The sequence below is a fragment of the Miscanthus floridulus genome, chromosome 7 (genome assembly GCF_019320115.1).
Source record: "Miscanthus floridulus cultivar M001 chromosome 7, ASM1932011v1, whole genome shotgun sequence".
In the NCBI taxonomy this organism is placed as follows: domain Eukaryota; kingdom Viridiplantae; phylum Streptophyta; class Magnoliopsida; order Poales; family Poaceae; genus Miscanthus; species Miscanthus floridulus.
Window position 1 is genome coordinate 33,323,439 of NC_089586.1, and position 72,089 is coordinate 33,395,527.

Below are 72,089 nucleotides of genomic sequence, written 5' to 3' on the forward strand. Positions count from 1 at the left end.
CGCGGTAGAAGTCAGGTGATTTCCTATCACTTGCGAGCTATAGGGATATACATCTGGCACGGTTGGCTATATTTGCTATCGTGGAAAAGAACCTGTCTTAATTTGAATTAAATACCGGGCGGAGGCTTGCCGGTTGGTAGTGACTCCGTCTGTGTCGCTTAAGGACCGAATCTTGGAGCCTTTCCTGTTCATGTTGAACGCATGCCTCTCTCTTAGTTGGCCGGGTCCGGAGACCGACCATGAAGTCGAGTAGCTCACCTCAGGCCAGGAGTCAATAAGTATAAAGTACGCCTCGGAAGGGAGCCGTAGGTGTGAGTCCAAGGGCAGGTGATTTAAAAGTCCTGATCATCCTGGCAGAAGGGTAATCCCTGAGAGTGCTGGCGCTGATCGAACCCGCGAATTTAGTTCCTGAGTTGTCCCAAAGGTGACCCATGGCTACCCTTGCAAAGTATGCCAGGGTGAGAGTTAGGAATACCCCCTCAGCTGAGTTGTAATTCGATTCGAGTCGCCGTCTCTCACCGGTTAGTGAGAACTTGACGGGCTTATCTCCAAAGTAGATACACTAAATAACATAATGGTTCAGGAATGATGGTATGATGATGACAGCCTTATTATACCTGCTATGGTTAATATTGTTTGCTCCTAATAAGTGAGTGCTCTAGTACAGGTGCTAATCTAATGGACAGGTAAATGATGATAAACTTGATGCTAAGTTTAAATTGGTCACTATATTCATAAGCTCTTTTATGCAACTGTGTCAAGCTAGCCCACCTCATAAGCCTTGCATGACCCTTGGTGTCCTTTATTTCTGGTTTTGACGGGTAAGTCTAGCTGAGTACCTTCTCGTACTTATGGTTTATCCCACCATGTTGCAGGTGAAGTTCTCGGCCTATGAAGATGATGGCTAACCGCCGGTGGCTCAGTGATTCTATAGTTACTTCTCATCTATATGCTTTTGTCGGATGATGTCACTTATGCTAGCAATATATTTGGAACTTATATTAATATAATCATTTGAAAGCTATGTTGTTTTCACTAAGCGGTTTTGAAACTCAAACTTGTACTTTTATTTGTGAACCCATTTGTAATATTATTTCCGCTGCAACCCTGTGTATGTGATGTGTATTTGCTTAATCATGCGATCTTGGTTGTGATGTTGATTTACCGAGGTCTTTTGGGACACTCGGCGGACTACCGGGTTTATATGAGTGAAAGTATACGCGTGTCAACATGTTAGCGAGGACAGCCGTACTTGATCTTGTATAAATTGGGCAGTTCTGTTACAGTTGTTATAACCATATTACAAAGAAATGTCGTACCCCAAGTCATCTTGTTGATCTCTACTTAAAGTTTGTGGGTCACGGACGTGCTGCACCAGGACAGAAGTATGAAGCCCACTTCAACATTCGATCTAACACCACCAGGAATGAGGCTGGTTGTTCACAATAAGTTCCAATGGAACCAAGCAACAACAATATACAAGGAGGCGATGATCTTGCTGATACGGGGAATATGATCATGGAATATGCATCCAACGACATATTTGGAGACTTTGAATAGGCTCCCAATCCCTTAGATTCTCATGTCTTTATGTCCTAGTGATTATAATAATTAAAATAATTTATGTCCTATGTGTTATAAATATTTAATAATGTCATCACTATTTAGTTTGAATACCCAATAAATGTATTGTATACATTTGATATTCAATAAATAAAGTATGTATTTATATATCATCAAAGAGTTTTATATCAAATTCTTTATTTATATATAGTTTCTATGGGGGTCAATCTGACGGAGGAGGAATTATGCCTAGTGGACAGTGGTACCACTAATTCTATACTTAGAGAAACAAAATATTTTCAAACTCTTACAAAAAGACAAGGAAATGTTTTGACAATCGTCGGGCACGATGCTACAATAGTTGGCTCTGGCCGTGCCACTATTGTACTCCCCATGTGTACCCAAATTACAATTGAGGATGCATTATTGTATCCCGATTCAAAGCGTACCTTGTTAAGTTATAGAGATATCCGTTAAAATGGTTTCCATATAGAAACCCGTGATGACAACAATGAGGAAATTCTCTTTGTTACTAAAAATAGTGGATATGGCAAATAAATTGTTGAGAAAATTCTCTCTTTTCCGTTCGAATTGTACTACACATACATCAAACCCGTACCGCATGTTGCGTACAAGGTAATTTTTTAGAATGTTGACACATTCAAAATTTGGCATGAACGCCTTGTCCATCCTGATATAGGGATGATGCGAAAAATTATCAGCAATTCTAAAGGCCGTGAGTTAAATACTGCTAAATTCCCAAAATCTTCAGATTTTATGTGCACTTCATGCGCTACAGGGAAATTGATCGTACGACCATCGCCCATTTAGATCCAAAATGAGCCACTAAAATTTCTTTAACGCATTCAAGGAGATATTTGTGGCCCCATACAACCAACGTCTGGACCGTTCAGGTACTTCAAGGTTCTAATAGATGCATCTACTCGATGGTCTCATGTGTGTCTTTTGTCCACACGTAACCATGCATTTACAAAAATTATTGCTCTAGTTATTAGACTTAGAGAACATCATCCTGAACATCAAAATCAATCAATTCGAATGGACAATGCTGCTGAATTTTCCTCAAAGGCTTTCAACGATTATTATATGGCTTTAAGAATTCAAGTTTAGCACTCTGTCCTATATGTCCATACACAAAATGGTTTAGTAGAATCTCTTATTAAGAGAATTAAACTCATTGCAAGACCATTATTACAAAATTGCAACCTACCAATTTTATGTTGGGGTCATGCAGTCTTACACGCTGCTGATTTAATTCAATTGCGACCAACTGCATACCACGTTGTCTCCCCCATTGCAATTAGTATGTGGGAATATGCCAAATATTTCCCATCGATGAAAATTCGATTGCACTGTATATGTACCGATCTCACTGTCTAAGCATACTTCTATGGGCCCATATAGAAAACTTGGTATCTATGTGGGATATCAATCTCCATCAATTATCAACTACCTCAAGCCTCTTACAGGGGACTTATTCACGGCCCGATACGCTGACTGTATATTTAATGAGGACCATTTCCCGACATTAGGGAGAGATTTCAAGTACCAAGAATGAATGCTAGGAAATTCTTTGGAATGCCCAAGGCATTCCCCCCTCGGATCCACGTACTCTAGAGACTGAATAATAAGTTCAAAAAATCATGAACTTGCAACATATTGCAAATAACCTGCCAGAAGCATTTACTGATTATAAGGGTGTCACTAAATCCTCTTATCCTGCTCGCAATGCGCCCGAAAGAATGGAGGTACCAATAAAAAACATTCAACTCCCACTTCCAAAGAAGAGAGGGAGAAGTATGGCCGCTCCTAAGGATAATGCTACATGTAAGCGTCCGAAGATATCGAGGGCTAAATCCTCCAAATCAGTAAATGCAAGCCAACCTCAAGTTGGTAGACACCCAATAGTGGATAAAAATACAACATCAGGACCAAATCCACAACCCGGATCAACGGTGCATCCAAATTCTGATCTTGCGATATCGGAACATCCTAACTCCATAGTTTTGGGAAATGTTGAGTCAAATAATGGGGTGAAAGAAATTTCCATCAATTACATAGATTCTGGAGAATCATACGATCGTAAGACGACTGTTGTTGACATGTATTCTCTACAGCAATTGCAGAAATATTTCTCAATGATCCAGATCCCAAGACCATGGTAGAGTGCAAAAAGCGCTCGAACTTGGCTCAATGGAAAGAAGCAATTAAAGCTAAGATAACTTTGCTCACTAGAAGAGGGGTATTTACATCTGCAATACATACACCTTCTAAAGTCTTTCCTATAGGCTTTAAATGGGTTTTCGTTCGGAAATAAAATGAGAACAATGAGGTGGTGAGATATAAAGCAAGGCTAGTAGCACAAGGGTTCACGTAGAGACCCGGCATTGATTACAATGAAATCTATTCTTCAATAATGAATGGAATTACTTTTCGATACTTAGTATCATTGGTAGTTCAAAATTATCTATCTATGTAGTTGATGGATGTGGTGACAGCATATCTATATGGGTCACTTGATTCGGACATATACATGAAGGTTCCCGATGGAATCCAAATTCTGAATCCAAACACAAATCGCAACATGTATTGTGTAAAACTACAAAGTCATTATATGGCTTGAAGCAGTCGGGACGAATGTGGTACAAACCGACTGAGGAAATTCCTTCTAAAGAAAGGATACACTAACAATGATGATTGTCCATGTGTTTTCATTAAGAAATCTCAAACAGGATTTTATATTATATCCGTGTTTGTTGATGATTTAAATATCATTGGCAGCCCAAAGGATATTGATGAAGCACGCAAACATCTAAAGAGGGAATTTGAGATGAAGGATTTGGGTAAGACCAAGTATTGCCTAGGCTTACAACTTGAGCACCATCCTTCAGGGATTTTAGTGCATTAATCAGTCTATATCTAGAAAATATTGCAGAAATTCAATATGGATAAATCATACCCTAATAAAACTCCGATGGTTGTTCATTCCTTAGAAATAGGGAAAGATCCATTTAGACCACGGGATATTGGAGAAAAGATATTGGGACCAGAGATCCCATATCTCAGTGTCATTGGCGTACTTATGTATCTTGCAAATTGCACCAGGCTTAATATCGCATTTGTAGTGAACTTACTAGCTAGGCATAGTGCGTATCCAACTCGTCGTCATTGGACGGGAGCAAAGTGTATCCTCAGATACCTTAATGGCACAATGGATCTTGGTTTATTCTTCAAGAAAAACCATGATCCCGGTATGATTGGTTATACTGATGCAGGTTACTTATCTGATCCTCATAATGGAAAATCCCTAATAGGATTTGTATTTCTATATGAAGGTACAACTATTTCATGGAAGTCTTCTAAGCAGACTCTGACAGCGACTTCTACTAATCATTCTGAAATTATTGCTCTATACTAGGCATCACGAGAATATGTATAGCTTCGCAGAATGATTAACCACATACAACAGTCATGTGGTATTGGTTCAATTGAATCACCTATAATTATCTATGAAGATAATTTCACTTGTGTTACACAGATGCAATCAGATTACATAAAGGGCAATATCATTAAGCATATTGTTCCTAAATTATTTTATCCCCATGAATTACAAGAAAACAGGGAAATAAACATCTTGCAAATCAAATCATGTGATAATCTCGCTGATCTATTTACTAAGTCCTTATCAACTTCTGTGTTTCAAAAATTAATACATTGAATTGGTACGCGGCGACTTCGAGATTTACCAAAATCAGGGGGAGACATCTCCTAAATGTTGACCTGTACCAGCATCATATTATACTCTTTTCTTTCACAAGTTTTACTTATAAGGTTTCTTGTTAAAGTTTTTAATGAGGTAGTATTAACATAAGCATGTGTCATATTTCTAATTTTCCCCACCGGGGTTTTTGTGGAAAATATCAAAGACACATATTGCCCTCACAACTCATTCATGGTTTTTTCCCAAAAAAGATTTTTCATGTGAGTTATCCAAGAGGCAATACCAATAATATGTCGTCATATTTTCTCCTAATTTTTCCACTGGGTTTTTACAGAAGTTTTAACGACATATCACTTTATATTGCTCGTCATATTTTTTCTGAAATGGTTTTTGGGGAGTAATCTATATATCGTATCTCCTATATTTTTCCCCACTGGTGTTTTTAATGGGATACCAATGACATAATGATTTATTTAAATCACACTCATATATGCTACTTTCTCCTTATTTTTCGTTAAGGTTTAAAGGAGTTTTTATAGCATATTTATACATACATATTTCTCAAATTTTTCCACAGGTTTTTTTGAGGAATCTAAGCATACAGCTGTATTGATCTCAAAGAAGATTAGATTAAGGGGGAGTGTTACGAAACAGCGTCTGTTCCTAACAGACACCCGTGATCTCATCAACAGATGAAGAGAATTAGCAGTTAGTTAGTATAAGAAGTTAACCCTACGAAGGGGCATATCCCTTCGGTAGTATACTGTTCCAGTGAACAGTTGCTTTTTGCCAAACAGTCACGTCCGTACGGCGTCCGTACAACGCGACCCTTCACTTGTATATAATCTAAGAGATCAATAAAAGCAATAGTTGTTTTCCAAAATCTTGTTCATTCTATTCACTTTTAACAAATTTGTCCCCGGCTAGACTCAGCGGTCGAGAGGCTGTCAAGGACGGAGGTTATCTGACTGTAGTCGAGGGCACATGCGAACGACATGAGACAGATGTTGAAGAACAACCAAGGTAAAAGGCGAAGAACATTTCGAGGTAGAAGATGAACAGGAACACCATCCCCGATCTAAATCTAACAACCTGATTTTTTAAGAGACACCTACTACCTCTGTCCATAAAAAAAATGCAATTCTCAGATTTTAAGGAGTCAAATAGTCTGAACTTTGACTAAATTTATATAAAAAAATATAAACATTCTTGATACAAAATTAATATCATTATATTATTTATAAAATACATTTTCATAATAAATTTATTTTGAAACATAACTGTTAATACTATTTACTATAAACTTTGTCAAACTTGAGGTCAATTGATGGGCACGGATATCATAATTGCATTCTTTTATGAACGGAGATAGTACGCTATATAGCAATTCCCTTTTTTTCTCTGATATGGCAACTCCCCTTTTTTCCCTAACGATGCAATGATGGCGCTGCTCAAATTTGATGTTATAGAAAATCAAAAGGCTAGCTTGCCATTAATGTCTCAGACTCTCAATAAGGACGTGTTTGGGACGTGTTTTCTGCTATGATGATGAAAAGAATCAAAGAATTACGCCAAACGCCCTGGCGATATCGATGATTCTTTCAACTGCACATGGGCACATGGCACCAGGGACTCAAAAATAAACTAACTCACATGTTTCCTATATCGTGGATTGGCGGCCGCTTTACCCATACGGCACTGCACGGTCCACATCCGTGGTCCCAAACAGGCCTAAATAGAGGCATGTTTATTATATACCAAAATAGATGAAAATGAGTATTGTGACCGTAAGTGATCACATCACGGTTTACTAACACAACGAATTGGCTTCAAAATTGAAATAGACAAATATAGTAATTATTACACGAAACAGGCAACATGAAAACATTAACTTCGACTCCAAACATAATACACTTTTTAAAAAAAAAATTTGAGACAAACATACGACCCCAAAACGCCACATCAAACTCCAAATATACTTGTCCATTAGTTTCCAGTTCCACACACTTCACGACATTGCCATCTTCTTGGTCGTGAACTTTTATCATTCAACCCTCTTCTTGTCCTCGTCTCCGGCGCCGGCTTCATCCTCGTCCTCCTCCTCATCGAGGATCTTCTTGCACGCCTCGTAGCACATGAAGGCGATGCCGGCGGCGGGCATGAGCTTGATGCAGCTAGGGCCGAGGCCTCGGTACAGGCCAGCGGCGCCCTCCTTCTTGAGGATGCAGTAGATCGCGTGGAGGACGTTCTGGTACACCTGCCTCCCGCCCACGGCGCCCACCTGCATCTGCTTGCGGGCCACCTCCAGCGGGAACGTAGCCGTGCTGGCGATAGCGCCCGCCGCCGACCCGATGAGCAGCGTCGCCACGGCGCCCACGTCCGCGCCGGGGCGCCGCCCGGTGGCGCGGCGGTAGAGCCGCTTCAGCGTCTCGTAGGCGTAGAAGTTGCAGGCCGCGTACGGCACCACGCCGATCAGGCTGGGTGCCAGCCCACGGTACAGCTCCGACGGCCCCTCGTCGCGCACGATCTTCACGAACGCGTGCGCCACGTTGTCGTATGCGTCCTTCTGCATGCCATGTCATCACACAATGCAATGTGGGCACGCATCCGTGCATGGGATTATGGTAGTAGTCAGCAGTGAGACCATGGCAAAAATTTTTGCGAGCTGCTGTGTTTGTGTTGTTGCTCACCTCGATGGTGATCCTGGTCTTGATCAGCTCCATGGGATAGGTGCACAAGGTTGAGGCGAACCCGGCCAGAGCTCCGGCAACCAGCGGCGTGGGGATCGGGATCTTGGGTGGCTCGTCGGCCTTGGGGGTTAGCAACTTCTTGGCCGTGTCGTAGGTGAAATGCTGTGCGTCACAACCACCATGGAAACAAAACATCAGAGCTCAGAGGAAGGTGTAGTAATGGTCACTGATGCACACGACCGCCATGGATTCTGGACGTTCCAGAAACCTGTGTGGGTTGTCGTACTCATACCTCGATGGCCTTGCTCGGAGCGACGCGGAGGACATTGACGGCGTTGCCACGGAACAGGCCGGTCCACCCCTCGTTCTGCATGATCCACCGGAACACCCCGGCCATGGAGTCGACGCCGATGCTGCCGACCATCAGGTGCGTCCGGATCGTCTCCAGCGGCGCCACGAACGTCCTCGACACGGCGCCGGCGATGGCGCCGCTAACCAGGCGCCGCAGGTGCGGGTTGGCGATCTTGACCCTCACCTTCCTCAGATCGCCCAGCTTCTTCTTGCCTCCGCCACCCTTCTTCTTCTTTGCTGCCTCCTCCTCCGTCTCCCCGGCGGCCTGCTGCTTCTGCTGCCCGGGCACAGCGGCGCCAAGCTGGCGCGCGACGTCGCAGTTGTCGGCGGGCCGAGGAGCCTTGGGATCGGGCTCCCGCGGGTCGCGCCCCGCCGGGACGCCCGGGCACACGTTGAGGCCGACGCTGGCGAACATCGCCCGGCGGGGGAACTCCAGGCCGTTCTTGCCACATCGTGGCTTCCAAGGGAGTGAAACCGTCGGGACCTGCAAGGACCAGGTCTCCTTGCTCCTGGTCACCATCGTCGTCACTGCCATTGTCGCCGCCATCGGTCAATTCAGAGCACGTCCTTGCCTGAAAAAATACCATGACGACTCAGATCGACGTAACCGTGCATGTAATTAATCATTCTTATACGAGACATCATAAAGGTTTGAAAGGGCAGCAAACTAAGAATTACCTCGAGTAAGGAAGCTCAATCTGATGCCCTCTTGATGAGGAGATGGCTTCCCTTGTTCTTTAGGCTTGAGCGGGGAGGGGCTCCTTTTTATATCCGTTGCTCACTGTTCATCGTCATCAGGTGCCGTGCTCACTGAGTACTGACAAAGCTCTCATTCCCACTCCAGTGGCAATTGTCCTCTATGCCCCCAAGCCAAATGTGGCAGTACTGCACACCGTGTGCTTCAAGGGTAGATTGGTCAGTGTGAAGAAATGACTAGATTTCCAAGGGCGCGGAACTGTCGATTTGGCAGCCCTCCTGTGGAGCTGGCTTTTCCAGCTGCACGATGCCGTGCACACTATCTATGTACTTGAGTGTACGTGCCAAATATAATCTTGCTCGAGATGGTGTCTTTCCGGGAGTCTGTTTGCACGCGTCCATGGACTCATTCCCAACAGAAATGGCGCCGGGTTGCTTTGCAGCTTCAGTTAGGACGTAGGAATGCCCCGGGAGGACGTGGCCAAGGGCGCCCACTGATCCCTAGCATCCCGGTGATGGTTATGTGTGGTGGTCATGTTCTAGATGCCACTCGGCGTAAGACGTGCCCCTGCTGTTCTACGATGTGAAACTTTTCATGTCGTTTTAGGGCTTGTTTGGATCCATTAACACTAAAAAATAGCTACATAATAGTAGTTAATAGCTGCTAATTTTTAGCGGGGCTGTTTAAATCCACCTGCTAATAGGTGGTTGTATAGTGAGTTGAAGGTGTATATGAACTATTAGCACCTATTAGCAATTCTAAACCTGCTAATAGAACTAATAATTAGTAGCCATCTAGCTAATATTTAGCATGTCTGTTTAGATCCATTAGTACTAATGGATCCACACATGCCCTTAATTTGATACATGTCTATAGGTATCCTATATACAGCTATAAAAGAAAATGCAACTGCAAAGAAAATGCGGTATTTGAACAATAGGCAAGTGGCAACGGACAACAAAGGGAGGAAGATGACGCCCGTAAATCGCTTGTCTTCTCTAAAGTTATTGTTAGGGAGTGCATGCGAGCATGCAAGGCATTGGCAATGGCGTGAGGCAAATGAAGTAAGGCTATAGTTGTCGAGATGCGAGATGTGTTATTCTAGATGGCCATTGGGCACCTGTGTATGCATACACAGCGCATGCATACATCCGGTGGCGGGTGCTAGCCAGTACATGCACGATGCAAAGCTCACGCGGTGCTTGTTGCCTTGTAGGTGCTCTCGTGTGTGTCACCATATTCCCTACGTGAGGACTGACTGACTGAGGACCTTGCATATTCTACGCATTGTCCAGGGACACACATGGTTCGACCTTTGAGAAACAAATGCCATGCAGACATGCAGTATGTGGGTGTTGTCGCCTTGTTCAACATCGCCGGTGTGGTTTTGCACGGTTGTCATGTCATTTTTACAATGCAAGTGAGTGCTAACATTGGTATTGATGTGTACTTGACTTCTTCCGATTGGTAACATACTTTTCGTATATGGAGCATTAATTTGTTTCAGCAAGCAACTCATCTTCTACGATTATGTTGTCAAGTCACTCCTCTATATAACTGGAGTTCCTCATATTTATAAGGAATTTGCTTAGCGACTGAGGTGGCATAGATCAACTAATAATCTTGTACCGTGGTACACGATGTTTTGTTGGGAATGTGATAGATATATTGATTGCATAAGGCCCTCCGCAACGTGGAGCTTGAGTGAGACTTATATAGGAGATAGAGAATTTGGGAACCACTCATCCCACTACAGCTAGCGATTCCAACTTCAATTCTATCCATGCCAACAAAACGTGGAGCGGGCAAGAACTTGCTTCGGTGCCGAAACAATATAATACAATTTCATTGGTACTTCCTTGCTCACACCAAACTGGCGCATCACCAGTGATGCCAAAAGCTCTGCACATTGCAACATTTGAAGAGCGCTCCTGGTTTTGGTCATGGGGCCCAATTTTCTTGCTAGCTCTACTCCCACGTTGTGCAAGGCCTAATAGCATTTAGGCCTTCCACAGTGTGAGTGGAGCTTGAAACTGTAGAAGCTAGCCACGTTGCTGTGATGTCTGATCCAATTTCTAGTTGCAGTGTGGTGGTATCGCCAGTGGTGCCCAAAAGGACTGATGCATGCTATTTTACAGCTAAAAGCTGCTGCACGCTCCCCTCCCTATCGCTGCTCTCTCTCTCCACAGCACAAATTGGCACCGGCGCAACTAGTTGCGCCGCTCTCCATTTTTCTGGCATCGCTCGGAGTTGGATCCGCTCGCTGCAATGGAGAGAGTGACTCCAGAATCTTCTCTCTCTTCTTTTAGGCATCACACAAGCACACATTGTGGAGGGCCTTAGGGGACCGCTCCTTGGTGCCTTTATGTCGGATGCCGCGAGAAGGGGTACCCTAAGCAAGAACAAAAAAACGACTGCTTAGACTTCGTAAAGATCGAAACCAGCTAACAATCGCTGGCCTCGGGCGACCTCTCACCAAAGGCCTCGGCCAATTCTCCATATCGCTCGAGGCCCCCTCACCGCTGGCCTCGGGCGATCCCCCACCGAAGGCCTCGGCCGACCCCCTCTCGTCGCAGGCCTCGGCCGGGTCGCCGACCCTCCGCCTCGCACGAGGCGGGCTCGGCAACACTCCGCTGCCTCTTCCTTCACCTGTCCCTCTGACCAAATGTCGCATCGCATTAACTCAGCCAACTGCTGCCACTGACATCGGCCGCATGCTCGGCACAGTACAGCGGAATGGCCAATGGGACGGGGGGCGGGACTGGACAGGGGTTACCCGCCACTGTGCCCACCACTATGCATATGGTTGACGCCCATGCCTCACTGTGCTGCCAACTCCTGCTCTGAGAACAACGCGGCGTGGGGAGCCATGACCGGGATACTGTGGCCTCGGAATCGGTACCCAGGACTAATAATTCCCTCCAAAGCCTCGGCAGTTTGCTTCAGGGGCTCGGCAGCCTAGGGATCCATGTCCACCGAGCCCCCACGATGGCTCGGCCTCGGCATCTGCAGAGCCTCGGCCCCCTACGACATCATCGCATGATGATCGGCACGTCGCCCGCCATGCCCTACCTCAAGCTGTACTGGAGCCCCACGACGTACAAGATCAAGTATGACCGGCGCGTCACTTCTGCACGACAAGGACGGGGCCACTCCATCGACCATACCACAACAGCGCCCGGCTACAGGGCTCGGACACGCCATCCCCACTTATCGGACGCTATGTAGCAACATATGTATGTCCTGGTTCTCCCTTAGAGTATAAAAGGGAGGGGCCGGGGCCATTTCTAGGGGAGAGGAGAACGATGAGCAGAAAGAGGAACTCACCAATAGAACCACACACTTCTACGCTGCTTGAGAACAACGCCTCAAGCAGCCCGCACCACCCCTGGCCAAGACCTGGGGCTAGCTCCCTCTCTCACCTAGCTTGTAACCCCCTACTATGAGCACTCCGGTGCAAGGAATACAAGATCAATCTCTCAGACTGGACGTAGGGCGTTGATTGCCTAAACCAGTATAAACCTTGTGTCTCTTTGCATCACCATCGAGGATTAGGGGCACGCAGCACAAATTCACTCATTGGTTAAGGACCCCCCCCCCCGGTTCGAAACACCGACAGTTGGCGCGCCAGGTAGGGGCTCGCTGCGTGTTAGCTTCATCGTCCCAGCAAGTTCCGGATGGCAGACCCCGTACGACCATTACATCTCGGCATGGTGGTATGGTTCGGGAGCCTAGAGTTCATGTCTCTAGGATGTGGATACGATATGGTACTCCTCGCGCCCCGAGCTCCACAGCCCGACGACGTTACCACAGACCCACGGCCCAGGCGCAGGCAGCGTCCGGGCCGCGGCTCCCGTAGCACTCGCCAGGTGCGACGCGAGCGGGAACGCTCCGACACCACGCAAGCTCGGGGCGACGCGCCGCGCTCCGCCGGTATCCCTTGCCTAGTTGTTGGTGCAGAGTCCCTGGTCGGGGATTTATCTAACCTGAGCTTGGGCAAGGAAAAGATTCCGGCGATGCACGGCGATGCCTCGTCATTAAGCCCTATCCTTACCATCAAGGTCTGGTGAAGCATGCCCTCGAGGAGTGCACCATGCTCCGGTGTTACTACGCCAGGCTTGGGCTCCCCGACGATGATGATGCCAGGAAAAGGGGCGCCGGTGAGAGGGACGGCGATAAAGATGATGGGTTCCTCGAGGTACGCAACGCCTTCATGATCTTCGGTGGACCCTCGGCATGCCTCACAGCGCGCCAGCGAAAGAGGGAACGCCGAGAGGTCTTCTCGGTCAAGGTGGCCACCCCCTGGTACCTCGATTGGTCTCAGGAGGCAATCACCTTTGATCGGGATGACCACCCTGATTATGTTCCAAACCCCGGGCAGTACCCGCTTGTCGTCGACCCGATCGTCGGCAACACTCGGCTTACCAAAGTGCTCATGGACGGAGGCAGCGGCCTCAACATCCTCTATGTCAACACTCTGGAGCTCCTGGAGCTCGACCAGTCACGACTCCGAGGCGGTTCTGCGCCCTTCCACGGCGTCGTGCCAGGAAAGCGCACATGACCCCTCGGGCGCATCGACTTACCCGTCTGCTTTGGCACTCCCTCCAACTACCGCAAGGAGGTCCTCACCTTCGAGGTGGTTGGATTCAAGGGGGCTTACCATGCCATCTTGGGGCGCTCGTGCTACGCCAAGTTCATGGCGGTCCCCAACTACACCTACCTCAAGCTCAAGATGCCAGGCCCCAACAGCATCATCACCGTCAGCTCCACATACGAACATGCATACAACTGCGACATCGAGTGCATCGAGTACGCCAAGGCCATCGTGGAGGCCGAGACCCTCATCGCCGATCTCGGCCAGTTTGGTAGCGAGGTTCCCGACGCCAAGCGGTGCGTCGGGACCTTCGAGCCCGCGGAGGCCGTCAAGCTCGTCCCTGTCGATCCCACCATCCCCAACGGCCGAGGACTGAAGATCAGCGCCACCCTCGATAGCAAATAGGAGGACGTGCTCATTGACTTTCTCCGTGCGAACGTCGATATGTTCGCGTGGAGTCCCTCGGACATGCCGAGCATACCAAGGGAGGTCGCCGAGCACGCCTTAGATATCCGGGCGGGCTCCAGGCCGGCGAAGCAGCGCCTGCGCCGGTTCGACAAGGAGAAGCGCAGGGCCATCGGCGAAAAAGTGCAGAAGCTCATGGCAGCTGGGTTCATCAAGGAAGTATTCCATCCAGAGTGGTTGGCTAACCCTGTATTAGTCAGGAAGAAAAGTGGCAAGTGGAGGATGTGCGTGGACTACACCGGTCTAAATAAAGCGTGCCCGAAGGTCCCATTCCCACTACCACGAATTGACCAAATCATCGACTCCACTGCAGGATGCGAAACCCTCTCCTTCCTTGATGCGTATTCCGGTTACCACCAAATCAAGATGAAAGAGTCCGACCAGCTCGCGACTTCTTTCATCACTCCATTCGGCATGTACTGCTACATAACCATGCTATTCGGCCTCAGAAACGTAGGGGCTACTTACCAGCGGTGCATGATCCAAGTCTTTGGCGAACACATCGGGCGAACCGTCGAGGCCTATGTGGATGACATCGTAGTCAAGTCCAAGAAGGCCGGTGATCTCGTCGGCGACTTGGAGGTTGCCTTCACATGCCTCAGAGAGAAGGGCATCAAGCTCAACCCCGAGAAGTGTGTCTTCAGGGTTCCCCGAGGCATGCTCTTGGGATTCATAGTCTCGGAACGTGGTATCGAGGCCAACTCGGAGAAGGTCTCGGCCGTGACCAACATGGGCCCAATCCAAGACCTTAAAGGGGTACAGAGGGTCATGGGATGCCTTGTGGCCCTAAGCCGTTTCATCTCACGCCTCGGCGAAAAAGGCCTGCCCCTGTACCGCCTCTTGAGAAAGTTCGAGCGCTTTTCTTGGACCACCGAGGCCGAGGAAGCCCTCGCTAGGCTAAAAGCACTGCTCACCAACCCCCCGTCCTGGTTCCGCCCACCAAGGGCGAGCACCTCTTACTCTACGTCACCGCGACGACCCAAGTGGTCAGCGCGGCCGTAGTAGTCGAGAGGCAGGAGAAGGGACATGCTTTACCCGTCCAACGACCTGTCTACTTCATCAGCGAAGTGCTCTCCGAGACTAAGACGCGTTACCCCCACATCCAGAAGCTGGTTTATGCCATAGTCTTGGCTCGACGCAAGCTACGTCACTACTTCGAGTCCCACCCGTGGTGTCGTCTTTTCCTCTAGGAGAGATAATCCAAAACTGGGAGGCCTCGGGTAGAATAGCCAAGTGGGCTGTCGAACTCATGGGGGAAGCTTTGTCTTTCGCGCCTTGGAAAGCGATCAAATCATAGGTCCTGGCTGACTTTGTAACCGAGTGGACCGACACACAGCTGCCACCCGCTCAGATCCAATCAGAATGCTGGACCATGTACTTCGACGGGTCTCTGATGAAGACTAGGGCTGGCACGGGCCTACTCCTGGTCTCGCCCCTTGGAGTACACATGCGCTACATGATCCGGCTTCACTTCGCGCGCCTCCAACAACGTGGCCGAATACGAGGCCCTCGTCAATGGCCTACAAATCGCCATCGAACTGGGGGTGCGACGTCTCGACGTATGGGGTGATTCGCAGCTCGTCGTCGATTAGGTGATGAAAGAGTCAAGCTACTATGACCCAAAAATGAAGGCGTACTGCATGATAGTACGTTGCCTAGAGAACAAGTTCGATGGTCTCGAACTCAACCACGTTGTGCGAAAGTACAACGAGGCCACGGACGAACTAGCAAAAATGGCGTCGACGAGGGCCCCGGTCCCCCCAAACATCTTCGCCAGAGACCTCCACAAACCTTCCATTAACTGCACCCCGGCAGCGGAAGATGGCTCACCGGTCAAGCCCGTCGAAGGGCCCGAGGCCCCCTCTGCCACCGAGGCCCCCGCAGTCGAGCCTGAAGTCATGGAAATCGAAGCAGAGCCTCCCGAGGCCGACCAGGGTATGGACTGGCGAACCCCGCTCCTTGATTACCTCACCCGGGGAGAGCTCCCTGCAGACAGGACCGAAGCCCGATGGCTTGCACGACGAGCCAAAACTTACGTCCTCTACGACCGCGAGTTGTACAGGCGAAGCCCGTCAGGCGTCCTCCAACGATGCATCACTACCGAGGCAGGCCAGGCCCTGCTTTGGGACTTACACGCGGGAGCCTACGGGCACCATGCGGCGCCTCGGACACTCGTCGGAAACGCCTTTCGCCAAGGTTTCTACTGGCCAACGGCGGTTGCCAACGCCACCAAGCTAGTACGCTCCTGCGAGGGATGTTAGTACTATGCGCGGTAGACGCACCTCCCGGCCCAAGCCCTCCAAACCATCCCCGTCACATGGCCATTCGCCGTGTGGGGTCTGGACATGGTTGGGCCTCTGCAGAAGGCCCCCGGGGGCTACACCCACCTGCTGGTAGCCATTGACAAGTTCTCCAAGTGGATCGAGGCTCGCCCGATCATGCAAATCAAATCCGAGCAAGCGGTTCTATTCTTCACTGACATCATCCACAGGTTTGGGGTTCCTAACACCATCATCACTGACAATGGGACACAATTCACCGGTCGCAAGTTCCTGACGTTCTGCGACGACCACCACATCCGGGTGGCCTAGTCGGCCGTAGGACACCCTAGGAAGAATGGCCAAGTAGAGCGTGCCAACGGCATGATCCTACAAGGCCTTAAGCCAAGAATATTCAACCGGTTGAAGAAGTTTGGCAAGAAATGGCTTGCTGAACTCCCATAAGTCGTCTGGAGCCTAAGAAACACCCTGAGCCGAGCCACGGGATTCACACCGTTCTTCCTGGTCTATGGAGCCAAGGCCATCCTCCCCACTGACTTAGAATACGGTTCCCCGAGGCTACAGGCGTACAACGAGCAAAGCAACCGCACTGCCCACGAAGACGCCCTCGACCAACTGGAGGAAGCCCGAGATGTCGCGCTGCTACACTCAGCCAGGTACCAGCAAGCCCTACGACGCTACCAAGCCCGACGCGTCCGAAGCCGAGACCTGAAGGTGGGCGACCTGGTGTTGAGACTGAGGCAGAGCAACAAGGGCCGCCACAAGTTGACCCCACCCTAGGAAGGGCCATACATCGTCGCTCAAGTACTGAAGCCCGGGACCTACAAGTTAGCCAACGAGAAGGGCGAAGTCCTCACCAACGCTTAGAACATAGAACAGCTACGTCACTTCTACCCTTAAATTTCCGAGCATTATATATTTTGTTTCTCGAAATACATTAAAGAAGCATCTTTAGTTGTTCTAATTTTTCGAGAAACCCCCATCAAGGGGAACCTGTCCCGTACCAGGACAAGTCGATTACAAAAAAAACCTAAGGACCAGAGGTTCGCCTCAAGAGCAAAAGGCTAGCCGAGCTGAGAGACAAGCCTACGCCTCCGGGCTACGGCAACTCCCTCACCACCTTTCACTCGAGAGGCAACCTAGGCTCCGAGGGGGTTTTTTCAAAAGGACTTGTCTAGAAATCAGAACAGAAGGTAAAACGCTTTACGATAACGCTTCAAGGGAGACTCGGCCATGCCTCCGCATGGCCGAACCTCCCTCGGGGGCTAGGGGGGAACCCCCCTAAGTCTCGGACACCATTTCTTAATCGATTTTCAGTTAAATCCCTACGCCAAACTCTCTCTAGCGCGCTCTAACAGATCATTTGTAAAGAACCTAAGGACCAAAAGTATGTCTCAAGGCTAAAAGGCCGGCCGAGCCGTGAGAATGACCTACGCCTCTGGGCTACGGCAACTCCCTCACCACCTTTTACTCGAGGGACGACTTAGGCTCCAAGGGAGTTTTTACAGATGATACGTTCGGAGGCGAGACAGAGGACAGAGGCTCGGAAATACAATAAAGCGATTAGAAAAAACGTATATATACAAGCACCTCACAAAGGCCTCGACGGCCACAAACGTCACGATACAGTAATAAATCTAACTTATTACATGGCCCCCTCGGCCCAGGTCAAGGCGCAGGGTCTCCCGCGTCGGTAGACGGCGAAAGAGGGACCACCACCTCTTCGAATAGCTTCGCCAACGTCGTGCCGGGGCCCTCGACTGCCGCTTCCAGCTTCGTCAGCTCCTCCTCGGCCTCGATGGCATCCTTGGACAGGACATAGCCGTCACTGACACCTTCGATGTCGACGCTGGTGTAGTGCGAGGAGACGACGGCCAGGGCGCGTTTGACGCCTATGTGTAGTGCCTCTTGCAGTCACTGACGTGCTTGGCCAATCAACGCAGTCAGGCGGCTCCTAAGGGAGCTGCCCGATTGAACCCCCTCCATCTCTAGGGCCTCGCAGACGGCGCGAGCTATGCTCTGCAGCACCTCGTGCTCCTCAATCTCGCGATCGAGCATTGTCTGCAGCGCGACGGAGGCCTCAGTCAACCACGAGACCTCATCATCCAACCCTGCGCCAAAACAAGTAGAATGGGATTAAGCGTCAAAGAAAACAGGCCAAATGGGGGCGCGAGGCCTGCGGGACTCACCCTTGGCCTTCTCCTTCCAGTGCTGGACCTCGACTCGAGAGGCCTCGGCTGCCCTGGAAGCCTCCTTCTCCAGTTCTGCGTCGCGACAAGAAGTCAGGTGTTGAACACGTGAAAAGACGAACGAGACAAAGGGAACAGGACTCACCCTCGGCCTTTTCCCTCCATTTTAGGGCCTTGCCTTGGGAAGCCTCGGCCGTCTTGGTGGCCTCTGCCAAGGCACCTTTCGTCAGCTCGTGCGCCTGCTGCTCCACACCCAGCTACCCGGCGGTGGCTATGGCGGTGGCCCTCACTTCTTCCGCCCGGGAGTTGGAGGCGTCTCGCTCGTCAGCCACCCGGGCTAGTTCCTCCTCCAACTCCTTGACCCGTGCCACCAAAGGGGTGACCTGCCCCTGAGCCATGGCCACCTTAGCCTCCCAGTTGTCACAGCGAAGACGGAGATCCTCCACCTCCGTGCTCCGCACCGACAGAAGCTCGTTAGCATGGGCGAGTAGCTCCCTCTGCCGACAGAGCTCGTCCCAGACACCCCTCTCCCACCGAAGGAACAACGACTTCCCGAAGGACCGGGCCTCGAGCTCCTAGATAGGCAGAACACAAGTTGAGCACTACGAATAAACCCGGAGAAAGACGACGTCACACGAGAAAAGGGGGATACATACCTGTGAAACCTCGGGCAGGTCATTGGCCACGACGGACAGCGCTGTCCGCAGCGACCGCTCCGCCAGGCTGCGGTACTGCTCAAGGGTGTCCCAGCGACCCCCCTCGGTTGCGTCCTCAAGTGCAAAGATGGGCTCCCCCTCGGGGTCGTCCCGGCTCCGCCACCAGACGCGCGGGTGATCCCACCCATACGGCTCAGGCCGCACTCACATGAGGGCCGCACTTCCCTCGCCCGAAGCTGAAGCCGGTTGTTCCACGACACTGGCCGCCCCGGCATCAGCCACCCCTTTCCCCCGGGAAGCATTGTTGGTAGGGATCGGGCGGACCTCCGCCTCCTGGGCGCTCCCTTGTACCGGAGGCACGCTCTGAATTAGTGGCAGGGTTGAGGCTTGCCTCGCCTCCGTCTCCACCTCGAGGTCCACCGCCCTCGCCGCGCTCACTCCGGCCTCCACCACTTTGGCCCCGAAGTTCCCGGGCGCCGCGATCTCCACCACCTCAGCCCCTGAGGTCCGAAGGGCCTCGGCGATCGTGGGGGCCTCGACCTCACCCTCGCCCTCGGTGGCCTCCACAGCCGAGGGGGTCTCGGCCGTACCCACAGTGGCCTCGACAGCTGCAGGTGCTGCGGCCTCACGGAGTGTAGGCTCCTCCTCCTCCTCTCGCCCCACGGCCACCTGGGTAGCCCCTACTTGGGCGACCAACTCCTGTACCTCCACCACCCCTGGGGCGATGGAACCCGTGCCCACCTTGAGCGCCTTGCGTGGTGCAAAGGCAGGCACTTCCGCCTGATGCTTCTTGCTGAGGGCAAAACACAGTCAGACCCGTGACCAAAACAAAAGCAGGAGATGTTAAAAGACTTCACTAGCGAAATACTCACCCCGAGCGGATGCCCAACCGCTTCTTCACCGTGTCCCTCCTCTGCAATGGCGGCGGTGGCGCGGCCCCCGTATCCACCAAGGCCGGCCGACCTTCGCCGGACTCCGGCGCTCGCTCAACCCTCGGTGGAGCTAGCCCCGCAGTCGCCTGCTCCACCTCTGCCGTCGAGCCCAGCGGGCTGACGGCGCGCTTTCCCAACGCCCTCGTCTCGGGCGTATCGGCCTCGGCCGCGGGGCGGGCGCTCATTTGCCCCGAGTCGCCGTCTCCTCCTCCTCCTTGGGACGCCGAACCGCCCGCCGACGCCCCAAGAACCATCTCCTTGACGTCAGGGAGGCGGTCGAGGGGACCCCACTCCACCTCACCACCATCGTCGCCGCTCAAATCCTCCACCGACGTCGACGGAGACGCCTCCACTGGGAGACCCTCGAGCTTCTACTTCCGGCGACGCTTTTCCAGAGCATCACGCTCAACGATCTTCTTCTTACGTTTTGCCGTCTTAGCATCCTTCTTCTTCTTCTAGGCCTCTGCGTACGCCCGGTTTGCTGCCCGCCACTGTGCGTCTTCAGGGACGGGCGGTGGGGAGGCTCGTATGTCCCTCATCCCCTGCAAAAAACAACGAATATGAATAAGGGCTCAGGCCAAGGAGAGGAACAAGGAGGCCTCGGAGGCTGCAGCCGCACACAACTCACTAAGGAAAGGTACCCCGGCGTCGGGCGCATCGGGAACGGGGACAGGCCGCCGATCTTCTGCCGCCCCTCGACTGCCTCGTTCACCCGGCGCGGAACCTCCTCATCGGAGAGGGGTGCGGCGGACATCCAGATGCCATCGATCGGCTCGTCCGGCGTCATCTCGAACAAACGTCGCCGCCACGCCATCAGCGGCAGCACTCTCCGGCGATGGAAGACCGCCATCGCCATTGCCGCCGTAAGGCCATGATCATGCAGCCTCTCTAGCGCCTTCAGTAGTGGCCGTAGCCTGTGTTGCTCCTCGCTTGGGACGCCATACCGTCAGTGCTCCGGCTGAACCTCCACTACCCTCCCAGTATAAGGAGGAAGCCTGCCGTCGTCGTTGTGGAGGTAAAACTAGCTGGAGTACCAGCGATGATTGGACGACGTAAGTTGGGCTAGGACGTAGAGGTTCAGCCAGTCCTAACGCACTTGGAGAGTGCAGCCACCGGTCCTCGTCGCCTTCCTCATGCCCGTCATACCCGTCGGCCTGGTGGTATGCGTCGCCCGAAACAGGTGAAGCCATAGCTCCCAATGGGAAGGGATTCCCAGGTACCCCTCGTAGACGGCGACGAAGGTGGCCGCCTGCGCAATAGAGTTGGGGTTGAAGTTGTGGAGCTCCACGCCATAGTAATGCGGGAGCGCCCGCATGAACCGATCCGCCGGAAGGCCGAAACCACGCTCGTGGAAGGACACGAAGCTCACGACGTAGCCGTCGCGAGGCCTCGGCTCTGGTTCGCCTCCCGGAGCCATCCACTCCGGCCTGCTAGGATCAGTGATCGGGCGGAGGAGACCGACATCGACGAGCGACTGCAGCACTCCCATGGTCACGTCAGACCGATCCCATGGGTCCGCCGGGAGGACCACGACGTTGGCCATGCGTGCGATGGAGGTCGCGACTACCGTGGTAAGGCTCGCTTTCTGCCTCTCACTCCCCCCTTTCTCCCTTCTTCCCGGTGCTCTCTGTTTTTCTTTAGCAATAGCTAGAAGGCAGCAAAGGCAGACACAGGCAAGGTAAGGGGAGAAGGGGCGAGGCTCGTTTCGTATTTATGCAGGGAAGGGAGCAAATCGTGGGCGACGAAATCGGGGAAGTTACCCCCAAAAAATTCACTGCGGTTATCCAGATCCGGTCTTACCGCCCACACGCCCACTCCCTCATTAATTGCGCGTACGGTTACGTCCCGTCGGCTGACACCACGTCGCGTCCAACCACAGCAGCAGCAGGCGCCATTTCGCCTCCCCGAAAAAGCCACCTTAAAAGACGCGCCTGCTGTTGTTAGCCGTAGGGAGAGAAATAACCCCCACCCGATTCCTTTCAGGCAAAGGAACTGGGCACCGAGCCCACTACGGTCCAGGGGTTCGAAGGCCGGACCCTTAGGGGTTTTGATGGCCGCCCCAGGGCAACAGAGTCAGGGGCGACCATGGGCGAGCCTATACGAGGCCGAGGCCCAAGCAAGCGAAACGCTTGGGACGCCCTGTGTCGCGTCCAAGACTGGCAGGGAGGTCTCCGAATGGGATCCCACCGTAGGGAGGCACCGAGCCACCGAGGCCCAGCGAACGGCCTCGGCACCCACTAGAGAAACCCTCCGGTACTCTTGGAGCGCGTCTTCGGACCGCTAGCCGACCCCCAGCGAACGGGGTACGGGCCTCCACTCGAACTTACCCGATAATAGCTCACCGGAAATGTCATCGCTCGCGCCCACCGAGGGTAGCATGGCACATTCCACCCCTCCTTCTGAGCGAAAAGGAAGCGCGAGGGTCGAACAAAAAGTCAGGAGAACCCCTGACGGCCCTCTTGCTCCGCGCAGAGGCTAAGGGACTCTTCCTGCAAAACTTTGCTGAGGCCCAGCAACTTAAGCTCATGCACGAGGGGGGCTCGGCAAAACAAACCCTCCTTCCGAGCGAAAAGGAAGCGCGAGGGTCGTTCGAAAAGCCAGAAGAACTCCTGACGGCCCTCTTGCTCCGTGCAGAGGCTAGGGAGCTCCTTCTGCAAAGACGCCGAGACCCCGCAACCTAGGCTCGCACCCAAGGGGGGCTCGGCAGACAAACCCTCATGCGCGAGGGGCGAACCAAAAGCCAGGGGGACCTTTGACCGCTCTCTCGCTCCGTGCGAGAGACTTGGGGGCTCCTCCTGCAACTTTGCCGAGACCCAGCGGCTCAGGCTCACACACAAGTGGGCTCGGCAAACAACCCCCCGTCCGAGCAAAAAGGACGTACGGGGGATGGACAAAAAAGTTGAAAGGACCCCTGACCGCCCTCTCGCTCTATGCAGAGGCTCAGGGGCTCTTCCTGCACCCAAGATAAAGGCAAGCGACCCAAGCCCGTTACGGTCCAGGGGTTCAAAGGCTGGGCCCTTAGGGGTTTCGATAGCCGCCCTAGGGCAACAAAGTCAGGAGCGACTACGGGCGAGCCTGTACGAGGCTGAGGCCCAAGCAAACGCTTGGGACGCCCTGTGTCGTGTCCGAGACCGGCAGGGAGGTCTCCAAATGGGATCCCACCGTAGGGAGGCACTGAGCCATCGAGCCACCGAGACCCAGCGAACGGCCTCGGCACCCACTAGAGAAACCCTCCGATACTCTTGGAGCGCGTCTCCGGACCGCTAGCCGACCCCCAGCAAACGGGGTACGAACCTCCACTCGGACTTACCCGATAACAGCTCACCGAAAATGCCATCACTCGCGCCCACCGAGGGTAGCATGGCATCTTCCACCCCTCCTTCCGAGCGAAAAGGAAGCGCAAGGGTCGTACAAAAAGCCGAGGGAACCCCTGACGGCCCTCTCGCTCCAGGCAGAGGCTAAGGGGCTCTTCCCGCAGCATCGTCGAGGCCCAGCGATCCGAACTCGCATCCACGGGCTCGGCAAACACAATGAAAACCCCTCACTCGAAAGAGACGAAAGCCCCAGAAGAAGTGAAATCACTCTTCCAGGGCCTCGGGGGCTACACCCGGCGGGTGCGCTCGCGCGCACCCACCGAAGCCCTGAGTTCGAAACATCATCCCGACAAGAACTATCAAGAGTCAGTTCTCGTCAAAACCTCAGGGGGAGTGCCTCCACTCCCCCCAAGACTCGAGGGCTACTGTCGGATACCGCGAGAAGGGGTACCCTAAGCAAGAACCAAAAAACGACTGCTTAGACTTCGTAAAGATCGAAACCAGCTAACAATCGCTGGCCTCGGGCGACCTCTCACCAAAGGCCTCGGCCAATTCTCCGTATCGCTCGAGGCCCCCTCACCGCTGGCCTCGGGCGATCCCCCACCGAAGGCCTCGGCCGACCCCCTCTCGTCGCAGGCCTCGGCTGGGTCGCCGACCCTCCGCCTCGCGCGAGGCGGGCTCGGCAACACTCCGCTGCCTCTTCCTTCACCTGTCCCTCTGACCAAACGTCGCGTCGCATTAACTCAGCCAACTGCTGCCACTGACATCGGCCGCATGCTCGGCACAGTACAGCGGAATGGCCGACGGGACGGGGGGCGGGACTGGATAGGGGTTACCCGCCACTGTACCCACCGCTATGCACATGGTTGACGCCCATGCCTCACTGTGCTGCCAACTCCTGCTCTGAGAACAACGCGGCGTGGGGAGCCACGACCGGGATACTGTGGCCTCGGAATCGGTACCCAGGACCAATAATTCCCTCTAAAGCCTCGGCAGTTTGCTTCAGGGGCTCGGCAGCCTGGGGATCCATGTCCGTCGAGCCCCCACGATGGCTCGGCCTCGGCATCTGCAGAGCCTCGGCCCCCTACGATGTCATCGCACGATGACCGGCACGTCGCCCGCCATGCCCTGCCTCAAGCTGTACTGGAGCCCCACGACGTACAAGATCAAGTATGACCGACGCGTCACTTCTGCACGACAAGGACGGGGCCACTCCATCGACCATACCACAACAGTGGCCGGCTACAGGGCTCGGACACGCCATCCCCACTTATCGGACGCTATGTAGCAACATATGTACGTCCTGGTTCTCCCTTAGAGTATAAAAGGGAGGGGCCGGGGCCATTTCTAGGGGAGAGGAGAACGACGAGCAGAAAGAGGAACTCACCAATAGAACCACACACTTCTACGCTGCTTGAGAACAACACCTCAAGCAGCCCGCACCACCCCCGGCCGAGACCTGGGGCTAGCTCCCTCTCTTACCTAGCTTGTAACCCCCTACTACGAGCACTCCGGTGCAAGGAATACAAGATTGATCTCTCAGACTAGACGTAGGGCGTTGATTGCCCGAACCAATATAAACCTTGTGTCTCTTTGCATCACCATCGGGGATTAGGGGCACGCAGCATAAATTCACTCGTTGGTTAAGGACCCCTAGTCCGAAACACCAACACTTTATTTACGATCGCCATTCATCGAGATCTCTCGATCAAGAGAGATCTAGATATTATTTATGATGAACTATATGTGTATTTATCGAGAGAGATCGAGGCAAATGGCAATGACGTATTTACTGGCTGAAGGAGAAATTTGCCAAAGTTTATTTTACGGAGTTATTTAAAAGTATTAGAGGTATTATATTATTATATTATTTTTCAAAAAAGGTAAATTAGGGAATCGTTTTATTAGCTAAAAAGGAAGGTATTAGCGCGTTTTGGACCGCGCGTGTCCAACAGGCCAACCTTCCAAACTTCTGAACGGCCCAGATGCGGAGATGCCACAGCCCGCCGGCGCGTCTTTGCGACGCGACCGCGCTCGTCTCTCGTCTGCCTCGATGAACAGCCTACTGCGGACTCCGCCGGGGTTTCCCTGAGCCCCCCCCAAAACCCAGAAGCCCGCCCGCCCCGTGCTCGCCCACTAGGGTTTTGAATCCCTTCCGTACCCTCCCATTCCGCCGACTCCTCCTAGGGTTCCGGCTGGAGACCGGGGTTGTTCTCCGGCGATGGCGCCGCTTCCGCCGCGCGAGCTCCTCTCTGTCATCGAGGCGGCGCTGCTGGGCTCCGCGGCGCCGTCGCCGGCGCAGCGCGTGGAGCTCCTCCACGCCGTCCGTGACGCCGCCCCCGCGTTCCGCACGCTACTCTCCTATCCGGTGCACCCCCTATTCTGGACATTCGCTTGATTGTACTATAGGATTTGTTAGGGCTGCCTTAGAATTCGGTTTGATTAGACTGGGTTTTTGGCGTGTGTGGACAGGGGCCCAAGGCGTCTGATCGGACTCAGGTGGAGAGCAAAGAGGTGCGGCTCCCAGGCATGCCGCCCATCACTCTTGATGACACCGACGTGCAGACTGTAAGCTCCCTTCATCCTTCCCAATTACTTAGTGTAGTGTACAGTCATTTAGCTAGTGTCGCTTGATTATGCTGTCTAAGATAAGGTCGCATTGAATGCTTGTTCTCTTGATTAGAGCTCTGGAATGAGTATGCTGCTTTATCCTTTAGCTAGTACATCACGGTGCAAACCTGTTTGTCGAACTAGTCTCTGATAGAGAACTAAAAAAAAGTAACTATCATTTGTAAACCCTATGACTTCTGACTTCTGTTGAGATGAGCTATATTTTACTTAGTAATTTGTTTTCTGTGTAGTCTGGCATTGAACATCATGGTATTGAACTGTATCATTTGTAAAGTTTGTTTTCCTTATGTTAGGGCCTGTATGGATACCACTAAAGTTTAGTCCTAGGCCATCCAAACAAGTTGGACTAACAGGTAGACTAAAGTTGAGTCCATACGTCCACTAGAGAGGACTAGTAGCTATTAGTCCATGTATCCAAAATTCCAAATAGCACTGGGCTAAACTTTATCAGCTAAACTACTTCAGTCACCTAGCAAGTAGTTCTACGAACTAGTTCCGAGGTGATCCAAACAGGCCCTTATTCTCCCTCCATTTTGAAGTGGAGGTTGTTTTAGTTTTCTCTTAAGTCAAACTTCTTTAACTTTGATCAAGGGTGCAGAAAATGCACTAACATTTACAACACTAAATTACTTTTGTCAAATTCAGCATGAACTATGTCTTGATAGCATTTATTTATTTGTTTTTGTAGACATTAGTATATTTTTCTGTAAACTTGGTACAATTCAGATATGATTGACTTGGACCAAGACTAAAATGACCTACATTTTGGAATGGATGAGTGCCAGGATTTTATGTTATGGTGGATTAGTGTCTTCTGGATAGTGGCTCATGTTACGAATAAGGGATACTGAATTGGTCAATTGGATGGTCGTATTGAGGCCCAATGGCAAGACACAAGAGAGAAACCCTAGACTAGGAGATTACACTAATACCCTTGACTATTATACCTTAACAGCTTAACCTGAGTTTCAATTCTATCATACATCCATACCACAATTTGCTTGGGACTTTGGTGTCTGCTATTTTTTTTGGCTTTTGGGGAGTGGAGATGATAGTGGAATGTGGCTTCTACTACAATGTTCTGTGGACAAGGTTGGCTTTTGGTATTTGGTAGCACTGGGCTTAATACGATGGATTAATACCATATTTGACAGTCTAACACTTGATGACTCTTTTTTCTCAAAGGATTGAGAAGATAGTGTGTTTATCACATCAATGCCTTGCTAATTAAATGCTAGGATGTTGCTAACTTGGACACCGGGTACGGGTAGTAAAAGTATGAACATGCTTATAGATTCCTGGCCTGTTGCAACATTATTACTGTTATTAAGTGGAGAGCAATGCTCAAGCTACCACCTTTTCCTGTAGGCTTTTATCTTTTCACATCATACGCTTAAAGTTGTACAACAAAAGTATATCGCATGATATATCGGTGATAAAAACGAGTGCAATATATTCTTTACTCTACTGTGCTAGCTGGATTCTTACCTGTGGTTGCACCCGCAAATCTTTACCACGTGCTCTTAATAATTATGAATCCCTGTGAGGCACAACTTGTCTTTTTATTTGTCTCTACGAATCCCCATGAGAGCATGACCTGTATTTTTGTCTATTGATCTACTTATGCCTTTGATTTATGATAGCAGTATTTAGCAGTTTCACTTTTGCTTTTCTCAAGACTTCAAATTTGTATCTATATGTTTTTCAGGCGCTTAAGTTAAGTGATGAACTCAATCTTAATGAGATTGAGTGTGTTCGTTTGCTAGTTGATGCTAACAGAGAGGTATGATTTGCAGAATTCTAGTTAATTGCTCTATTGTTATTAGCCAAGTTTGAACTGTTATTTGACCATCTTACATGCATCCATGTGGTGATTTTTCAGTGGGTTTTGTATGGTCGAGAGACATTGGAAATATATAGACTTGCAGCTGGCCTATGGTACATGGAGAGAAGGGATCTTATAACCGCTCTGTACATTCTGTTGCGAGTAATATACTAATCATTTTCATTCTAATTTTGGAATAACTTTTCTTGAAGGATGATTTTGATGTTTTTTTCATGACCTTTGTAGTCTGTTGCACTTGACCAAGGTCTTGATGCTGATCTGATGTCTGAAATCGAGGAGCAAATACAGCCTTTATTTAATGATGGTCTTCGGCAACGGATAATTGCCCTTGTAAAGGTTGGACCTGATGAAACTTGAATACACCATTTGCATGCCTTTTCATTTTTGTTCAACAAATTGAATTGGACACATTTTTGAAAAACAATCATGGTGATGTTAAGGCCACGTCCTGTAAACTCAGCACTCAAAGAATGGTTCCTTTGGGCTCAAGTTTAATGGCTTAACAACATGTAAAATAGTGTACAAGGGCAGGGGTTGATCTTCTGCACTAAGCTAGGTGGGCTTATGTTGGTTTGTGCTGGCTTCTCCCTGGTCAACTGTTTATTATTTTTTTTCGCAGGTATATCCAAAGCTAGTTAATTCCAGCTACTTCTTAGCAACTAGTACAGCTTAAAAATCATTTTAAAAATGCACCTTCAAAGGTTTAGTTCTTTTTCTTTGTGAGAAATGATGATTGAGGTATATTTGACTTTCCATAAAAGGAGCTGAACCGGGAAGAACCAGCTGGAATTGGCCAACCAAGCTCTGAGCGTTATGTGCTTGATTTCAGAGGGGCTCTTGTGGAAAGAAGGGCAATTGTCTCAAGAGAGAGATTAAGTTTGAGCCACTGCCTCGCTCTTTCTGCACTTATTAAACTAATGAGTAAGTTAAAACTTATTTTAAATTGCCTCTTATCAAATTAAACATTTTTTTTCCTAGCGCTTACCAGGTGGTGTTAATCATTCATTGGCATGAGCCTTCGTGCTGTGCTTGTATAACCTTTTGGACATGTCAATTTATGGGAAGCAAGGACTAATGCTTTATGCAATTTCATTTAGGCCCCAGAGAGGTTAAGGATGTATTTTCAATATTGAAAGACTGTGCAGCTGAAGCAAATCAAAATAGTAGTGTGGAGCTCCAGGTTTGAAGTTTGAACCAATTACTTTGGAATGGCATGATGGTTGTTGACATGTTGTTTGTGTGCATCTGTATAATGCTATGTTGTTACAAAAAGTTACTAACTCTATCATTGCAGATCACCTATGGAGTTCTGTTCTCTCTTGTGGCAACTTTTATTTCTGATGCCCTAAGTACTCTTGAGAAAGCATCATTGTCATCGTCTGATTCCTCATTTAGACGCGAATTTCATGAACTTGTAAGCTTTGATATGTGCATCTTCACTGATCACTGTTTATACTTTGATTGAACATACAAATGTTTTATCATTGCAATCTATGATTTCTTTTAGGTGACGAGGACATGTAACAATTCGACTATTGAAGGGTTTGTTGGTGTTGTGAGACTTGCGTGGTCTGTTCATTTGATGCTAACTCAAGATCGAAGTAATTCAAGAGAAATGTCAGATATTTGGTCATGTCTGGAAACTATCTGTCGTCAAAATTCTTTTGAGTTTTTGCGGGAGCAAGTTTTGAAAACAGCTGCATACCAGGTATAGCAAATCTGGGTTTCAATGCAGTCTTATACCAAATCTGGATTTCAATGCAGTCTTATTCCACTGTATGTCCACTTGTCCAGTTAACCATGGTCCTAAGGGTTGTGCAAATATTTTTTTTAAAAAATTGAAATGTTTCGTGTCCTCCACATATTATATTCTAATGTGTTTGCATAATCTTGCCCCAGTAAATTTCTCTTTATGTTTCCCCTTTGTTTGTCATGTTAATCTGTTGTCTCTACCAATTGTATTAGTTTGATTTGCATTGTGACATACTAGAAGCAAATTAAAAAAATCCCTTTATCTAGTTGACTTCTGTTGAAGGGCAGGCCTGGTGGTGCAGTGGTGAGAGCTGTCTCACTAAGGCACCAGGTCGTGGGTTCGAAGTAGCCTCTCCGCAGATTTTGCGGGGGGAAGGCTTGCCTCGGTTTTTTCCTTCCCCAGACCCCACTCATGTGGGAGCCTCCGGCACTGGCGCCCCCCCCCCCGTTAGTTGACTTCTGTTGGTTCCATTTCTAGCTTCATTCCTTTTCATAATCTTTCCTCAATTTGAAATCCTTGCTCTCTTGATATCCAAGCCCATGGGAACCGTGCAAGTCGGCCTTATATAGTTATATGGGGAGCAGGTTCAGCTAACACATGATTAGTGCATATTATGTGATATTAGTATATCTTAAAGCAGATAAGGTAGGCTAGGAGTATCCTTTTGTAAATGAACACCATGGTAATGCCTTGTTTCCATGTATTATGTGTCTCGTCTTGGTGCAGCCAACCTAACATCTCCATAGGGCAGGCCGGCAGGGTGACCCAACCAACCAACCAAAAAATTGTTTCAGGAAGGATACCTTTCGATATTTAGGATCAATGCTACAGAGAGACGGAGATATTGATGAAGATGTTAGCCATAGAATCAAAGCAGGGTGGATGAAGTGGCGCCAAGCATCTGGTGTCCTATGTGACAAAAGGGTACCACAGAAGCTAAAAGGCAAGTTTTATAGGACGGCGATTAGACCTGCTATGTTGTATGGTGCAGAATGTTGGCCTACGAAAGATGACATGTTCAACAGATAAGTGTCGCGGAAATGCGTATGTTGCGTTGGATTTGCGGTCATACAAGAAGGGATCGAGTTCGGAACGATGATATACGTGATAGATTAGGGGTAGCACCAATTGAAGAAAAGCTTGTCCAACACCGGTTGAGATGGTTTGGACATGTCCAACGGAGACCTCCAGAGGCACCGGTGCGTAGTGGAATCCTAAGCCAGGATAGTAACGTGAAGAGAGGCAGAGGAAGACCGAAGTTGACTTGGGTAGAGGCAATAAAAGGAGACTTGAAATGATGGAATATACCCAAAGACTTAGCCTTAGATAGGAGTGCTTGGAAAACAGCTATTCACGTGCCTGAACCTTGATTGCTTCTGCTGGGTTTCAACTCTAGCCTACCCTAACTTGTTTGGGACTTAAAGGCTTTGTTGTTATTGTTGTTGTTGTTGTATTGCATCCTGACTCTTTGTAATGGCAACAAAACATGCTCATTTGTAATTGCTGTTGAATTTGATCATGCTACTATTGTATTTACGTCCGCTATCAAAGCTTGTCCACTGATATATGTAGAATCATAGATTGGCTCCACTGAAAGAGGTGTTAGTATTTCTTGTGGCCAGTCTTGATAATTCTCATGTATTAATGCCTTAGTGGTCAAAGTTTGTTTCCAAGAAGATAATATAGTACAGTGTTTTTTCTTGCTTATCATTATTTCTTCTCATCTAATGCAGAATGATGATGAGGACATTGTCTACATGTACACTGGCTACACTCACAAGCTAATGATGTGCTTTATTTCCCACCCTACTTCTAGAGATAAGGTTAGAGGAGTACTTCATTGAAGCATATAGTAACCTAGTAGAATACTCTTGTTTGAGAAAAAAAACCCCCTAGTAGAATACTCCCTCCATTTGTAAACATATATTACACTATTGACTTCTTCACGCAAGCTTTGACCATTCGTCTTATTGAAATATTTATTGCAAATATGCAAGAATATAAGTCATGCTGGCAGTATCTTTAATGATATAACAAGTCACAACAAAATAAATAATACTTACATAGTTTTTTTTTTCCTAAAAGACAAATGGTCAAATGTCATGTGCGAAAGTCAGTGGTGTCATATATTTAAACATGGAGGGAGTATCCATTTTCCTGTCTTGTAACCTCTGGTGGTCACTATATGATTAGTGTCCTATGATGGGGATAACATGCAAGTATCTTTCTTCATTCTGTGTGCAAAATCGATAATATTATCTTCTTGACAGATAAAGGAAATTAAGGAGAAAGCAATGACTGCCCTCAGTCCATATGGGCCACCGCGGGGTCATCGGGAAGATCTTGGTAGAAATGGGGAACAAGTTGATCAGCCTACTAAGGAGCCTTTTGTATCCCTGCTGGAACTAGTTAGAGAAATCTATCAGGTAATGCTTCTGTCATTTATATAGTCGAATCAAATCTGTGGACCTGAAAACATGTATGATTTAGCTTGACATGGGTCTAGTGTCCTTGTTAATCTTGTCTTTTTTTATAATAATATATTTATGTCATCTTGTGTGACCACTTGGTAATAGCTAGTGCTAGTTCTTCCTGGGTAATAGATGCAAATGCATTGTTGCAAAGTAAAAGTAGAAATCAAATGATGCATCATGATTATTCCTGCATTGCTGTCTTTTTGCTTCTCTGTGTCCTGGGCAAAGTGGACTTTTTTTTAAAAAAAAACTTTTTGCATGTGCACACAACATTCTGCACTCATAGGAGTCATTTTGGGATGTAAAAAACCTTTCGAAATACCATTCTAGGGCCTATATCAATGATAAATTGAATGACTATCAAATGCTACTAGGACACCAGTGTTCATTTTTCTTTTTGCCGGTTTGTGAACTTGAGTCCGAGTCAGATTCTAGCAACATGTGTCCAAGCTCGATTGTTGTTTCTCTTTCTCACGACCAATATTTCTTTTACTGAGTTGGATACCCTCGAGGCAGTCAGACACACTATGCCACGATGACATGTGATGAAATGTAATTGATGCATCTATTTCAACTACTGTTGACCTTTGTAGTATAATGCAACGTTTAGTTTGACTGTTTTGTAGACTCTTGACTTGTTTCCGATTCAAGGTTAAAATTTTCTCTCTAGTCTAGTAATTGCTTCCATCTGTGACCATCAGAAGCATGATCATGCATTTTCATTTGTGGAATTTAAATATTTTCTCGGCATCACTTCGAACCCCGTGATTTGATCTTACAAATGTACATGAAGCAGTAATAATATTTTGAAAGCACATTAGATGCTAGTAAGGTTACTGCATTTCTATTGAACACATCTATTTGATTAGTCTTTTTCAGTCTACTATATGTGCAAAACTGTATGTCCATCGTTCTCAATAAGGCATGATATTTTGTATGATCTCTCGAATGTTCCTTTTTTTCTGTGTTTTGGTTTGAGAAGTTTACATAGCAATAACATTTGTTTTTTTTTTGTGTGTTGTCTTCAGAAAGAGCCTGAGCTAGGGAATGGAAATGATGAACTGTGGACCTTTGTTATATATGCAGGAGAAGACCACACCAACACACAAACTCTTGTGGCCTTCCTTGGACTTCTCAGTACTTTGGTATGCATTATGGTTACTGCTCTGTTCAGTTTTCCATTGTTTGCGCTGACTGAACAATTTTGTCAGGCTTCCACCGAAGTTGGTGCTGCCAAAGTCTATGAGCTTCTCCAAGGAAAAACTTATCGTTCAGTGGGTTGGAGCACTTTGTTTGATTGCTTATCTATCTATGAGGAGACGTTCAAAAAATCGATTCAATCTTCTGCAAACATACCGCCTGATTTTCCTGAGGGGGATGCACAGGCACTTATTGCATATTTAGCTGTTCTTCAGAAGGTGTGAGATTTCTTGCACTTATTCATTTGTTTTGTTCATCTTGGTCAGCTTTATTCACAGTAAACTGCACTTGCACCTCTGACGATGATGAATTTGGAATCACTATATATATTACCTTTAGCATTACGCTCCACTTTCCATGGCTATATCGTCATCCTGAAGTTTTTTTATCATCGTAGCCTATGTTGTGGATGTCATGATTTTGCTGCATCTCTTTTACACTTCAATTCTGTAGTTGTGACTGAACATCATCAGCTATGCATGTTTCTTTGAAAAATGAGAAAATATAATCAGCCTTTGTCTCAGCATATCAGTCTTGCTTATCTTATAACCCATTTGAGAGGTTCTGTTACAGGCTTACAGCTGCATCGAGCTTCTGGAAGCTCAGTAGAAATTTCAATGAATCAATATGCTTCTGGTCCCTCAGCTGTACTGGCCATAAATTACTACTACCAAGTAGCTTGTTATGCCAGATGCGCTATGTGTCTCATAAAGTGCTTTGTTCATCATGCATAGTGATTACTGTTGCTGTTGTGATTTGTTTTCTCGAAGGAAGTTGCTTTGAATTGTCTACTTGATTAGATAAATCATTAGATTGTGAACATGTAGGTGGTGGAAAATGGGAATCCTATGGAACGCAAGAAGTGGTTCCCTGACATTGAACCTTTATTCAAGCTTCTCAGCTATGAAAATGTGCCTCCGTACTTGAAGGTACAAGCATATATGTTTTGAGTCCATCTGTACATCTGACATCCTTTCTTTTTTTAGTTAGGTCGCGGTTATGTTTTCTCGTAATATGTGTTTGAAACATGTGCAGGGGGCTTTGCGAAATTCAATAACTGCATTTATCAAAGTGTCACCCCTACTAAAAGATGCTATTTGGAATTATCTTGAGCAATATGATCTTCCGGTGGTTACGGCTCCATTAGGTCACCATACAGCAACACAGGTGCCCTTAATGTTCACCATTTCACTAATTTCCTAATTTTACTGGCTACTTTCTAACTCATTTTTTGGTCCTCAAGCAAAGCAACATAATTCCTCTAGTCATAAAAGTGTCGTTTTGGGCCTCGACACAACCATCAACCTATTACTTTGACCACTAATTGCTTACATAAAACATATGGGTAATATCAAATCTGTAATGTTAATGTATTATGAATTTTTTTCAAGATAAAATCTAGCTATACTGTTTTAAAAATTTAAACTGATATGTTAAAAGCAACATTTATGGTCAAAGTTAAAACATGTTGACTGAATGCCACCCCAAATGACACTATTTTGTGATCGGACGGAGTATAAAAAAATCCTATTTTGTTCTTTTTTCACATATTTTTTATTAAGTACAATGAATTAGGAAAATTAACCTCGTATGCAGAGTTTTTTTTTTCTGTTGTGACAAACAATGAATCTGTGAATAATATTCAATAATAACACATTTAGTATTTCATATAGCTCTTAACCTTGCATCTAAGTCTCTAGTTTATCATTTCCCTTACCCTTAGTGCTCTCATCTGGACGCTACTATGTTTGATTGTGGTTTATATTTTATAGTTGGGACTCAACTATTTCTCAGTTTATATGATTTTACTATTTGATGTTTATTCCCTTGTTCTCTCTTGTTTTGGTTGCCTTAATACCTAATCTCTAAAACCACAACTTTCTTAGAATGCCAATTATTTATGACAACTAGCAAGCACTTAGGTTAGGTAGTGCAAGTTCTGGTTCTTAACTGGTCAGCTTCTTCTAAGGAAAGGCTTGGTACCCATCGCTTGAATGATGCAATGGAAGCAGCAATTAAAGCTTGTTCATACCCTGGAGCATAGTCACAAAGTTTCCTAGTCGACAGGGTCGAGGAATGTGATACGCTACTCACGAGAGGTTTTTACATGGCAGGGTCGAAAATGACCCCGCGTACCTGGGTCAGGGACGACGTTCCTGGATCAAGGGTTGATGCCTTCGACCCCCTCAATGTGGAAACAATATCAAAGTGAGGACAGAGTCTTTGATCTCTGTTTTTGCACCTGAGAGGGAGCGATTTTTTGTAATCTTATTTTAAAATAATATTTTAAAAATAACCCACTAAAAAAATATATTTGCAAATCTAACTCTTTTGGCAGCACCAAGCGTCGCGGCGCGACAGGACCATGCTGCCGCGCCGCATGCATCAGCACAGCAATGTTGCCACGCTGGTGCAACTGGGTGACATGGTGCAAGGCTTGTGCTGAACGTGTTGGAGCGGTAGCGCTATCGTGCCAGTCTGCTTGGCGTGGCAGCCACAGTTAAAAAAAACGATGTGCCGCTTGTCTTCATCCATCTGTCTCTCTTTTCCTCCTGAACCACGCATGGGCGAGCCATGTTAATAGCAGGAGGAAAAAGAGATGGAGTGGAAGACGAGCAGCGCGTGGAGAGAAGCGTTTTAACTGCAGCTGCCACACCATGCGGACTGGTGCGATAGCGCTGTCGCGTTCGTGTCAAAGGCTTCAGCGTGACAACCCCGGTGCCATGTCAGCTACTTGGTATGGCCAGAAGGGTTAGATTTGCAAATGTTTTTTTAGGTGGGTTATTATAAACTAATAATTGAATAAGGTTAAAATAAAAAATTCAGACCATTATGCATTTTACTAGTTGTCTTTTGTCCTTAGTGTTCGTTTTTGATGAAAAAACTAACAAAACACTTAGTTTATGTGAAGCAAGGCTGTTTCTTTAGGTCTTAAAGCAACTACAGCTTCCTCTATCGGAGGATTTGGTGCCTGTCATCTGAATATCTGATGCATTGGAAAACAAAAACTAAAGATTGTTGAAGTTGCAACCCAATTCGTTTCTCATTTATTTTCGTTCGACCTATGAGTCAATAAATATACACGGAATACTTCAATCTATTCTGGCCAAACCCTTAATGATAGGTGGTCAGCTTTCTTTTGTTTGATCTTTGGTGTAAAATCAACTATCAGCGGAATCTAACATAAGGTCTACTAATATTCATATGAAAAATACTACTATAATCTCTAATCTATTCGAGAAAACTATACAATATCTAATCATTCTATGTTGGTGTAGGTCTATGATATGAGGTTTGAGTTGAATGAAGTAGAAGCGAGGAGGGAGAGTTACCCCTCAACCATATCTTTCCTCAGATTGATCAATGCACTTATTGTAGAAGAAAGAAACATAAGTGACAAAGGCCGGAGGTGCATACTTTTAATTAACTGATTTTTTGTTTCATATCCTCACCTTCAACATCTTTGAGAGTAAGATACTTTTTCTAACAGGTTCATACTTTTTCTACAGGTTCATGGGTATCTTTAAGTTTGTTTATGAGGATGTCTTTGGTCCTTTTCCTCAAAGAGCTTATGCTGACCCCCTGGAAAAATGGGAGCCTCGCACTTGCCTGCTTGGAGCATTCCGCATGTGAGTAGAATGATTTTTTGTTTGAAAATCTAATTGCTTATCTATTTTTTGGATGGGGAACCATGCAATGTGAACCCTGATGATGCAAATACGCCCTTATACCAGGATAGCTTCTTTTTTGATCTACTAATCCCTGAGACATTTTTGCGTAAAATGCAGCAGTCCACTTGGTAACTAATTGACTATTGTTTATACAGGGTTTTGAGCATGTATGACATAAAGGATGATGATATTTTATGCTTCTGTGAACACATTAGCTCCTTCCTCTATCGAGAGACAGCTCCCTCTGCTAGAACTACTCAAAGTATGTTCATGTACTGATTTTGAGATGCCTTAATTGATAACATATTACTGATGCTCAGTCCTGGGATTATTATACTACTTGGAAGTTGATTTAAAATCATGTTGCCATTGGAACACTTTTCATTGCAAATGTTGCACACTCCTTACTGAAGGAAGATTCCCTCCTTGACGTGCCTATAATATTTCTCAGCTAGTGTTGACAGGGCATTTAGCATGTTTTCAGGATCACATAGTAGAGGTGGAGCTATGTGCTATGGTTAGAATTATGTATGAATATTGCTAACAAACATAGGCAAATACATATTGTCTGCTGTATTCAGAACTGTAGGCCAGAGAACACGAACTAGGGTCACCGGTCAAATAGTGAGCTGTGAGATTTCTTTCCACGTATACTTCCTATATAGCAGTAGTATGAGCTAAAAAATAATTGTTCTTTCTAGAATGTACTAACTGATTTGATATTTCATGTTCACAAATCACAATATATATGGTGATGTTCTTGTTTTAAAAAGCTTTTCTTTATCTTTAGCAGAGAATTATATGTTTATGTCCTTCAGATCACCTGAATTAATATGCTTTGCTTAGGTGGATAAGTGCTTGCTTGTTTGCCTTTTGCTCTGTGGCATATTTTTTTTTCCCATGTATGTATGTCTGTTTAAAGATACTAAAGTTTTGCATAGACTTCTATTGCACCTCTATTTGTACATTATTTATAATTTGTGGTTGTGGAATTTTGACTCAGGATTCATGAGTGGGAAAGTTGCTTTCCGGAATATTATGAACATCATATTAGTGGGTGTTGACTCTCTTATCAAGGAGCGAACTACCCAAACATACGGTATCATTTTGAGAAAGCTGTCCATCTATCTCTTGAAATATTTATTCTTGTCATGGAGAGAGATCTGGCTGTTGCTGATGTTTTTCGGCCACTCTACCAGGTTTTGCATTTCGTCTATCTCAACTGTGGGGTTTGCCTGGTCGTTACTTCATCTAACTGTTTTTCTGCTTTCATTTGGGATTATGCAGCCATTGGATGTTATATTAGCTCAAAGTCATAGACAGATTGTAGCATTGCTAGAGTTTGTACGATATGATTATCTTCCCCAAATTCAACAGCGTTCTATCAAAATTATGACCATCCTGAGGTAAATTCAAATTACTTATGTTTTTCCTTTGTGCTGCCACTCTGCTATTAAATGTCTGCTTTTAATTCCATATGTGAAATTTCTGTAACAAATTGTAGTGTGCTAGTTTGCTTATTTGTGTTCTTACGGTTTGTTTATTTTACGGCAGTTCTAGAATAGTTGGTTTGGCACAGTTGCTTTTGAAAGCTGATGTTGGAAAAATGGTAATAGAAGATTATGCTGCTTGCTTGGAGTTCCGGTTTGATGATTTTCAGGTCATCGAAGACACGAAAGATGATGTTGGAGTTCTAATACTGCAGGTTGTGATTTGTATTTCCTTTGACCTTGGAGATCCATTTGACGGGCTGTGTTTTAATTATGCTAATCAATTATATATATGCAGTTGCTTGTTGACAATATTTGTCGTCCAGCTCCAAACATTACACATTTGCTCTTGGGATTTGATGTCAATGGATCCATTGAGCAAACAGTTCTAAAACCAAAATCCCACTACAGGTTAACTCTAGACTCTGCCTTTATTGTGTAGTGATATATTTTATTAATTCAATTGAACTCATCTCGTTATATCTCAGTTGTTTGAAGATAATCCTTGAAAATCTTGAAAAAGCGACAAAGCCAGAGATAAATGCCTTACTGCACGAATTCAGTTTTCAGGTTTGATTTTTTTGGCTTAGTAGTCAGATGTGAGATTTTTCATCTTATTTTTATGTTATAATTGGATTTTTTCCATCTTAATTCAGCTTCTCTACGAGTTATGTCTTGATCCTTTAACTTGTGGGCCTGTTATGGATCTCCTGAGTACAAAGAAGTACCAGTTCTTTTCTAAGGTTTAATTTCTTGTCTGTTCTTTTGCATCATTATAACAACATTTAGTTAGAACTCATATTTTCCTTGCCCACTAATGTCAGCATGTTGGAACCATCGGAGTGACACCGCTCCCGAAAAGGAACAGTAACCAATCTCTTCGTATCAGCATGCTCCATGAGGTATGCATTGAGATTTCTTCTTTCGTCAAAATTTTAATTACTTAGGACACTCAGAAATTAATAGAAGTGCAAGTGTGATGTAACCTTTGCTAATGTTTTATGATGCCAATCTATTGTAAAATGAACCTTATATTGAATTATCCTTGATAAATGGCACAGCAGTTACTACTGGGGTTACAATTGGATCGGCACAGTAGTAACAGTGCTCCAGTCATACATGATTGCATATTCGAAACATTGAAATTCTGCTATTTATAAATTGCATTTGAACAGCAAAATTGAGGTGCATGGCTGTTTTTAGGCTGCTATTGCTTTTGATGGTCTCCTGCCATATTTAGCTATGTTGGTATTTTTCATTCTGTTAAAACCTTGATTTGTTTATTTTCAGAGGGCATGGTTGCTAAAGATGTTAGCACTGGCATTACATATATCCGATATATCGTCATCTGTATACAGGGAAGCCTGCGTGGCTATTCTTTATCATACTTTTGGTCAGTGTGCTGAGAACTTCCAGAGCACAAGTTTGTTCGATTCGCGTGCTTTGACTAGCATCAGCGATGTACCAGCAAAGAGGAATAAGGTAACATTAGGCATCTGTTATCCCCCCACTCCCTCATTTTCTTTTTTTTTTTCAAGGTGATGAATCCTTGGATAGGAGGTGTGGAATGGAAACCAGCAATCCATGTGCCCAAGACATAACCTAGCGTATCACTCTCCTTTTTATGTTTTTTTTTCTTTTAAATTTTTGTTTCTTGTCAATGGTGTCTCTTGTTAGTTTCATCTCTAGCCTGCACCAAATTGCTTGGGACTAAAGAGTCTGCTGCTTTTTTCTTGGCGATGAATAAATCGTGTCTTATATATACACCTTTTTGTGACTTTAACCTTTTTAAGTTTTGTTTGTGCAAAGCTATGTCTGTATACTTTCATGGTCCTTATTAAGCTTGCTTTCATGTGGCCATTGAAATCTGCAGTGACATGCACACCATACACCATATATGGTTTTTAAAAACTAGTTAGATAAGGAGAGTTTAAAACCTCATTCATTTGCTGGTCAAGTATGATATTTGATCTACATATCCATTATCCAGAACCTTATATCACTTGAAACGTTGCACTTAGGTTTTGGACTTGCTTGAGGTTCTACAGTTCAGATGTCCGGACACTTCAATGAAGTATCCACAGCTGCTTTCCAACCTGGGAATTGAATCGAAGGTATGGCCTTTAAACTTCCAGTTAGTTTTTTTTTAGTTCTCACTATATTTTGGTGCACAGATTGAAGAGATCCTAAGGAACTCTGCAACTTTTGAAAATGGTGGTGTATATTATTATTCAGAGAGAGGTGATCGACTGATTGATCTTGATGCTTTCCATGAAAAACTTCTCCAGGTTGTGTGTTCATTTTTATGCGTCCTTTTTATGTTTGATTTTTGCTTTCAAAATTGATCTTGTGTTTAATTAATTGTTCTTTTGTTCTTTAGATGTCACAAGAATTGAACTCACAATTAAGCGAGTCTGAGAAAGCCGGACTAAAAGAATCAGTTCATCATTTGCTGAAATGGGCTTGGCGATATAACAAAAATCTTGAAGAGCAGGCTGCCCAACTTCACATGTTAACTGGTTGGTCACAGATGGTTGAAGTGAGTTGGGTTTATCCTCATCTGCTTATCCTTTGTGTAGGTTGGAAAATTTTATGTGATGTGCTGTTTTCTGTTTATGAAAACCAGGTTGCTGTATCAAGAAGGATGTCATTATTTGAGGACCGTTCTCAGCTATTGTTTGAGTGAGTGGTGCCTCCCTTCATGCAAAATGAAAAACTATTATTTCGATAACTGTACCAATATTGATTTATGCAGGCTGCTTGATGCTTCATTGAATGCCACAACATCTCCAGATTGTTCAGTGAAAATGGCATATGTTTTAACGAATGTAAGAAGCTTGTTCATATTTGTTAAATTCCATTCTCCTAGTCTTGTACCACACCTTCTGTATATGTTCTGAACTTATTTGGGTGGTCATTTTAAGGTATCGTTGACCTGTATGGCTAAACTGCGGGATGAAAGATTCATATGCCCAGCTGGTACAGATTCTGATGCGGTTACTTGCCTTGACATTATTTCGTCAAAGCAGCTACCAAATGCAGCTTGTAACTCATTGCTATTCAAGCTTGTGATGGCAACACTAAGAAATGAATCATCTGAAACCTTGAGAAGACGGTAATGTAGATGTAGTTGGTGACTGTTAGCGCCACTAACCGACTCCTTGTTTCAATGTTTCTCTTCACCTTCTGTGAATACTGACCTTCAGTCGCCCTCTGCAGGCAATATGCATTATTACTGAGTTATTTTCAGTATTGTAGTAGCATTCTTGACTCTGATGTCCCTCCATCTGTTCTTCGCTTCTTGCTACTGGAGGAGCAAGAGGGTGATGATGAGGACATCACTCTTCAAAAGGTCCATCTCTGTTGCATTACCTTACTTCCTTTTATATAGTGACTATTGCCTGATAGTTCTTTGTCCTTCTAAAGGTTCTCAAGGAGCACAGTGAATTAGCACATGCCAACTTTTCCATCATAAGGAAGGAAGCTCAAGCTATCGTTGATTTGGTATGCCATTCTGTTCATGTGACACTCACATATTTTTAATATGTTTGTGTTTGTGCAAGGGAAACATAACTCACTGTAAAAGCATGTCTGGCTGATGGCATGGATTGGTGATATCAGTAACTCAGCCTGTCATCACCTGTAACACGCCAACCTGACACTGGTTAACAGTATGCAACTACCATAAAAAATATTCCAAATTTTAGCAGCAATTGACCCTAATAAAGTAACAATATGAAAAAAGGGCGTACCTAGTGCAGAGAGCTCCTGCTCTGTGCGGGGTCTGGGGAAGGGTGTCAGTGGCAAGCCTTACCCTCGCCTGTGCAATGTGAGGAGAACCCGGGACCTTCCGGTCACAGGCGGTAAGACTCTACCGCTTGCACCAAAAGGATATGAAACAACAAAAGGTATTCATGTATAATTAAAAGGTTTTACGCCTCTTGACGAGTATAGAAATTAAGAATATGAAAACTGAGCATTCCTAGAACAAAACTATAGCTGTTATTCCTGTTAACAAATCAGTAAAGAACATGTGTGTGACAGTGTGTTGCATCACATTTTTTATTTTGTAGTGCAATATAATTCTGAGCATTGTACTAAAGATAGCTTCTGGTCCCTATCAGTTTCTTTTACATCACTGTCGATTCCAGTACATTTATCCTTTTAACTCTAGTCACTTAATCCAGGAATGAGTTACTGCCTATTTTGTTGACACGCTTTAGTCCAGTTTATGATTATTCTAAATACTTGCCATGCTGTGATAGTAAAATAAACTTGAATACACATTAGAGCTGTGTATCATATCTGAAAGCAGGAAGGATTTTGTATAATGCATTGAGCCTCTCAAGCGGTATATATAGAGTACAGAGACTTGGGAGACAAGACACCTCCCCCGACACATATGGTAGTACTAGGTTACAGTATCCTACCTACCAAATATACTCTAACAATATTGTTAAAGTATAACTATAATAGGCAATTGATAGTTTTGTTTGGATATGGTGCTAAGGGAACTCAAAGGGACATCTGTTGTACATTTGCATGCCAGATTTGTATCTGGATATATTTTGTCGCAGTAGTTCCAATGTTATTGTGTTTATTTTTGCCGAATTCCATTTTTAATTTGTAATTGACTGACTCTGCATTCTATAGCAGCTAGCTGGTTCTCAATAATCAAACGTTCCCACTTATAATTTCTGAGATCCCAAGGCAAAGTATAAGATCATTAGGGATAAACACTGCCAGGAAGATAGCTGGGCAGAGTTGGCTTGGAGGAAGACTAGACTATTGGGAATACTTGGGACTAATTTGTCATTGATTGCTCGATTCCCAATGACCGCTGTGGCGCCATGCCTCTGTATATATAGAGCGGGCAGCTAATAACTTAATAATTGTCCTAAAAACCAACTAACTGATCCAATCGGTTTCCTAATCCTTACATCTTGATGTGAAAGATAGATGGGCTGGCTCTTTGGTCACCCATACTCTTAGTGCTTTTGACCAACTATAACATCACGTCTTGTTGAGGTTTGAAGATGATTAAACGAACCAGTCAAATGATTGACCATACAGGTAATCTAATACTCCGTTCATTCTTTGTATTCTTGTTACAGGTTACGAAGGATGCTGTCCATGGTAGTGAAGCTGGGAAAGCAATTTCCTTTTATGTTCTTGATGCATTAATTAGTATTGACCATGAAAAGTATTTCTTAAATCAACTTCAAAGTCGAGGGATTCTTAGATCATGTCTAAGTGATGTTACAAACTATTTGTCAAAGGTATGTATTGCCACTACTCTATCTTGTTTTTTCCCCCCATTTTGAAATCTGCTGTCCAAGTTGGAGGCTTTAGCTATCATGCATTCACGCCACTTTCATATTACTGATTTTCTTGAAAACAAATGACACTGTGGACTCTTTTTCTTTTTTATGCATGCTCAGGTGGGTAATGTGAAAATAGGAGAATTGTAACTTACATTGGTGACCTGGTAAGAGTTGGATAGTGCATGCTAAGGTGTCGCAGGGGGAACTGCCAATCCTCTAGATGGGAAGAGAGGATAGGACATTCCTGGAAAACTAAAGTATTTTCAATGCATCTACCTAATTGCCAAGCTTGCTGGTTTTGATTTTCTTGTTTCAACTTCAAGAAGGGATTTATAATGGACAATTTTCTCAATTTATTTAGAATAGATTTTTTTGTATTGATTTAATATCCTATTTCATAGCATGCCATTCCTGTTTGTGTTTGTTTTCACAGCAAACAGTATAGATGCAAATATGGTATCATCCTTTTCCATTGCCGTATTATCTGAGCTATTCACATATGTACAGCATTGTGCATACTTTATTTAGCACTAACTGCTTGGGCACAATCTTTTAAAATCAATGTGTCTTTTATTTCTTTATATGTTGAACAATGAATTGTATGTTTAAGTTTAGTTGGATATATGGGGCTAAAGTTACATTAACATTTTGCCGCTATACAAGGTATTTGGATATCTGAACTTGCTTGAGATGGATTGATATTTATTTTGTAACTGTATTCGAGAATATTCATAATTTCCAGAACTCTAGTTATTCTCTTTTTTTTTTTTATGAAAGGCGGTGCACAAACATCTGTCATGTTTTATGTGCCCTGAACCATGTATCATATGCTAAAGATGAGCTATGAATCACTCTGAAAATGAAAATGGTTTGTCTAGAAAATGCCTCATGCAGGTTTTGTTGTGATAATCTATTCATCCTGCCCCTCTTCGTGTCTGGAATTTTACCCAGATATGTTGTGTCATCAGTTTTCTGGGTATTTTCCAGGATTCGTCATGGGCATCAGAATCTTCACAGCGGTTTTGCACTGTTGATGCTCAGTTTTCATTACTGCTGAGAATAAGTCATCATTATGGCAAACATGGCGCTCAGATTCTGTTGTCCATGGGTGCTTTACAAAATCTCTCATCATGCAACCTCATGGGTGGGCAGAAAAAGGTGCCACTTGCTCCCAAAATCGTAAAAGAACGGATTGGTGAAATTGACAAGAAGAGGTCACTTATTACACCTGTACTGCGAATAGTCACCTCTTTTACATCGCTTGTGGACTCGGCTGATTTTCTTGAGGTTCGCTTATTTTGAATATCCAGATTTCTTGCCTGACATATGTATGTAGGGCGTCTGCTAAACATTATCGGTTTATCTCCTAACTGAACTGAGTGTTAGAGTACAGTCATCGCACAATTTTATCATGATAAATTTGAAAAACATCAATGAATAAAATTGGTATCTGTGGTTCATTACTGGGTCAATGGTACATGTAACTTAACTTTACAATGTACTGTTAACTAAGTGGAACTGTATCTTGGTATATATATGGAGTTTTGATAGCTGGATCCTGCATAACTTAACTGCTGTGTAGTTTGAAAATTTGAGAATCTTGCCTTAGGAATCACATCACCTTTGTTGCCTTGGTGATGAATTTTACACGATGCATTTGTCCTTTAGTTCTGTGAATTTTCCATACCAATGTCCCTTATAAAGTTTAACTCTTGATTCAGGTGAAGAACAAGATTGTACGAGAGATAGTGGACTTTGCGAAGCAGCATCAGTCGGTTTTTAATAGCATTTTAAGGGAGAACATGACTAGAGCTAATTTGCTCACATTGGAGCAGCTTAGCATGGCAGTTTCTATTCTCAGCAAGGTTTGCTATTCACTTTGTATTTGATTTTGGCCACTTGTAATCTGTTGTAGAGGTTCAGAGGTGCTAAAAACTTTGTAGGTTTGGGCGTACGAGGAAAATGAGGAATGCAGCTATATTCAAGATCTATTTTCCTTGATGCATTCTCTTTTTAGCCTCGACTTTGGTTCTCTAAATCTTATGCAATCACCAAACATGATTGAGGTGAGCTTAGTCCTCTTTATAATAGTTATATTGTAATGATGGCTTTATGCACCCATATAACTTTTCTAATGCTGCTACATGCTGCTACCAGAATCATAAGTCAGAATTGATAGCATTTGGTCTTTGCTTCAGCCTTGTCTCTTATCTTTATGTTCTGGCTACAAAGAAGAACATGCGATTTCAAGTGAGTAATACTTGAAACCTTCCCTCTGCTAAGAAAAATGTGGTTCTTGCAAGTTGAGTTTTTTCTTAAAAGAAAATCAGGCAGCACAAATGAGGGTCAGAGGGATTAGTTCTTATGTCCAAATCTTTTGACACTGACTGTATTTGCAACACCTTGAATTTGCAGGTTTCGTATGGCCATAATAGTGATCAGCAGCACCCAACACTACAAATGGTTTCTGATCTTCTGAATTCAGTAACACTTGCCCTAGAAAGAGTAGGTGATGAAAAATATATGCTTTTAAACAAGGTATTGGTGTTTCTGACCTGCATGGTCACAAATTTACTTGAAGTGTTTGTTTTAACGGGTTAAAGTATGGAGAAGATAAGTTATACATGGCAACATGAACTCGAAATACAGATATGGAATTGAGCGAAATGTTCACTATTATCTGGAATTCTGTAGTAGTTCATACTTTTCCTGCAATAACTAAAGCTAACTTGTCTGAATTTGTTATCTAGATCCGTGACTTGAATGAGTTGTCCAGAAAGGAGATTGATGAGATAATAAAAGTATGCATGAAGCAAGATTGTATCTCTCCCAATGATAACATCCGTAAGAGGTAAGCTCTTATTTTTGTCTCAGAATCTTCACAATATTTTTTGTTCTGACACTGGCTGATTTTGTCTAGATAATCCTTCAACAATATGTGCTGTAACAGTTTTTTTATTTATTTGCAGGAGGTACATTGCAATGATAGATTTGTGTTGCATGGCTGGCAACCGAGACCAGCTTATAACCCTTCTACTCCAAATAACGGAATGTGCCGTTACTATTCTCCTTATTCATTTTCAGGACGAGTAAGAATGCTTTCAGTTTAACTAAAGGTTTATAGCTCACTATTCTGTTCTTACATTAACAATTTTCTCTGCATTTGCAGTGCTTCTGCAAAAGGTCTTTCTTCATTTTCTGATGAACTCCTTCCTGTGCTGGAGAGACTAGAGCATTTGAAAGAGGTAAAGCTCATATATGTACTATATACTAGGGCTTTAGGTGGCTACCATGGTGTACTCTTGGCACCTAGAAATTAGACGTTTAATGCTGGGATATGCTGCTACACTAGCGTACCCAGTGCAGAGAGCTCCCGCTCTGTGCGGGGTCTGGGGAAGGGTGTTAGTGGCAAGCCTTACCCTCGCCTGTGCAATGCGAGGAGACCGCGACTCGAACCTGGGACCTTCCGATCACAGGTGGTAAGACTCTACCGCTTGCACAAGGCCCGCCCTTCGGATATGCTGCTACACTATTAACAAGAAATCAAAGTATATGGATTTGGTTGTTCAATAGCTAAACATATAAATTTAAAAGAGCAAAGATGCTTTCACATAGATTATGTTGATTAATTTGGTCTGGAGTATTAAAACCTTCTTTTTATTGGCCCCGCAGGACAAAGTTGGACGTAATCTGAAGTTGTTCCACAGATCCGTTACTACACTTAAGGAGATGACCATCAGAACCATGACCCTATGAAGGCCGTAACGTGTACAATGTACAATATACATGTTTCTTAGGATAGCTACACCTCGCTAGATTTGTTGATGTAAAACATTGTTGTGTAAGCTCTCTTAACACGGACTGCCCCGAGGCGGTGACCTGTATGTCACATGCCATTTTTCAGAGTAAAATGCACCAGGGTCAATGGGGTTGTCATCTAATAACATCAACTCTCAAATTGCTTTTTTTTTTTTGTCGTTTTGCCGTTAGATCTAATGTGGCATGTACACTGCAACCAGCGTGTGGTGTATTTTTGCAAGAAAATTTGTGTATACCATATAGACCATTATTCCTATATGCTAAAAGTTTCCCCACAGCGAGCCACGTCATCGTTTACTACTGTCCGTCCGACCTCCGATACATCGGCTGAGATCGCTTGGAACGGCTTCCATCGTCTCGTGGTTATTTTTTACCTCCTACTCAGCTTCGCTCGCCTGATTTTTTTTTATTTTTAACCCTTTTTTTGAATTTTTTTTCACAAATGTATCTAGAGAAAAGATTTTAAAATCTGGACCCTTAGCTCGGCGCCATCGTTGCTGGCGCCGAGCTAACATGTCTCGACGTCAGGGTCTCTGGCGCCGAGCTCTTAGGCACGAATCCAACGTGGCGGTGACATGGCACGGAAGCTCGGCGTCAGTCACCCTAGCGTCAAGCTTGACGCCGTAGATCTTGGCACTGAGCTTGGCGCCAGGGTGACCGGTGCCGAGCCTGCCTTACGTAAGGGCCCCAATCCTTTCTCTCTCCTCTCTCTCGCTTTTCCCTCGTTCGAGCGTCGAACTGTCGCCCGCGCTCGCTCCCGCACCCGGCCGTCGTCGCCCGCGCGCCCTCTCCCTTGTCGAGCCCCGCGTTCGGCTGCCCGCGCCATGCCCCGCGCTCGCGCTGGCCTCCCAAGCCGTGCCGGTCCCCTCGTCGTTCCCCGCGCTCGGCCGCACGCGCCGCTAGCGTGGCCGCGCCGTGCCCTCGCCTCGCCCGACGTGCCACCCGCGACAGCGTTGGCCACGCCCCGCCGCGCCGGTGCCGTGATCGTGATCGTGCCGCCCCCCACCGCCGGCCTCGGCCGTGCCTACCGTCCCGCTGAGCCGGCCTCGCCGCGCGGAGCGCCGGGCATCCCGCGCCCGCCGCGCGCCACCGCCTTCGCCGGACGCGCCCCCGCCGGCCTCGGCACCTGCAGCGCCTGGCCGTGCCACCGCTGGCCCGGCTCGTCGGCAGGACCCACGTCCGGCGTCCGTTGCGACTCCGTCGACGTCCGTGACTCTGTCGTCGGATAGGTAAAAATTGTGAATTTACAATGTGCGTACTTAGTTAGCTTTGATTGTAGTGTAGTAGTTTTGGCATTTGTTATTTACTAGTTAATGTGATGACTCAGGTAGTTGATTTAGTTAGTGATCTAGTGAGATATATATGTATATAGATAGAAACATAGATACATAGGTATATAGATATAGTTAGATAGCTACTTAGATAGGTAGTTACATATTTAGTTAACTAAATAGGACCTAGCTATTTAGTTAGTACACTGTATCTATGTATGCAGTTATTATCTTATTTACTTAGTTTGTAGTTAGAAAGTACTTGTTAGGTACTATCTATCGTCTAATTTGGACTAAAGCACATGTGTTTCGTTATGTGTTTAAACTAGATGGACAACCTAGTGACCATATATCATGGAGGCACCGTTGAATACGATCGCTATGGATATGTTGAGTTTGTTGACATGCAAAGCGTGCCTGTGCTATTCAATGATAGGCCTTCATTTAGTGAGATAATTGCAAGGGCTCGGGAGCCGAGCTGCATTGCCTTGGAGATGATGGCATTGCAGTTGAGGGTGTACTGCACCTAGGTTCTCCCAACATCCTCAGGCAAATGATCCCAATTGGGTGTGCGGATTAGTGAGAGAACTAGGTGAGATCGGCTATGAAGAGCCAACTGCAATGTTTGGACATGGTCGTGCGTCAGGTGTTAGTTAATCCCATCCCTCATGGGTTTTCCCCACCAATGGGTCAACAGGCACACATCGACCCTCTCATCTCGGAACTTGATATGGATGTGGAGGTTGCACCTACGGTTCCCGATGCTCAATCTGCCCCCAATGCGGTAGTTGAAGATGCTTGTCAGACTCATTTTGTTGTGGCAGATCCTCCTCATGAGATCTCTTTGACACAGAATCATCCGAGTAAGTGCCTTAACCGCATGGTTATTGGGAGCTTACCCCCTTCCTTACATTAATTTCTTTCATTCTTTCCTCATTTCTCTACTTATGTTGCAGGAGACATTCCTGAGAATGTGGATGTGCCCCCTGTTGCCGCGCAAGTGTACTTTGGAGATGGATTTCGTGGCTCCAATAGTGTTGAAATTATGCATGATTCAGAGCCATATGAGATGGCAAGGGCTCTTGATTCTGATGATGATCGCCTTGTTGGAGAGCTGATAGAGAGTGATGTTGAGATGCTGAGGCGTATCTTTCCCGACCACCGTGATCCAAGAGTTCACGAGTTCAGCGATCTTGCTCATTCCGATTAGGCGTGTGCAGAAGGACGTGATGATGAGCTCCTAGAAGCTCCTGAGGCCGGCCCTAACATGGTAATTGAGAATGGGAGAGTGTTCAATGACCTCCCTGTATTGAAGAGATGGTTGCAGGCGTTTGCAGTGATACGAAAGAGACCTTATAAGGTCTTGCATTCATATGCGGAGCACCATTACACAATTGTGTGTGACAAGGAACGCTACCCATGGAGGGTTTGTGCAAGGAAGCAAAAGGTCACCGGAAAGTGGAAGATCATAAAAGTTGTTGGGCCACACAATTGTGCTGACCATGAGCTGACACTGAGGCATCGACAGTTGACATCTACCCTCATTGCCAAGCGATTGATGGGAATATTGTAGGAAGAACCCAACATGAAGGTGAGGACAATTATCAGGACCGTTGAGGAGTTGTATGGAGGTTATGTGATAACTTATGGTAAAGCTTGGAGGGCTAAGCAACGAGCATGGAAGATGATATATGGGGACTAGGAGGATGAGTACGAGCAGCTGCCAGTACTTTTGAATGCAATCAAAGCGGTGAATCCAGGCATGCATTATGAGTACATCCCAAAACCAAATGCATGGAAGGATGGGAGACAGATATTCTTTCGTGCTTTCTGGTGCTTTCCTCAGTGTGTCGAGGCCTTTAGGCACTATCGTCCCATCTTCTCCATTGATTTTACGTTCTTGATTGGCAAATATCAGGGCACACTTCTTATAGCCATATCCTGTGACGCGAACAACAAGTTGGTTCCTTTAGCATTTGCTTTGGTTGAGAAGGAGAACAATGATAGTTGGGGATGGTTCTTGAGGCTAGTCCGGATACACGTGGTTGGGCCTGGTAGGGAGGTTGGCGTCATATCTGATAGGCACTAGGGCATACTTAATGTCGTGCGAGAGCAAATAGAGGGGTATGCACCTTTGCACCATCGTTGGTGTACTCGACACCTTGCCGAGAATCTACTCCAGAAGGATGGTGTGAAGGGTAACTTTGATCTGTTCCCGAAGGCGGCTCGACAGCTTAAGGACAAGTACTTTTAGAAAAAGTTGGAGCAAGTCAGAACCGCATCAAATATAGAAGGTAGATAGTGGCTCACAGGTTTGATGAGGGATTTGGAGAAATGGATGAGAGCTCACAATTCCGGTGGATGGAGGTATGAGTTTTAGTGCAGCAACATGGCGGAGTCATTCAATAAGTTGCTATTGGGGATACGTGATATGCCCGTGAATGCAATCGTCCAATTCACCTTCTATAAGCTTGTTGCCTGGTTCAACGATAGAAACGTACATGCATTGAAGTTGTGGAGTGATGGAGAGATATGGGCTCCAAAACCAAAGGCACACCTAGAGAAGGCAAATGAAAGGGCTGGCACACATGAGGTTACATGCTTTGACCACGCCACAGGGACTTATCAAGTGGAGCATAGGGGCGGTACAACGTCTGACGGTGAGGTCCAAGAGTTGAGGATGCATGTTGTTGTCCTCCAAGATTTCAAATGCACTTGTGGTAAACCAAGGCAGTACCACTTTCTATGTTCCCATTTGGTGGTAGCAGCTAGGCATCACAACTATAATATCGAGAGCAAGATACCTCACGAGTTCAGTGTCGACACGCTTGTGCACACATAGAGCCCCCGCTTCGTGCCTTTCTGGGACCCTAGAGAGTGGCCTCCATATGATGGGCCAAAGTACATTGCGGATCTAGCTTACCGTTGGAACAAGCATGGATCAAGGAAGAGGACGAGGCACATGATAGTTATGGATCAGATACCCAGAAGAACGAGGCATGGGAGAGGAACCCCATTTGTTACTGACCCCGAGCAGTACAAGTGCGGCAAGTGTGGTAGACTTGGCCACAATTCATGAAGTTGTCATTGGCAGATTAGTGAGGTGCAATTATTGGTTGATTATATTATTTAATATTTGTTGAATTCATTTAATTAATTATGCATGTAATTGTGTCAATTACTTGTACATTTCTAAGTTCATGTTTCATTGTATATTGAATTTCTAATTCATTGACTTTTTTGTAGGATGGCGCAATTCCACCTGCTCGACCCGACGTACGAGGTGACCCACCGAGGATGTCTCATAGCGTAGGGGCAGATAATAATCTATATGTTTTGTTCAAATTTTGATGAACGTACATGTGTTCGTGAAGTAACAGGAGACTTTGTTTTATTCCATGCAGGACCTTCCGCTCCTTCGTCCTAGAACCCACAATGGGTTCTTAGACATGCGGTACGACGATAGGTACACTCCTTTCCTACAAAGAGCTGGCCTAGATGTTATCTCTTTTCAGGTTCGTGGTGGGTTGCCCAAGTTCAACTCAGCGGCCATAACTGTGTTAGTTGACAGGCATTATATTCAATCATTGCCTCCATTCATGGTCATTTGTTCATGCGCTTGCCTTTTTGACATGTAATCTTGCTTTATCTAAAATATAGGTGGCGGCCGGAGACTCACAGCTTCCCCCTACCTTTCGGGGAGATGACAGTCACGCTCCAGGACTATCAGAAGATGCTAGGCCTGAAGATTCATGGTAACCCAGTCACTAGGCAGTGAAGGTCAGAAGGCTAAAGAGCACGAGTGGAGGCCTTCCTTGGGCGTGAGCTTGGCGAGCAAGGGGCTCTCACTTCTAGAGTTCTCATCTCCTGGCTCCGGCAAGAGTTCGCATAGTGCCCCGAGGAGGCAGATGAGGAGACAGTTGGGTACTACTCCAGGGCATGGATCCTACACCTGTTTGCCTGCATTCTCTTCCCTGATGCCACGGGTGACACTGCGTCCTGGATGTGGGTCTACTGCCTCAGTGAATAGGACCAGGTGGGTCACTATAGCTGGGGCTCTATAGTCTTGGGTTTTCTATACCGGCAGCTGTGCGAGGGGTGTCGTCAGACTTCGTCCAATGTGTCACTTGGTGGATGCGTGTACCTGCTCTAGCTGTGGATGTGGGCTCGTCTTCTAGCTGGCCGTCCAGAGGTTCTGGCTCATCGTGAGTGGTTCCAAGGTCAGCCTCCAAGTCAGCAGCCGACGTTGGCGTACTTTTACGACCAGGTCAGGATTCCGTACGTGAGGTTAGAGCGAGCGTACATTGAGTTTATGAACGAGCTAGACATGCTGACGGTGTCTAGTGTAAGTAAATTTTATTTCCCATGCTGGTTTGAAATGGATTAGTCTACTATCTAACATCTTGTTTGGACATGTTGCAGGTGGAGTGGGAGCCGTACGATGGAGAGGGGGCAGTTCCTTTTCAGTTGAGCAACATTTGTGGGTTCGATGATGACTTCGATAGGATGAGGTGCCCTCTAATATGCTTCTATGCTGTCAAGTTCCACCTGCTAGATAGAGTTGCACGCCAATTTGGAGTGAGACAGCTCTGGCCTACGGCTCCATACTCGACTGGCATTGACTTACACAAGTGTTTTGCTATTTCAAATGTCTCATGATGGTCCATTTCTATTAATATAGTGACATGTACATGGATTCAAGTAACGATGACATACGTGTAGGTTGGATTGTTAGAAGAACAGAAAGATTTTTGACTAGGAGAAGCACCACCAGTTCTACATTGAGCAACGGGAGGAGATGCACGACAACGTGGATGAGAACAACGAGCCACACATGAACCGTGAGTTCAGGAGGTACCAAGCTTGGTACCAGCATGCGACACGTTGCAGGCTGAGGGTACAGTGGACAGAAGATGACTACGCTGACATCGAGTCCTCCGATGATGAAGACACGACATACGACCAATCTATTCGTGCAGGAAGGCAGGTGGAGGCAGGACCGATCTTGGACAGAGTGGTAAGTCAATTGACTTATTTTTCTACGTTAAGTTGCATACCAATACATTAGGCGTTAGAATTATCTATTTTAGTTAGTGCCACATTCGAGACGTATCATCCTTATAATACGTTAGATTCTTGTACAAAAGAAAACAAAACCTATTGCTATCTGTTCAGAAGTATTATTACTGAGAACTTTGTTGCAGGGCAATACACTCAAATGCACCGTTGAAGAAATTGAGCGCATTCGGCTGAGAGTCAGGGATGAGTACATGCATAGCTTCCTAGACGTAAGATTCAAATTATTCTTTCAAACATATTATTAATATGTTAGATTCTTTCAGTTAACATAATTTTGTACTATAGAGGCTGTCTCGTCGACTACGTCATGTGGCTGCTCGTTGTGGTACAGGACAGACACGACACAAGGTATGTACATTCCTTCTACAGGTAGAGGAGGCTTAGGTTCCTCTAGCCAAGCAGCTATAGGGGACAGGGACGAGGACGAGGATGAGGACGACGATGAGGATGATGTGGACTAGAGGGACGAGGAGCTTGGCCCCTCTCAGCTCCATGATGCTCCCTTGACTCAGCCTACATAGCTTCCAGGCACTAGGCGATGCCGTCCACCTGACCCTTACACTCTAGGTACGAGTGCTCTCGGTCACAAGGGTAAGGGTAAGAGTAGGAGGTTGTGAGGGTTGTGGTAGATGTTAGTATGCACTATTATGGATTTTGTATTTACTTTTTTGTAACTATTTGGGACTGTATGTATATTGTGGACTATTTGGACTATGCAAGACATGTTATGTTGATTGTGATGTTCTTTGTGGTTGCATTGTGCTCTTTGGATGATTAAATGTTTGGATTATATAATGATGTCTCTGTTTGTAACTGTGGATGCTCCTGAAACAAGGGAAACACTTGCGAATTTTTCCGTGAATCATTAATCATTCTACACTGCTAAAAAGGCACAAATATAGTACACAGATTAAATGTAAATTCATTAGAATGTGTATAGTCCAATCATATTGTACAGATGCTTTGCAGATGAATCTAGGCTTTTCAAGTAATAATGAACGAATAAAGGCTTTTTAGACATTGAAAATAGACTTTTTAGTTACAAGGACATCAACGACTTGTTACTTCACTGGCATAGTACTGGCATGCAAGGAAGCACAACTCCACTCCATCTCCACCATCCATCTTATGACCATTTGATCCAAGGGCTAAGGTGAAGAGGCACATGGATCGCTGATATAGCACATTGAGAGGCCTCCATTCCTCCTCTCAACCTATAAATAACCCCTCACTCCCTCTCATTCACACACACAACAAGGAAGAAGAGCACTCCTCAGTATTTTCTTTCATTGCAGTACCAATGTCTGGAGGGTCATCTAGAGGGAGAGGAAAGGGGAAGGGAACAACCATTAGGTGGGAGGGTCCTCTTGGTCCCGATTTCTTTGAGGAAGCTCTTCATGAGAGGTTCCTAGTTGAGAGCAAAAGCGATTTCACCAAAGAGACACCACGAGAGGATACGGTGAACGAAAAGAAGAGTGGCCAAAATGCATGCATGGTGAGGACTGCCTAGTGCAGATGTTCACCGAGGGAATAGATGGAGGTCATCATTTCTTCAAATGCCCGCGAGCATGGGTACTTGCTATTAATATTTGTTTCTTCAATATGTTCCTCGTCTATACAACTTACATGACATACTTATTGTAGTCTTCCTTGGCTAAAGAAAACTATGGGTTCACTAGGTGGGTCGATCCTTGACTTATTTATCCACATGCAGAGTACATCTACTACCTGTAGGACCGTATCTTCGATCTAGAAAGGGAAGTTAGCAGCGGTTATAAGGACGATGGACAGGACGACAATAACAACAGTGCCAATTCACAGGAGGCACTCTGCAATGATCCTTATTGCACCTACCCTAATCACAGGAATAAGGGTCCTCCACCGCCACCCTCGCCGCCGCCACCACCAACAATGGGAGGCTACTTTGGAGAAGGTGCAACACAATTTGCTATGTGGCCACACTACTAGGATGACTTTATCTTATTCACATGTCACATCTATGTGTTTGTTGTTTGGTTTAATTACCTAAGGCATCTTTGGTTTAGTCGAAGGAACTCTGTACCCTAGTTTGGTACATGATCTCACATGCCATTTTATGTGTTTTATGTGTTGAAAAGGCACAAATCTAGTACACAGATTAAATGTAAATTCATTAGAACATGTATAGTCCAATCGTATCGTACAGACTTGGGTTGGGACTCCTGACTCACGTTGGGACTTCTGACGGCCATAGTCATTGCGTAGGCTAAGTGACTGGGCGTCAGGACTTTTGGCATGAGTCATGACTTCTGATTGTCGGGAGTTCTGGCTTACGTCGGGACTTCTGACACCAACAGTTACTGAAAAATATTCTATGTGCTCGTGGAGTGCTAGAGTGTCTCTCTTTTGATTTTATTTTTATGCTTGAGCACTCTATCTTCCTTAGACCAACTAAGTTTGCATCCCTCTTTATAGTGTGGCATATCCTAAACTCAAAAACAAAAATAAAACCATTGGAGAGCGCATAATGAGTAATAGTTACGACATATCTCATTAAGATCACATTAGTCCCTAATTTGGATGTCATCAATACACCAAAACCCACATAGGGGGCAAATGCACTTTCAAATCCTTAGTCTGAAATATACTGAGTAAGCAACTCATCATTCAAGTACTAGTCCTCTACCACAACCCTGCTGCTATGGCTTGGCTCACCTGCATTGCTCTGACCTACCTATTGCCTGTAGTAAGAGGCCTCCACTTCATCTGCGGCCTCAGCGACCTGAGTGAAGAACACATCATCATCCTCCTCTGCCTACAAGCCCACCTCTGCTAGAGTGATGAGCTCGCTCAGTCTGCCAGTATCATTCTCAGCCTCCTCCATATGTAAGCCTACCTCTGCTAGAGTGATGAGCTTGCTCAGTCTACCAGTGTCATCCTCAGCCTCCTCTATCTAGAAGCCCGCCTCTGCTAGAGCAATGAGCTCACTGAGTCTACCAGTGTCGTCGTCATCCTTGTCCCCCTCATTAGACAACACAATCAGTGATTGAACGATGCGACCAGCTCACGATCTATGCTCATCTAACTTCTTTTCCTCATACCTTGCATGAGCCACCTCTGTGGCATGTTCCCCGCTGCATCCAATCCCTTCATGTATAAAATACAATCAGTTAGCAACACGATTATATTACATTTAAAATCAGGCAATAAAAAAGGCTTTCAAGCACTCACTGGCACATAATGCAACAACATGCTCATTCAAGACCTGCATCTGTACTCTTGTCTCCTCCCTTGACTCCTTCCTTGCCCTCTCCTCCTCTAACATCATCCATCTCTCCAATCTCCATTTGTCAAGCCCAACATCGATCGGGTTATAAATACCGCACTGTCTAGCAAACTCACGCATCTTTTCTTTGTGATGTTTAACGAATAGGTTGATGTAGTTAGGTCCATATCCCTTCTTTTGTGTAATTACTTGCCTCCCCTTCAGTTCATCCAAGAACTTAGCTTGACCATCATAACATTCCCACATGCATTTCCTAGTGCTCTGTTCAAACAAAAAATTATATCATATATGTCTTAGCAAAAGAAACAAAATACGATTTCATGTTTACCACAAAAATAACCAACCTCATCATAGTCAACCATATGGCCACAATGATGGCCTATTCCAAGCTCCGAAGGGACTAGGCCATAGTTGGATTTAACACCACATTCGCACATGACAGGAGGTGCTTTGTAAATTACCCTTTCTTTCTTCTTTTCCTTAACCTTTCGTGGTTCTTCTGGCCATTGGTTCTTAGGACCATACAACCACTCCTTGAAACGACACTTCGCCATTGAAAACACCTAAATAAGGTGACATTAGTACACACACACATAGAGCTAAACATTTAAACAGATACACTTTCCACTTACTTCATGTTTGTTCAGACACATAAACTCCAACGTATTCTCAGGGTTTATCATGGCTTGATCTCTGCATTTGCATAGAGGAGGTTCATCGAGTCATCTAACTATGACTAGGTGCTTCTCCTTAGCCATCATTGGTGGGGGTTAGGGGGGTGGAACCCACCGCTTGAAGTACTCATGTGGATGTCTCCCTTTAAACCAATTATCGAAAAGGAGGTACCTAGGGTCAAACTTGTCTGCACTGTCGATCCACTAAAAGAAAAAGCACCTCTCATGGTCCTACACAACGAGATTCCAATAAAATATTAGTAGCATACTTACACAAATAAAGAAAAAAGATAGTGGAAACAATTTCTTACATTAAAACGACTACATGTGTAGAAGCAACTCGCCGCTATGTCCGGATGTTTCGATTGAAACACATGCGCTAGGAAACCGCAGTCATAGTTAGGGACAGGGAGGTCAGGAGGGACGGGGTCATCTTTGCTAGACGTGTTGGGGTATAATTCTTGAGGACGACCCTATTTTCACCAAAACTCCTCCCAATACATTTCTTGCATCTAACAAAACAGATGTAATTTAACAAACAAAAATCAAAACATCACAAATTAATGCCAATGAGAACCATAACCACAATACAACCAATTTTGTTCTAAGAACCAAAAGCAATTAACATTAAACCCTAAACCTAGGGTTTCCAATGTTATGCACAACAATGAACCCATAAAACATAACAACATGCGTTGCGGTTACCTAGGTTTAATACAAATATTAAAAATTGCATGAAACCCTAAGTAATGATGATTCTTAGGTTGAAAAATCTGACTAATATATACCGAATCGATGCGAAAAAAAACTAGGAGGGGAGCGAGGATACCTTGCTCTCGAAGATCTACGGATCAAATCAAAGTTTCCAAGGTCCAATATGCCAATTCGTGAGGTAGAGCGAAGTGGGGAGAGAAAAAAACCTAAGAGGGAGGAGAAAGAAGAGGAAGAAGGCTCGGGCAGGAAGGTTGGGGCCGGGGTTAAAACACAAGCTCGGCACCAGTTACCCTGGCATCGAGCTCGATGCCAAGATCTATAGCGCCAAGCTCGGCGCCAGGAGCTTCGACGCCGAGCTTGGTGCTAGGGTGACTGGCGCCGAGCTTCCTGCCATGTCACCACTACGTTGGCTTCGAGCCCAAGAGCTCGGTGCTAGGGACGCTGGCACCGAGACGTGTTAGCTTGGTGCCAACAACGATGGCGTCGACCTAAGGGTCTAGTTTTTAAAATCTTTCCTCCAGGGGCATATTTGTGAAAAATTTTCAAAAAAATGGTTAAAAAATAAAAAATTTGGTTCGCTCGCCCATCCTCTCTCTGTGTCCTGACTCTTCCCCTTCGCCGCTCCTGACCCGGCCGATTGTTGCCCTTGTCTCCGGCGCTGCTCCTGGCACCGGCGTGCTTCTAAGCTATGTCCGCCGTCCCCTCCCTCCCCTGAGGTTGCGACGCTGCCGCTGGCAACCACGATGCCGTGAAGCCGCTGCTCCTCCCTCACTGGCTCTGATTCACAATACGGTCCACCTTCGCAGCGTTGCACGCTCCACCTGTCCCTCTTCCTAGCTCTAGTGGCCACACGCTGTGGCGCGCTACCACGGCAGCCCTGCACGCGGGCAAACCCTAGCGACGCAGCCCGGGCGTTGGCGCGTGAGGCCTCCAGCGTGACTAGATCCATGTACTGCTATCTCTCCCTTGGTTGCTCCTCCGTCTCCACGTCGTCAGGTCGCTGTCACCCATGCCGCCGCCATCACAACATGGCAAAGGATGATGCCCATTCTCTCTCTCTCTCTCTTGGCTTGTGTCGTTGGCCAATTTCCTCACCCTTCATTGTTCATCTTTATGGATGCAGGATGATTGTGTCCTTGCCAAAGGGCCAGAGCTGTCAACCATGCCACACCAGCGAAGACAATGATGTGAACCCCTTCTCTTTTCCTCCCTCTGAATGATAAGCGGATGTATACACTTCTTTATATGTTATGGACAAAAACAGTATTTTAAATTCTATCTATCTATCTATCTATCTATTATTATTCATTTATAACTATGTCTCTGTGGTTACCTATCATAGGCACAAAGATTTTATCTATATTTATTTCTTATTTACAACTAAGTCTTCAATGCTTATCTTTCATAGGCAGAATGATATACTTGATTTCCACTGGAGCATGACTTTGTTCTCCACTCATTGCTTCTAGAACTGCATACTTCTTTTGATCATTGGGCGCCTACTGTATGTTACCTGCATAGCCAAACTTTCTGTGTACATATTTTTCGTGGTTTCCTCATTAATTTGCTTGCTATGTATTTGATTTTTCAGGATGCCAGATTAATTTGGGAATACATAACAGGATGCTCCACTGAATGGATCCATTGAGAAGCTTAATAAACTGAGTGGTAATGATTCATGATGGCCCAGTCGATGTACTATTGTACCTGTTTTTCCATACAAATTACAGTTAAGCGATTTTAACAAGGAGGCATCAGCAAAAACTTAACAGGAATCGACATATAGCCTTACTTAAAAATGTTTCAATTCATTTCTCAGTTTTTTTTGTCAATGGACCACCAAACGTTATATGTTTTTGTTTCAACAATGGACCACCAAACAATATTGTATGTATTTGTTCTTAGGATGTGTTCCTGTCGTTAGAATGTGTACCATATTATGTTTTGATCAGGTGGGGAATTCTAGAACCATGGATCAGAGATCCTATTTTGTTGCATATTGCTTTATATGTTGTCACATCTCTTATCCTTTGGATGTTCCTAAGAATATTCTCTTCACAAATCATAATTTAGGGGGCACTCTTTTCAAGGTCCTATTATTACTTATATGAGATGAACTCAAAGGCACTGTCAATGTATGAAACTACAAATCCTAGCAAGCATGTTCGTCCACTTGGGAGTGTTAAACCACTTTAGCTCTGCTAACAAATATATTTTCTCTTTGTTGAAAAGTTGTTTCGCTGAGAAATTCCAATAATTACTGAGCTACTATTGTTGTTATAATTTGATACTAGCAGCTACTTATGTTATATGATCTTTACAGGATGTCCTTTCCATAGGTAATATGGGACCTGACAGATTTCTCCAGTGCCCGTTTCGACCGAAGGTAAGTCTTCATTTAGGTTTTGCCAAGTTGCATCCTATATGCAGGGTTGAGATGACGGATTAGGGGCGGTTTAATAGTCCTTTCTAAACCTAATTGCGTCGGCTAACCAAAACAAATGCAGAATTATCCTATCTATAGGGTCGAGGAGATGACCGACTAGAGGGGGTTTAATATATAGTCCTTTCTAAAACTAATTGCATCGGCTAACTGAAATAAATACAAAATTAAAACTATTGGTCTAGCCAAGACTACACCCATCTATCTAAGTACTCAAGTATCTTATGAAGATCCTAATTAGGCAATAAAGGTGCCAAGCTAACTAGAACTCACCTAATCAATTCTAGTAGCAAAGTCACACAAACCTATGCAACTAGTACTTAAGCAACCGGAGAAGCTCCTACACAATCTAGTAAGCAAAAGCACAAAACTCCTAAGCTTACTAGCAATGCTCAATAACAAGGCTACACAAGTCAAATTAGAGAGCTTAAATTACCTAGCTAGACAAACTAAGCAATGTGACTAACATGGTTACTTAAACCAAATTAGTCACACAAGTGAGCTACTTCTATGCTACACAAGCTAGAAGGTAACTAGCAAACTACACAACAAGTCAACCAATTACAAGAGCAGTTAACAAAAGCATAATATATATGAAAGTAAATACAAGCTTGTGTATAGGGATCACAACCCAATGGGAAAATGATGACACGGTGATTTTTATCCTGAGGTTCACTTGGTTGCCACCAAGCTAGTCCCCGTTGTGTCGACCGCTCACTTGGTGGTTCGGTGGCTAATTAGCATACTCACCAAGCCCACACGTTGGGCGCTGCAAGAACCTACCCCAAAAGTGAGGGTAGCTCAATGACACACTCTATAGATGAAAGCTCTAGTTTGGTTTTAGTGAATTGATGAAACCCTAAGTGCTAACCTAGTTCATCTAATTGATAATGAGATAGGTAGCATTATTTCAAGTGGTGAAACAACGGTGAAGATCATAATGATGGTGATGCCATGGTGATGATCAAGTGTTTGGCCTTTGAAAATGAGAAAGAGAAAAACAAAAAGCTCAAGGCAAAGGTAAAATTGATAGGAGCTTTTCGGTTTAGTGATCGAGACACTTAGCGAGTGTGATCACATTTTGGATCGATAGCCATACTATTAAGAGGGGTGAAACTCGTATCGAAATGTAGTTATCAAAGTGCCACTAGATGTTCTAACTCATTGCATATGCATTTAGGATCTAGTGGAGTGCTAACACCCTTGAAAACATTTGTGAAAATATGCTAACACATGTGCACAAGGTGATACACTTGGTGGTTGGCACATTTGAGCAAGGGTAAAGAAGATAGAGTTGAAAATGAGTTGAATGCGCTAGTCACGGGATGACCAGACACGTTCGACATACATACCGGACCCGTCCGATACTATCTCAGGCAGCAGTGTTCCTCATGTGACCGGATGCGTCCGATATCGATACCGAACACGTCTAGTATTCTAGCCAGGCGTGGGCAGAGTTGCCAAGGTGACCGGACTCTGGCTCGTAGCAGTGACCGGATGCTGAGCAATCACTATTTAGCGTTAGGTCATGGTGACGTGGGGCGTGGGTGTTGGTCTAGAGAGGACCGGACGTAGGGGTGCGTCCGATCAGCCACACCAGACGCGTCCGGTCATAGTTGAGTGGCTCTAGGAGCTCTCTGGACTCGACTAGATGCTTCCCCTCCTATGTCCGGTCGGCCACACTAAACACGTCCGGTCGCTATTGAGCGGCTCTGGGAGCACTCTGGACTCGATCGGACGCTATCCCTCCTGCGTCCAGTCGGCCACACCGGACGTGTCTGGTCACAGTTGAGCGTCTCTAGGAGCTCTCTAGACTCGACCGGACGCTGCCCCTCCGGCGTCCGATGTGTCACGTCAGAGCGTGTCAGAGAGGGCCGTTGGGTGGCAATGACTACTTCGTTTGAATGGGACACGTGGCTATCAAATAGTGATAGGACACAGTGACCGAACACGTCCGGTCGCCACACCAGACACGTCTGGTGCACACGACCTGCACATCCGGTCATCCCACAGCTAGCCTAATAATTGAGCCAATAACTCTATTGTTTGGGGGTGTCTATAAATATTGTTTGGCTGGCTCTAGCTCACTCTCTTGGCCATTTGCATTGACATAGCAACCTTGTGAGCTTAGCCAAAGCCCTTCCACTCATCTTCATCATTGATTCATCATCTTTGTGAGATTATGAGTGAATTCAAGTGTATTACTTGAGTGTTTGCATCTAGAGGCACTTGGTGTTCGTGTTTCACTATGGGATTCGCTTGTTACTCTTGGTGGTTGTTGCCACCTAGATGGATTGGAGCAGCGAGGATCGTCGAGCGGAGGTTGGTGATTGTCTCCAGATCCAATCATGGTGACTGTAAGGGGTTCTTGACCTTTCCCTGGTGGAGAGCCAAAACGTATTCTAGTAAATTGCTCGTGGCTTGTGTGATCCTCATCTTGTGTTGGTTGTGCGGCACCCTATTGAGGGTTTGACGTGTGATGCCAATTAGCGCGTGAACCTTGTATCGAAATGCGGTTATCAAAGTGCCACTAGATGTTCTAACTCATTGTATATGCATTTAGGATCTAGTGGAGTGCTAACACCCTTGAAAACATTTGTACAAATATGCTAACACATGTGCACAAGGTGATACACTTGGTGGTTGGCACATTTGAGCAAGGGTAAAGAACATATAGTTGAAAAGGAGTTGAATGCGCTAGTCACGGGGTGACTGAACGCGTCCGACATGCATATTGGATGGTACTGTCTCAGGCGGTAGTGTTCCTGACATGACCGAACATGTCCGATATCAATACCAGACGCGTCCGATATTCTAGTTAGGCGTGGGCAGAGATGCCGAGGTGACCGGACTCTGGCTCATAGCAGTGACCGGACGCTGAGCAATCACTATTTAGCATCAGGTCATGGTGACATGGGGAGCGGGTGTTGGTCAAGAGAGGACTGGACATAGGGGCGCGTCCGGTCGGCCACACCGGACGCGTCCGATCGCAGTTGAGCGGCTCTGGGAGCTCTCTGGACTTGACCGGACACTACCCCTCCTAGGTTCGGTTGGCTACACCGGATGCGTCTAGTTGCAGTTGAGTGGCTCTAGGAGCTCTCTGGACTCAACCGAATGCTGCCCCTCCTACGTCCAGTCTGTCACTCTGGGCGCATCTTGTCGTAGTTGAGCAGCTCTGGGAGCTCTCTGGACTCAACCGGATGCTGCCCCTCCTACGTCCGATACGGCGTGTCAGAGCATGTTAGAGAGGGCCATTGGGTGGCAACAACTACTTTGTTTGAATGTGACACATGGCGGTCAAATAGTGACCAGACGCAGCGACCGGATGTGTCCGGTCGCCACACTGGACACGTTCGGTGCACACGACCTGCGCGTCCGGTCGTCCCACAGTTAGCCCAATAATTGAGCCAACGGCTCTATTATTTGGGGTGTCTATAAATATCGTTTGGCCAGCTCTAGCTCACTCTCTTGGCCATTTTCATTGACATAGCAACCTTGTGAGCTTAGCCAAAGCCCTTCCACTCATCTCCATCATTGATTCATCATCTTTGTGAGATTATGAGTGAATTCAAGTGTATTACTTGAGTGTTTGCATCTAGAGGCACTTGGTGTTCGTGTTTCACTATAGGATTCGCTTGTTACTCTTGGTGGTTGTCGCCACCTAGATGGATTGGAGCAGCGAGGATCATTGAGCGGAGGTTGGTGATTGTCTCCAGATCCGATCATGGTGATTGTAAGGGGTTCTTGACCTTTCCCTGGTGGAGAGCCAAAACGTATTCTAGTAAATTGCTTGTGGCTTGTGTGATCCTCATCTTGTGTTGGTTGTGTGGCACCCTATTGAGGGTTTGATGTGTGATGCCAATTAGCGCGTGAACCTCCAAGTGAGTGAATCACCACAACGAGGACTAATTTGCCGGCAAGCAAGTGAACCTCAATAAAAAAATCATTGTGTCATCATTTGATTCTGAGGTGATTGGTCTTCATTGGTATTCATTCTTGTGATTGATTGGTTCATTCCTCGACTCGGTGGTATAACCATCTTGCTCTCTCTTTACATCATCACAAACTAGTTGTCAAGATCTTTAGTGTAGTTATTCGTGAGAGCTTGTTAGTTTGGTTAGTGTGGCTCTTTAGTTAGCCTTTGAGAGCACACTAATTTAGTGTAGTAACATAGCCATTGTGTGGATAGAGACTAGAAACTAGAATTGTGGTAGGTGGCTTACTTTTTTGTAGGCTAGCGCAACACTTACTTCGTCTCATATTTGTCTAACTGGTTTGCTAAGTGTTGTTGTAGAAATTTTTAATAGGCTATTAACCCCCCTCTAGCCATTATGTCCTTTCAAGTGGTATTAGAGCGGTGGTCACCGTGATTTGAGGCTTAACAACCTTAGTTGTCAAAATGGCTCAAATCAACAACACTAAGAAGCCACCCCAATTTGATGGCTCCAACTGTCCCTATTGGAAGGCTAAGATGACAATATATCAAGTCAATCAATAGGAAGGTTTGGAAGGTGGTGGAGATCAAGATTGAGATTAATGATGAAGAGGCTCCCACCATCGCCGATGAGATGCTACTCTAAAACAATGACATTGCTCTTAGTGCCATTCATGATGCTTTGGATGAGAGAACATTTGAGCAAATCAAGAACATTGAGAGAGCTCATGAGGCATAGAAGAAGTTGGAGGAATCATTTGAGGGCACTCAAGCCGTGAAGGGTGCAAAGGCATACATTCTTAAGGAGAAGTTTGCAAGCTTCAAGATGAAGGAGGATGAGAGTGCCAGAGATGTTCCATAGGCTTCAAGTGCTTGTCAATGATCTCAAAGCACTTGGAGAAGAGGTGAAGGACAAGGACTTCTCCCACAAGTTCTTGAGATGCTTACCCTAAAGATTTAGCACATTGGTCACTATTCTATGAGGAGTGGTTTGGACACCATGACACCAAACCAAGTGTTGGAAGATATAATGACCGATGATACATATAGAGATGATGATGAGAAGGAAGAAAAGGAGAAAAAGATGAGAAGAATAAAAGTGTGGCATTCAAGGCCACATCATCCAAGGGCAAGGCAAAGCAAGAATCATCAAGTGAAGATGAAGACTTGAGCTTTGATGAGATGGATGATGAGAAGACGTCTCTCTTTGTTAAGAGATTTGGAAAAATCATGATGAAGAAGGGCTACCATGCTAGAATAAAGAAGTCTTCATCCAAGAACAAGGAAGGGTCAAGAAGATGCTTCAATTACGGAAGCAAAGATCATCTTGTTGCTCAATGCCCATACAATAGTGACAATGATGATGACAAGAAGAATAAGAAGAGGGACAAGAAGGAAAAGAAAGAAAAGAAGGACAAGATGACCTTCAAGAAGAAAAAGGATGGTTCATATGTAGTCACTTGGGATATTGATGCTTCCTCAAGTGATGGTGATGATAGTGAAGATGACAAGACCACCAAGAAGAAGGCATTTGCAAGCATTGCTATCAATGAGAAGCCTTCTCTCTTCGACACTCCATCATGCTTCATGGCTAAGGCCACTAAGGTATAAACTTGTGATGATGGAAGTGATGAGGAACATGATAATAAAAATGAAAGTGATAGTGATGATGATGAACTAAGGATGAACTACTTGACATGCTAGATGATGCTAAAGAACACTTTAACATCAAGAGAAGGGAATGCAAAAGCTTACGCAAGGAACTAAAAGCCCTTAAGCAAGCCTTTGATGAGCTCAATGCATCTCATGAGAGGCTAGAGGAAGCCCATGAGAAGCTTGGCAAGGCTCACAAGAAGCTTGAAAAAGCTCATTCCTCTTTGCTTGATGAGCAAAATAAGAAGCAGCGTGTTGACACATGTAATGTAGGCTTAACTTGTGACTTAATTGATGAATCATTCTATAAGCCTATCATTGTTGCTCCCACTAACCCTTCTTGTAACACTTCCACTTCCACCTCATCTAGTAGTGATGGTTTCACATATGATGCCTCACTAATGGTTGAGAATGAGACCCTCAAGAAGGAGTTCAATGAGCTCACTCATACCTTGGCTAAGGCCTATGGTGGTGAGGACCGCTTGCTTATGTGCTTGGGTAGCCAAAGAGCTTCTCTCTACAAAGAGGGATTGGGTTATAACTTGATATTGGCAAAGGCAAGGTCAAAGGGCTTGGTAAGATTGCAATATCCAATGACATGAGCATATCCAATGTGTTGCTAGTAGATAGCTTAAACTTCAATTTACTATTCGTAGCTCCATTGTGTGATCTTGGATTCAAATGCATATTTGGGGTAGATGATGTAGAGATCATAAGTGTAGATGGCTCTAACTTTATCTTCAAAGGCTTTAGATATGAGAACTATACTTGGTTGATTTTAATGCTAGTGAAGCTCAACTATCTATATGTTTGTTCACTAAGTCTAGTATTGGTTGGTTATGGCATAAAAGGCTTGGTCATGTTGGAATGAAACAATTGAATAGATTGGTTAAGCATGACTTGGTTAGAGGCTTGAAAGATGTTGTGTTTGATAAGGATAAGCTTTGTAGCTCTTGTCAAGCCGGCAAACAAATTGGAAACATCCATCCTAAGAAAAGCATGATGTGCACTAGTTAAGCATTTGAGTTGTTGCACATGGATTTGTTTGGGCCAACATAATACACTAGCATCGGTGGAAACAAATATGGCTTTGTAATAGTGAATGATTATACTAGATACACTTGGGTATTCTTTCTAGTGGACAAAAGTGATGTGTTTACAACATTCAAATCATTTGTGAAGGGCATTCACAATGAGTTTAAAACGACCATCAAGAGAGTTAGAAGTGATAATGGTAGTGAGTTCAAGAACACTAGAATTGATGAGTTGTATGATGAATTTAGAATTAGACATAAATTCTCAGCCAAGTACACTCCACAATCACATGGCCTTGTTGAGAGGAAGAATAGAACACTCATTGATATGGCAAGGTCTATGCTTAGTGAGTACAATGTGAGTCAATCTTTTTGGGCCAAAGCTATCAACACAGCTTGCTATTGTAGCAACCGCCTTTATTGTCACCCATTGAAAGAGAAGACACCATATGAGCTCTTAAATGGTAGAAAGCCCAATATTACATATTTTTTGGTCTTTGGTTGCAAATGCTATATCTTGAAGAAAGGCACTAGATTAGGCAAGTTTGACAAAAAATGTGATGAAGGATTCCTACTTGGTTATTCCACTACAAACAAAGCATATAGAGTTTGGAATTTAGTTAGTGGTACTCTTGAGGAAGTTCATGATGTTGAATTTGATGAAACCAAGGGTTCCCAAGATGAGAGTGAGAACTTGGAAGATGTTAGAGGCATTCAACTTTCAAATGCCATGAAGAATATGGATGTTGGTGAATTGAGGCCTAGGCAAGTGAATGATGGTGATCAAGCTAGTACAAGTGGCTCTCATGATAATGAATAAGATCAAGTGGCTAGTGCATCATCTCAACCTAATGATCAAGCATGTGCAAGCAATCAAGTTCCAATCCTTCAACCAACCAATGTTGCAAGAGATCATCCATCAGACACTATCATTGGTGATATTTCAAGAGGTATGCAAACTAGATCAAGATTGGCTTCATTTTGTAAGCATTTCTCATTTGTGTCATCCATTGAACCAAAGAAGATAGATGAAGCATTGAAGGATGTTGATTGGGTGAATGCTATGCATGAAGAATTGGATAACTTCACAAGAAATCAAGTATGGGAATTGGTAGAGAGACCAAATAGACACAATGTGATTGGAACCAAATGGGTCTTTAGAAACAAGCAAGATCAAGATAGGATAGTAGTAAGGAACAAAGTAAGATTGGTAGCACAAAGATATACACAAGTTAAAGGTCTTGACTTTGGAGAAACATATGCCCTGGTTGCTAGATTGAAAGCAATTAGAATCTTATTAGCCCATGCTTGTGCCCACAACATCAAGCTCTATCAAATGGATGTCAATAGTGCATTTCTCAATGGTTATATCAATGAAGAAGTATATGTTGAGCAACCTCCCAGTTTTGAAGATGACAAGAAGCCCGACCATGTGTATAAGTTGAAGAAGGCATTGTATGGCTTGAAGCAAGAACCTAGAGCATGGTATGAGAGATTGAAGAACTTCATACTCTCTAAAGGGTTCATGATGGGCAAGGTTTACACCACTCTTTTTACTAAGAAGATTAGCAAAGACTTATTTATGTTGCAAATCTATGTTGATGACATCATATTTGGATCAACCAATCAAGACTTTTGTGAAGAGTTTGAAAAGATAATGGCTAATGAGCTTGAAATGTCCATGATTGGAGAGTTAAGTTACTTCTTTGGTCTTCAAATCAAGCAATTGAAGAAGGGTACATTTGTGAGTTAAGGCAAGTACATCAAAGACATGCTCAAGAAGTTTCGCATGAGTGATAGCAAAGCCATTAGTACACCAATGGAAACAAATGGCAACTTGGATAGTGATGCAAATGGCAATATGGTGGATCAAAAATTGTATCGGTCTATGATTGGAAGCCTACTCTATGTGACCGCATCAAGGCCGAATGTCATGTTTAGTATATGCATGTGTGCAAGATTTTAAGCCTCACTAAGAGAGAGTCATTTGAAGGCTACAAAGAGAATTTTGAGGTACTTGAAGCATACATAAAATATTGGTTTGTGGTATCCCAAAGGAGCAAAATTTGAGCTAGTTGGTTACTTCAACTTGGATTATGCGGGATGCAAGGTTGAAAGGAAGAGCATCTCGGGCACATGTCAATTGTTGGAAAGATCACTTGTTTCATGGTCATCAAAGAAGCAAAATAGTGTTGCATTATCAACCGCTGAAGCTGAATACATATCTACCAGTAGTTGTTGTGCACAAATACTTTGGATGAAGGCCACCTTGAATGACTTTGGAATCAAGTTCAAGAAAGTGCCATTGGTATGTGACAATGAGAGTACAATCAAGTTAACCAACAATTCAGTTCAACATGCAAGAACAAAGCACATTGATGTCCGCCACCATTTCATAAGAGATCACCAACAAAAAGGGGACATTTGCATTGAGAGTGTAGGCACCGAAGATCAACTTGCCAATATATTCACCAAGCCATTAGATGAGAAAAGGTTTTGCAAGCTAAGGAATGAGTTGAACATATTTGATTTCTTAAATATGTGTTGATGCACCCCCACTTATATGACACGCCTCTCCTTCGAGCAATCCAAGGTAAAAGTTAATTGTCATGGCATACATCCTTGCTAAGGACATGCTTAGTGCATCTTTCACATGTGATAGACTCATTCATGAAAATCAAATGATTTTGATGTTTGTATGGTATCACTATTGCTTCTATGCTTAATTTGGTCTAGTGGTAGCATATGACATGTTTGTGGGCTTGTAAACCTAGTGTTTGATCTAGAAAATTAGCTATAAGTGTTTAACTCAACATAGTACAAGATAACTCTTATTTGGAGGTATGAAGAAGCTTGTCCTTGGATCAAACCGAGTTAAATATCTTTGGCAAATGATCTAGATTGGACCAAATTTGGAAAAATGATCCTCACCCCATTGATTGACATTGATAATCTTAACCTATCTACATTTTGAACCTTTATGGTCATTGATGACAAAGGGGGAGAAATAATGTATAAAGATAGTGAAAAGACAACAAAGGGGGAAAGAAACAAAGATTTAAGTGATAGGGGGAGAATTTGACATAGGGGGAGAGATATTACAAAGAAAGGGGATCGATTAAAATTTTAAGCACACAAGTAGGGGGAGCAAGTTCATGAACTTGTATGATGCATTTGAATGTGCATTTCATATGTTTGCTTGCATGGCATAAGTTTTAAATTTTAATATCTATGCTTGTGTGGTGTATGTTAGTTGTAGGATTGAATGATGAAATGAAAAACTAGCATGCATATGTTAAGTAACTAGACTCATGCTCACATTATGAAAACTAGATCCTTATTTCTAATGTTGATCTCATAGGGTATTCTAGTTTTTGTGTATGTCTAGTTACTAATGGTGCTAAGGATGGTATATTGGTGCACTCCGATTGGTATCATGCTTCAAAGGTCCATCTTTTATACATTAGCATCATTTGGTAGACATTGTCTCCTATATTTCCTATCTAAGTATATGTGCAAGCTACAACCGAAACTCTTAGCACATATGTAGGGGGAGCAATTGCTACCATATGGGATTCATAAAACTTGTCCATATCATTTTACACATGGTAAATATGCTTTGGCAGGCAACATGGATTCAATAAAATTTCAATTCATATCTTTGTAAAAGAGTTATCATCAATTACCAAAAAGGGGGAGATTGAAAGCTCTAGTTTGGTTTTGGTGAATTGAAGAAACCCTAAGTGCTAACCTAGTTCATCTAAGTGATCATTGAAAGCATCTAGGCCCCTTATTGGGTTTCGGTGATTAATGACGAGATGAGATTACTATGACTAACGTGTGTTTTGTAGAGGCAATTTAAGTTAGGTCATGGTAATGACAATTGATTAGACAATTATGGTTTTCATGCTCCCATCGATGGAATTCATTTTGGTTTTTAAAGGATGGATGACAAGGTTAAGGAAGACTAGTTCTAAGTGTCATTTGGAGTTGAAGAGACACTTAGAGTAGTTTAGGACTTTGTTTTTCCTTTGGCCGTACTATTAAGGGGGATATGGACTAGTAGCTTAACCTAGGTGAGTCTAGTGGGTTAGGTGTGGTGTACACTTGTCAAACCTAGCACTAGGTAGCTTAGGAATAGCCCTAAGATCAATTGGAGTCAACTTCATTCACATAGGATTTTGAGTTGGAAGTGAATGGAGGGTCAAATGACTAACCGAACGCTGGTATGGTTATGACCGGATGCTGGAGGGTGAGTCTGTTCAGTTCATTTGATCAACTATAGTCGTCTGGTACTGATAGACGCTGAGTGGAGGAGCACCGAACACTGGGGTGCCTACGT

General features: G+C 45.2%; 2 protein-coding genes and 1 pseudogene across 2 annotated transcripts; 1 reads left to right on the forward strand and 2 right to left on the reverse strand.

Annotated features, from left to right (window-relative positions):
* Positions 1-7,349: 7,349 nt before the first annotated feature.
* Positions 7,350-8,893, reverse strand: LOC136463004 (adenine nucleotide transporter BT1, chloroplastic/amyloplastic/mitochondrial-like). Its single transcript, XM_066462057.1, has 3 exons — positions 8,288-8,893; positions 7,996-8,157; positions 7,350-7,871 (listed from the first exon to the last, which is right to left on the reverse strand). The coding sequence occupies exons 1-3, from the start codon at positions 8,891-8,893 to the stop codon at positions 7,350-7,352; spliced, it is 1,290 nt and encodes a 429-aa protein (XP_066318154.1).
* Positions 8,894-18,049: 9,156 nt separating this feature from the next.
* Positions 18,050-20,412, reverse strand: LOC136465319 (uncharacterized). The gene is made up of 7 exons (XM_066464097.1): positions 20,099-20,412; positions 19,435-20,019; positions 19,227-19,380; positions 19,004-19,145; positions 18,571-18,645; positions 18,349-18,492; positions 18,050-18,273 (listed from the first exon to the last, which is right to left on the reverse strand). The coding sequence occupies exons 1-7, from the start codon at positions 20,410-20,412 to the stop codon at positions 18,050-18,052; spliced, it is 1,638 nt and encodes a 545-aa protein (XP_066320194.1).
* Positions 20,413-25,508: 5,096 nt separating this feature from the next.
* On the forward strand, positions 25,509-47,805 carry LOC136466849 (nuclear pore complex protein NUP205-like; annotated as a pseudogene).
* Positions 47,806-72,089: the final 24,284 nt, after the last annotated feature.

Excerpts from the sequence above, each read along its gene's own strand:
- LOC136463004 (XM_066462057.1), bottom strand. The coding sequence starts at position 8,893 with ATGGCGGCGACAATGGCAGTGACGACGATGGTGACCAGGAGCAAGGAG. Across the intron at positions 8,158-8,287 it reads CTCCGAGCAAGGCCATCGAG|CATTTCACCTACGACACGGC; the intron begins GTATGAGTACGA and ends TGTGACGCACAG. Across the intron at positions 7,872-7,995 it reads AGACCAGGATCACCATCGAG|AAGGACGCATACGACAACGT; the intron begins GTGAGCAACAAC and ends CATGGCATGCAG.
- LOC136465319 (XM_066464097.1), bottom strand. The coding sequence starts at position 20,412 with ATGGTTCTTGGGGCGTCGGCGGGCGGTTCGGCGTCCCAAGGAGGAGGA. Across the intron at positions 18,646-19,003 it reads CACGGAGGTGGAGGATCTCC|AACTGGAGAAGGAGGCTTCC; the intron begins GTCTTCGCTGTG and ends GTCGCGACGCAG. Across the intron at positions 18,493-18,570 it reads CTGGAAGGAGAAGGCCAAGG|GGTTGGATGATGAGGTCTCG; the intron begins GTGAGTCCCGCA and ends GTTTTGGCGCAG.